A 65719-nucleotide genomic window follows, 5' to 3' on the forward strand; every position below is an offset into this window, starting at 1 on the left:
AGGTTTTCTTGTTAACTCAGAAAAAAAGTAAGTGCTTGAAAGCACTTTTTCCTTCAGATAACAAAAAAATATTGACTTTATAATGAAAAATAAGGGTGGCCATGAATGCAAAATATCAAATTTGAGCAGCTTATTAAGACAAATGGATCTCATGCTATGGATTAGTCACGTCCTAAATCAGGTTAACAAACCAAAATTTCAACTCTATTATAATTGTTATGTGAAAGTTATCCTAAATTTTTTATTTCCAATTTCCCTTATTATCTTGTTATTAAGATGAGGCTTAAATTCTAATGGTAAAGAAGCGATAATTTAGTTATGTGTGAACTATGTTATTCCATCCACATTTTTAGATTATGACTGACTATGATGGTTTTTATCACATTCTCCATTCCAGATAATATTTTTCTCCATATTATCCATTATAATAATCTTTCTACGGGAGGCAATGGTAAAGCTAGCTGATATGGAGGCAATGATCCTTTCCTTATGCGTGTGTTGGAAATTTCTTAAGTAGATTTGTTGTATCCCTCTTGAATACTTCTCTCAATTAGTGATTGTTACATGTTGGGTTCTAGAGGCCTTGATATGGATGAACAACATGATTCCATGCACCGAAAAACTCATAACAGAATCATAACAACATCGACAAAAACATGAAACGAAGAACCTGTGTACCAATCGCATCTGTGATTTCTTGGATCCTCGAGTGAGACAAGTTGAGATGCTCATGTGTGCAGCCTCTAGACATATCCACATGGTCCTCAGCATGTTCAACCTTCGTCGTTGCCGTTACGTTGTCCCGATCGCATCGGTAATGGAGATGAGGTGTGGGGAGAAGGGAGAAGGGAGAAGGGGAAGGCCCTTGAATAATTATGGCTTGGGTAAAGTTGGTTCAGGGCCTTCCTCTATCAATTCAAAGTGGTTCAGGGCCTTCCTCTATCAATTCAAAGTGGTTTAGGGCCTTCCTCTATAAACCCCCCCCCCCCCCCAAACTTAAGTATATCTTCCAACATCCAAAGACCATTTGCGTGTGACCCTCTAGGCCCATATATCATTCCAGTTACAAACTCGTGCAGCCCAATAACTTTTATTGGCCTTCCAAATTTATAAACTATATCATCATATAGATTAATTAAAGCCAGATTGATTTAACCTAATCAATAGGTTGAGTTTCCAACACTTGGGGTGCCAAGCTATACCTCGTGCTCTAGAAGATACAAAGGAGCGTGTATTCACTCACTCATAGAACTTGTTTGTCATCGGTTAACGTGTATGGTCCCTCATCCACTAAACGCTCCTAGGATGACTTAGGGTATAGTCAACTATCAAACCCAAATCGATCAACCGAGGTAGTACCGATGCATTTAAAAATCATTTGGTTCCCCTCTATTAGTTGATATCATGCATAGTTCCTGCCTCTCTCAACTCCTTTAATGTCTTTCCTTCCCAAGATTCTTGATGCACCATTTGGTCATGTATTGCATAAATCATATTGACAAATACTATTTAGTGAGATTCAAAGATGATACTATGAAGTCTGAGTACAGATTTATCATGTTGATCTTAACATACGTTTTAGTGTAGAGAACTAGGTTTTGATTTTGGTTGAGTAAGTGTAGATGATTTAGGTTCACATGTCTTGAGACCCATAAATAAAGTTTTTAAATAAGATGATAAATTTAGTTGCCGTTTCTACATGTAGAAATATTTATTTATTTAATTATACCTTTTCAATAAAATATTAAAAAAACATATTTATACAGTTTTGAATCTTGTGATGAAGTATGTGTCTGAGTTTCTTATGAAGAGGACCGAGTATCCAACCTTAAAATATCCAACCTCTAGATGTATTTACTTGAACATTGTCATGTTAAATCTCATTTGTCTAGGGTGACCCCATTATTGATCCACCATTGTCATTTTGAAATAAACAATTACATCAAGGGGGAGGCCACCCACGGAGAGAAGGGAGAAGGATGAGCACCTGAAGAAATGCCGCATGGGTGAATTTCATTCAGGGATTTATCTTATTTACACTTAATAATATTTATTCATAAAAATCCTAAGCTTTATGTATATCCTGTGGCATCCAAAATACCATTTGTGTGTGACCCTTAAATTGAAGTCCATGCGTCAGTCTAGTTAATGACTTTAATGACCCAATAACCTTTATTGTTCAACCCAATTAATTATCTACGTAAAAATAGTTTAATTAATTAAATTATAGTTTAGCAAAATTGATAAGTTCAGTTTGTAGTCCATAGTGTGGCAATCTACACCTCATGCTCTAGAAGATAAAAAGGAGTATGTCAAGTCTAACATGAAGTATTTACCATCATCAATTATAGTGTCTGTATAATCCTGCATCAAAGCATGACTCAAATATCACTTAGGGTGTGAAAAGTGCACTTAAAAAGTTTTCCTTGTTTTCCCTTTCCTTTCATTCCAGCAGGCACCTGAACTAACATTCTGGACTTAATAAAACACCAGTCAATAAATAATAGTCTCCTTTTATATTTATTGAATAAACTCTTCATTTGATCAAGTGAATGAGTAATTAGTTCTTTATGAGGGATAGGACAATGCTTCACCTCAAGGTTTTGATGGTATCGAAGTCAAGATCAGAAATAAGAGATTGGTGCAGCAACATCCCTAAAGAGTAGCCGTCTCATCTAGATAAGATAAACAATCCTTATTCTGCAATTATTTAGGAAATATTAGAGCCAAGAGTTATAGATATATATCAATTTCAAATTAGCCAAACAATCTTCCTGATCTGCTTGGCATGTCCAAATCGGAGTCTTCCCTTCTTCTTCTTTACATCAACCCTCTCATTTTCTATCTGTTTTATGAACTGGCATTTTCTTCTTCTTCCTTACCTCACACTTTCATAGAAGCATATTCCAATTCTAGTTTATAATACCAATTCCTAAGGGTAACCCAAGACTCAAGTAGCTATCTTAAACAGTGACAAAATGTCGTTAGGAAGACAGTACAAATGATCTCTCTATCTCTCTCAGCTTTTATTATAACTTATAACTTTCCCTTGAACATTTACCGGTTTTAGAAAATATATACTACTCTATATTCACTTGGAAAATCATAATTCAGCTTCATTTTTGGTAAAATTTTTTCTCTCATTTTTGACGTAGTCCTGATGCTGCCACCGATTTCTGCTAGCTTTTTTAGTTTATAAATATTTATTTTACAATGCATTAAAGAGTGACTAGAAAAAATATATTCTTTGAGTTTTAGAGACCCCCTAGAAGTTCTTAGCCTAGTTCAGGATATGATAGATTTTTCCTAAAAAACAAATTATATACTTGTAAAAGATATAATTCTGGTTTTAAAAACATTAAACCTCTCTGACTTAAGCGTGCACTGTGATTTAACATCAGAATGATAAATATTTCTGCGAAACCTTTCTCAAGATCCAGGTTCTAGAAGTTGCACCGGCCAGCGGCTTTGCAGAAATTGGAATTTATTACACATACTGACTTTTTCAATTATATTAACTTCCTCCACTGTAACTATTAGAAGCATGCGCACATTGCTTTCACATAAATTGCATTTTCTCCCGGTCATTTGGCGCAACTATATATGAATTTGTGTGACTTAAATATTTATACCAAGGTGGGTGCAGAAGCTTCTGTAATTTGGTCTACGAATATACGACGATGGGAGCAGGCGGAACGTTAGATGCGATAGGGAAACACTCCCAATCACCGTCTTTGCTCTGCGTAATCCTGAAGAACTTGGGCTCCCAAAGCTCACCTTCGTTTTCCCTCTCCGCGCGTCGCCGTCTCTGCTCCTCCTCCACCTTCCTCTTCGCCTCTCTCGCCCCATCCCAGTCCCTGCGCAGCACCGCCGCGCTCACCTCCGCCCACACCACCGCCGACTCCGTCGCCAACAACACCTTCGCAAACAAATTCCCATCTCAACAAATACAACCCAGACGCAGAAAAAACTACAAATAATCGGTACAGAGTTTAAACAACTACCTCAGGGTTCCTAAGAAACGGGGTCTCGAGCTGGGCGATGGCCGCCTTGGCGTTATACAAGAGGGAGACCTTCCCGCTGGCTAAGTCCTTCACCGTTATCTCCCCGTCCCACCGTCCGCGTATCTCCCGAAGAGTCTGCTTGCTGTCTCGATGGAATATCCTGCCGTGAACGGCGGATGAGCTGCCGCCGAGGCCAAGAACAGCGCTTCTCCGGTGGTAACGGAGCTCAGCCTGAAGGCCTGACTCTAGGCAGCGAATATGCACTGTTCCGTTCCACTCAGCCCCCGGCATTGGCAACAGCTTCATGACCAGCGACGGCGCTGTGAGCTCGTAGCTCTCGCCGTGGCTCAGCAGGTTCAGCCGCCGGTATCCCTTGATCACCGCCTCCACCCCACTTCCTGCCAAAGATCTAATCTTCAATATGATAATCACGATAAGAACGATGATAAGGTTGATCATGGTGATAAGGAAGAGCTTGCCATTGAATCTGGGGAGTGGGCTCTGGCACCAGACGAGCTCTACGTTGGCCTCCGAGTCCGTCGCGTGAAGAGCCGAAACCGGAGGATGATGCGAAACCTACGTAGGGATATCGCCGGTTAGAAGATAATTCAACCGGAGTATTTGGCTTCTGAGTCAAATAATTAAAAAAAATCACGGTAGACTCTAGGAGCGCGGGATAATAAGGCGCCACTTTAGGGGTGATTTTAGGAGCATTTACATGGGGAAGCAAAAGTTCTTGACGGACGTTCTTTAGGGATGAGTTTACGACTGGGTTACGAAGTCAATTTAGATGAAGATGAAGAGGATAAAGGCGCGACTTTAGGCAAATTTTTTTAGCAGGATGAAGTGGTTCAGACTCAGATACTAAGAAGAGGATGATGCGAAACCGAAAGAGAATAATCGGGCAGATTATAACTCTTGAATATTCAGCTACTAGTCAAATAATTAATAAATATCTAAGTGGCCGGGGATAAGAAGGCGTGACTTTTGGGGCGATGTTAGGAGCAAAGTTCTTGAAGAACGTTCTTCAAGGGGCGAGTTTACGTTCTTCAAGGCGCCACTTTAGGAACAATTTATGGGCAGGAGGAAGTATTTCAGATTCAGATACTAAGAAGTCAATTAAGATGAAGATGAAGATTTCACTACAGAGTCAGAAACCTTATCAAGTCAGTCAAACAAATTAAGTTATTTTGAAACCTTATCAAGTCAATTCATATTTCACAATTTGCTAATGAAGAAAAGCTATGGCGGTGCTTGGTTGGAAACCTGTTCGAGTAGAACGTTGAGAGAACCGCGAGAGACGTGGTGCGTTTCGCCAAGGATGGGATTGTAGGGCGAAACGCCGAAGACGAGAGGCCTGGTCGTGGATATGCTCCAGGCAACGACGGCAGTAATTCTTTCCAAGCTGGTCTTTCCTTCACTGCACTGGCCGAGTAAATCGCCGGCGATGCTGTACACCGACTCGCCGTAGCACTGGAGATGAGATTTCGGCAAGTTGAACTGTGGCGGAAGCTACATGCAGTTCGACGAAGTACGATTACAGTCTAGAGACGTAACCCTAAACCTGACAAAGACGAAAAATACGAAGATAATTCCGTATAGTTAGTTACCTGTAAGCGGGTGAGATCAGATCCAGGTCCAACGCTGCGGAATAAGCTGAGGATGCGCTGAACTAGGTTAAGGGATTGGTGCTCTGCGGCCAGCCGACGTTCAAGAGACATCGGCGGCGTCAGTACTGGCGTCTTCTCTGCGTCGATGAACTATCAATTGTCGACAAGATAACGAGTTTCAGTTCTCTTGATTAACATCGAAGAAGATAAAAATAGTTTGACAAACAGCCGGATAAAGGAAATCAGAGGAACGTTGGGATTTGGATCTTCTAATTTCCAAGCAACCCGGATAGAGATAGAGATCGAGATAGAGATAGAGATAGATATCGAGATAGAGATCGAGATAGCGATCGAGATAAAGATAGAGATAGAGATAGAGAGATTGAGATAGAAAAAGAGATAGAGATAACGATAGAGATAGATAGATAGATAGATAGAGAGAGAGAGATAGCGAAGGAAGACGATAGATATAGTTTTAGTTCTCGTGATTACTTACCATCAAGCTGATTGCTGTGGACGATGTAGACGAGGATCGCGGTAGAGGAATACCGGAAGCTTAACGGAGTTGAAGTTCTTGAGAAGGATTCTCTTCTCTACTTAGTTTTCTGCGGCTACTTGTGGAAGCTTCTTCGAGGGAAACAGATGGGCGAAACGGCAGCTAAAGCATAGGAATCGTCGTCTTTCGGCAGCTAAGTTCGTAGCGAGGATTTCTTCTGTACTTAGTTTTCTGTCGCTACTTATAGAAGCTTCTTCGAGGTAGGGAACAGATGGGCGAAACGTCTGCTAATGCTCACGTCTTACGTTTTTCGTCTTAATGCACACCATAAGTTCGTTGCGACGTTATGAAGCTAACCGGGACGCCATCTGTAACAAAGACAGAATTGATTAAAGCATGCATTTACTTCATTAGACGAGTTATGGTGGCCGCTGGCTCTGGTCGGCAAGATGATCAATTGGAGACGTGGCTACCCCTTGTTCACATTTTGGGTTATGTAACTTATGTTTATGGTGAGATCATAATTGGGACGTCGCTGTTCTCTAGAGGAACGCTTTGATTTGATTTGAAGCAGTGCGTTTTATATCACCGACGATTGTTGACCCAATGTGTAAACTCGCCCACTTGAATCAGTTCCTGAAATGAAGTGTTGTACACTTCGCGAAAGTTCGAGGTAGGTAAATGGTCCGTACGCTATAAATGCAGGAATCACATTTCGACTTGAAACTTCCAAGATTAGGATGTTGGCTGTAAAAATTGGAACACCTATAAGGTATCCTGTCCAAACCAGAGGACTGCAGTAATGCTCTGACGTTGAGCATTATCACTAGTGTAAACGTTTACGCCGGATTCGTCGGTGGAGATGTGCAAAGATACGGCACGGAGGCTTGTGCTGCGGTGTGTGAATTTGAAATAAATGAATAATAAACAAATCAAAGCATTCGCTCTCTCTTTCTCTCTCTCTCAATCTCTCTCACTCTCTCTTTCTCTCGCTATCCCTCTCAATCTCTCTCACTCTCTCTTTCTCTCGCTATCCCTCTCAATCTCTCTCACTCTCTCTTTCTCTCGCTATCCCTCTCAATCTCTCTATCTCTCTCTCGCTCGCTCGCTCGCTCTTCTCTCACTCTGTCAGTCTCTCTCTCTCGCTCGCTCTTCTCTCACTCTCTCAATCTCTCTCTCTCTCGCTCGCTCTTCTCGCTCTCTCACTCTCTCACTCTCTCAATCTCTCTCTCTCGCTCGCTCTTCTCTCACTCTCTCAATCTCTCTCTCTCTCTCGCTCTTCTCTCATTCTCTCAATCTCTCTCTCTCTCTCGCTCGTTCTTCTCTCACTCTCTCAATCTCTCTCTCTCGCTCGCTCTTCTCTCACTCTCTCACTCTCTCTCTCTCGCTCGCTCTTCTCTCACTCTCTCAATCTCTCTCTCTCGCTCGCTCTTCTCTCATTCTCTCAATCTCTCTCTCTCTCGCTCGTTCTTCTCTCACTCTCTCAATCTCTCTCTCTCTCTCGCTCGCTCTTCTCTCATTCTCTCAATCTCTCTCTCTCTCGCTCGTTCTTCTCTCACTCTCTCAATCTCTCTCTCTTTTGCTCGCTCTTCTCGCTCTCTCACTCTCTCAATCTCTCTCTCTCTCTCGCTCTTCTCTCCCTCTCTCACTCTCTCTCTCTCTCTCGCTCTTCTCTCACTCTCTCAATCTCTCTCTCTCGCTCGCTCTTCTCTCACTCTCTCAATCTCTCTCTCTCGCTCGCTCTTCTCTCATTCTCTCAATCTCTCTCTCTCTCGCTCGTTCTTCTCTCACTCTCTCAATCTCTCTCTCTTTTGCTCGCTCTTCTCGCTCTCTCACTCTCTCAATCTCTCTCTCTCGCTCGCTCTTCTCTCTCTCGCTCTTCTCTCACTCTCTCAATCTCTCTCTCTCGCTCGCTCTTCTCTCATTCTCTCAATCTCTCTCTCTCTCGCTCGTTCTTCTCTCATTCTCTCAATCTCTCTCTCTCTCGCTCGTTCTTCTCTCACTCTCTCAATCTCTCTCTCTTTTGCTCGCTCTTCTCGCTCTCTTTCTCTCTCTATCTATCTCTCTTTCTCTCGCTTTCTATCTTTCTCTATCTCTCTCATTCTGGCTCTCGCTCTTCTTTCTGTATCTCTCTCTCACACTCTCGCTCTCTCTCTTTCTCTATCTCTATCGTTCTCGCTCTCGCTCTTCTCTCTGTATCTCTCTCTCACACTCTCGATCTCTCTCATTCTCTATCTCTCTCGTTCTCCTCTCGCTCTTCTCTCTGTATCTCTCTCTCACACTCTCGCTCTCTCTCTTTCTCTATCTCTCTCGTTCTCGCTCTCGGTCTTCTCTCTGTATCTCTCTCTCACACTCTCGATCTCTCTCATTCTCTATCTCTCTCGTTCTCCTCTCGCTCTTCTCTCTGTATCTCTCTCTCACACTCTCGCTCTCTCTCTTTCTCTATCTCTCTCGTTCTCGCTCTCGGTCTTCTCTCTGTATCTCTCTCTCACACTCTCGCTCTCTCTCTCTCTCTCTCTCTCTCTCTCTCTCTCTCTCTCTCTTTCTCGTTCTCGCTCTCGCTCTTCTCTCTCTATCTCTCACTCCCTCACTCGCTCTCTCTCTCTCACTCACTCACTCACTCATAATGATCGCTCACTCATATTCTCTTATTGAACTTATATTTAGCTTCATAAGTCCCATTATTTTCTGAAGGGGCGTGGAAAATAATCTAGATGCACCATTGAATCTACGTATTTCCCATGCTTTCACGACATTAAGTGTCGTGATAACATGTTATTTACATCATTTTACGAGCATCTATCCAATTAAATGCAATAACTAATTATCATGATATATTCATATCAAAACGGGTCAAAGGAGCACCAAATAACCCTTACGATCTAAACCAAGAAACTGTCTATATGCCTTGAACCCATGCAATCACTTTGGTATGTTAGACTAATCTTGCATGACATCATATAAGTCAAATAGTTGTCGTGCTAACAAATACTGCTCAAGTGTGTGGGTGTAGGAAATCATGAAATATAAGTCCAGGAATTACTTAAAGAGTTATAGCATTTTAATCGATACATCAATATATCCATGTCCTAAGTTTATTTTAGTAAAACAATTATAAAAGCATGTTATCATGAGTTCACATTTATAATGTTCTTCCAAAATGTTTCATATATGTTAGTATTTTTCTAGAAATTTATGATATTTGATTCATATAAAAATTAATTTCACAAGTCAGATTTCTATTTTGGGATTTAGAAGCTTTTGATCGATTTAAATCACTATGTAAAGCGATCATTGGAAAAATTTGATGGGAATATATGTAACCTGAAAGCAAGTGACATATGCCACATCTCATTCAAATTGTATTCATAAAATATTTTCATATAATGCAAGTTCAATGCTTATAGTCAAGACCATGAATCAATCTTATCACTGAGTGAATAATCATGATATCATAATACAGTGATCAGTTATCTTTAAACATTATTGTAAACACTTATATTCATAGTATATTTAAAAAGAACATTAAAAGATCCAAAATAAATTTCATTATCTAGTTTTACTCATACGATAAATATGGCCAATCCCGTTGCCATTACTGTAGAGAAATTGAGGACAGATTGTAGGTGCTCTTCAAGATAGAGTTCACAAACTTTATTGCGCATGAACCCATGAATAATATTATATCAAACTGTGAATAAGGTATATCCAAAAATAATCATGATAACACCCAACATTCGGTATATATTTCATGTTATTAGCACAATTTTATGCACTGAAAGAGCATAAAATGGGGTTGATATCATGTTTACATAAAAATATTGTGTTCAAGTGATTTCTGATTTTTCCCTAATTTTCTGTTAATTCTATGAATTTTAAAGGATTTATTGGAGCTCGAAATAATTATTTTTGAATGAAAATGGAAATTTTAATATTTAATTTCGAGATTTATCAGCATGGGGATGAATCAGTGAATTTTCTAGAATTTTTTACGAATTTTTAGGAGTTTTCTGAGATTTATTTGAAGAGGAAATGTATTTATTCTAAGGAAAAAAGGTATATTTATAAGATAAAAAAAAGTATTTATATCATTTTCGAACTTCGAAGCGCCCTTTTGCAAAGTTTCGTTGCAAAAAGACCCTGAAAACAGCTCTCGGTCGTGATTGCAGGCGTAAAGATGTAATTTAAAATCTTTCAGGGTTTTATTGCAAATAATTTGTTTTAATGTTTTAGAAGAAAGCGGAGGAGAGAGAATACGCAAGGGGGTATATCTATAATTATTTTTGGGCGGCGTCGGATGACAAATGTTTATTTCGCAAAGGATTTATATGTAACTTTTAGGGCGATTTCTGGGAGCGACGATGTGGCCTCATCACGACCGTCGGACGAAAATCGGACGGCTGATTTCTAGAGGCCACTTGCGGTAAGATTACCGCCCGTGCGACGCATGCGAAGCGCACGCACGGGCGGTGACGTGACAAATTATCAATAGAAGCACTCAACTCCAGACGCACGCAAAGGTGCGTATCAAAACGTACGCAAATCCCGACTTTTGAATGTTTGTTTTGGTTTTCTTTTTTTGCTAGGGGGTACGTGGCGCAACGAGGAAGCACCCGCCTTAAGAAGTTGAAACGGCGCCGCCAATGAAATGGCGACACCTCAGCCTGCGGTTAGGAGAAAAAAATAAATAAATGAATGAATTAATCCAATGGCTAATATTGGTCTAAATTCATTTATTCATAACTTTTGATCCGGAAGTCCGATTGAGATGATTTTTTATGGATTTGCTCGTTTTGAGCCCCTCTTTCTATTTGTATGGTTGGATCATTGAGATCAGCCTGTATTGATAGATATAAAGTAATTACTCATTAGGGGTAAAATGGTAATTTATTCCATTTTACCTCGGTATAAAAGCCGAATTTTGAGAAGAGGGGGTCATTCTTGATGGTACTCTATCACAGCTGCAAGACAGGGAGGAGCTCAGCTTGGATGAACCTATCTGGTACATCTTGCTTGTTTGTATTTGAACTTTTAGTGTATTTTGGATGTTGTTTTAGTGAAATTTGTTCTTCATTCTTCTTGATCTTGGTATGAACTTCTAAACCGCTAGGCTTGAGCGAAATGTACAAGCCCTTACTGAGATTGAGAGGAGAGATTGAGAGATTTACCTAGCTATTAGAAAACTACATAAAAAAAAGATTTAATTTTTAGGAGATTAAATTACCCCCATTTTATTTCTGAATTATCAAACTTACAAAACCGACCCAACTCAAATCAAAACTTCCCTCTCAACTCTCTAATTGACCTCTTGGACCCTTTTATTTGGATCAAAGAAGCCAATTTAGAGCTCCCTATTTCTTCTATTCATCTCATCTCTTCCATCCCCCTTTCTAAATTTCTCTTCTAATTAGGGTGAGTTGATCCTCATTGAAGATCAAATTCACTCTAATTAGGGTTAAACTACCAAGAAGATCATCAAATTGAATTCCTTACTAGCTTCCCTTGGACGACACTCGTACTTATCACTACACATCTTAAGTAGAGTTTTTATAAATTTTATTGCACAAGCCAAAATTCACAACGACATGGGCTAAAAACTGCATAATTTCTACCCCTATTTTTGGCTTATCAATTCACATAAGTGTTGTGTAAGTATTCTTTAAACTAGAGACACCAGAAACAATTTGTGGATATATGATTATATTTTTATTATTGTCCATGAGTTATAAATCATGGAATTTCAAACCATCTTAGGTCAGATACAACAAGAAGTTCGTGACAGTGGTTGAGTGGTCACGAGGAGATTGTCTACCCGTGGTCTAAGAGGAGAAAACTTAGGATGATGCAATGAAGTCATTGCCATAGGCAGTGGAATATTGAAGAAAATTTATGCAAAAATTCCCATTCTATTAATAACTATTATAATAACCAATTAGGATTTGATAGTTAACCATACCCTAAATTGTCCAAGGAGCATCAAGATGATGAACCATAAATTAGGGTTTATTTTATCATTTGCGCTGGTTTCAACGGAGATGATGGTGGATACACATTGACGACTAGAGGAGCAGGGTCGAATGATGACGATTTTGTCATCGCCAGTGTGACAAAGATGGAGGCACATACATGCTAATGAGAGGCGAAGTTACAAGTAATGTGCGTGATAGTAGAAACCTAGGGTATCAGGTATAAAAACCTGGGGAAAAAAACAAACTAAGTGGCACTTTTTCTTAATGTGTTTAGACCTGAAAGTCACTCTTTCCATCATTGTCTTTTGGAGTGCAAAAACAGACCCGAACAAGATTTTGAATGAGCAAATCACTCTACTAATCATGATTGGGAACAAAATCCATGGGTAACTTTTTTACAAGGATGGGTGAGTCTATATATAGATCCAAGATTCTGGATGGATAGAGGATGAAAATGCAGAACCACCCTCAAAATTGCAGCCTAAAACTCATTTTGCGCCGTTTGCTATGATCATTTGAATTTGCAGCATCTAAGCAATCTTATTTTCTCTCCTCCTCCAATTTGTGTGGTAGAATGCCAGCTAGGCACACCCTTCTTGGAGCAGAAAAATTCAAACAATTAATTTAAAATATTAAAATATAATTTTATTTATTTTTAATTTAATGCCAAAAAATCCAGAAAACTACTTCTAACTTGTAAAAAATACTCAAAGCTGTTCAAAATAGTCCAAAATATGATGATACAGATAATCATTAAGGTTGATCCATAAAGGCGATTAGGTAAATGTAGTTGTTATCTATAGTGATACATGGCCCTAGAGGGTCACCCACAAAGGACTTTTAATTAGGGTTCGGCAGTCGTCATCCGTCACGTCACACGTCACGGTTACGGCACCGTGACAGATTACAAACTAGCCATGATGGTGACGTGATGATGATGGGGGGCATTGGACGACTGATGTGACAGATGATGGCCATCACGGATTTTTAAAAGTATTTGATGGAGGTGGGAGGAGGAGGAGTATCCGTGCTCAAGAAGGGGGTCTGTGTTGTCCATGGGGAGGCTGATTTTGGGCCAGAAGGGGAGCTCGTCCAGGCCACGTCGCTGGTGAGCCAGCCCGTTCTCTACTCCCAGAAGCTCTTGGGCAAGGCCCCCATTGGCCCTGCCACGGTCTGGCCCTCCGAGTCCAAAGGTCAACTTTGGCATGGTCTTCTTGAGCCCGGGGTCAGACATGCGCTCCTTGTCGGCGTCGGCATCCAGATTTTCTGGCATGTTTTCTTCTTTCTTTTTAACTGTGATAATGATGATTATAATTGTTGTTGTTGATGGAAGGAGCTGACTTTTTTGGTGGGGTGCAGTTCACAAGGATAAACGAGGTGCTGTACTACACACCACAGATATTGGAGCAGGGGGGGGTGGAGGTGCTCCTAGCGAACCTGGGCATCGGGTCGGACGCGGCCACCATTCTGATCAGCGTGCTCACCATGATCTTGATGCTCCCCTACATCTCCGTTGCCATGCATCTCATGGACGTCTCCGGCCACCGGTAAGCCATCTCCCTCTCTCCCCCTGTCTATCTGTCTCTATTGATCAGTCCCAACGACGACAAAGACCATACCATCATCTGCATTCTTCCTTGATGGGATGATGTTGGCGATGGTACTCGATCAGATGGTTTGAGACGATGGTGAAATTGGCATCCCTTTCAACCGCTGGAGGATGAAGATTGACAAAATATCATCATCATTCAAAGTCTACGGACGACATGATGGAGGACCATCCAGCGGACACCAAGCCCGGACGTCTCCAACCACGACGAGCTGCTCACGCCGATGCCCGTGACGCGGAGTTTAAGTACTCCACGTAAAGCATCTTATCTTCCCTTTTATTTGTTTGTTTTGTCTTTTTCGTTCTTGGATTTCATGAACTGGGCTGGTGTTGGGCCTTGTCCTTGTCCTGTTTCTTTATTTTCATTTTATTTTCAATTGTAAGGAGAGGCCGAACCACGTCTCGCGATGGTTCATCCTCCCCCATGTTCTCACTTGGCACCTATCCTCATTATATAAGGGGATAGCATGCCCAAGTGAAGGTTTGAGTCATTTGTTGAAGAAAGTTTCCAACTCTTGTTTCCACCATATCGTAGTTAGCGTGTAGAGAGGGTTGGCTAGCCTCGCCCACGTCGAGATTACTCTGTGGTTAGAGCTCGCATCGTCACGTCGAGATCACTCCGCGGCGTCGTGTTTCAACGACCCGTCGAGATCACTCCGGGTTGCTTAAAGATTCAATAAGCCGTTATTTTCTTGAAGCCAAGAAGCCCTCCGTCGAGATCACTCCGAAGGGTCTCAAGGATTCAAGAAAGCGTCATCAAGGGAGAAGCGTCGTCAACCGCCACCGTCGAGATCACTCCGGGTACGCGTCGCCGTCGTTCCTCCCCAAGATTCCACCAACCGCCTCCAAGAACCACCCCTCTACAGACCAAGAACGCCCTCTCCTTGGGAATCTTGGGTTGTTAGGCCCCAAGAAACGTCCAAGAAACCTCTTCTTGGAGGCTATCGTCCCCGCCTCCACCGTCGTCCGCCGCTGCCATCGCCCTCCACCAAGATCCAGCCAAGATTCGCCCAGAACTCTCCAAGATCCCTCCAAGAAGATCAAGAAATGCCCCTCTATCACAGTCTTCTTGGGAGGTTATTTTCAAGAAACCTCTTCTTGGAGGCTATCGTCCCCGCCGCCGTCATCGTCCGCCGCCGCCATCGCCCTCCACCAAGATCCAGCCAAGATTCGCCCAAAACTCTCCAAGATCCCTCCAAGAAGATCAAGAAACGCCCCTCTATCACAGTCTTCTTGGGTGGTTGTTTTCAAGAAACCTCTTCTCGGAGGCTATCGTCCCCGCCGCCGCCGTCGTCAGCCGCCGCCATCGCCCTCCACCAAGATCCAGCCAAGATTCGCCCAGAACTCTCCAAGAGCCCTCTAAGAAGATCAAGAAATGCCCCTGTATCACAACCTTCTTGGGTGGTTATTTACAAGAAACCTCCCACTCGGAGGTCTCACACCATCCGCTGCCGTTGCCATCGTCCGCCGCGATCCTGCTGTCAAATCACCTTCATCCACCGGTCAAGTACGCTGCTTCCCATGTCGTGGACTATCGTCAAATCAGGTACCTCTCCATCTCCCCTCCATTACTTCCAGTATTATTACCTGTCTCCAGTGCCTTCTTCCGCTATCTCTTCCTCTGTCCTGCTTTATTCTGGTAATCATTATAGGATAGCAACCATCGTCGAGAGATAGGTTTCTTCTTTGTGGTTGAAGATTAATCGTTGATCCTTAGGCGTCGAACATATTTAGGCCGTCAAACGCCCCTCGCTCCTTAGACGTCTTAGTTGGTCCAATGGGTCATTGGGAGTTTAATCCGGATCAATATCTCGTTTAGTGATTGGTATCGACTTCCATCCCTGTCCGTGTTGTCCGAATATTGCTCATTTAATGGGAACTCTCTCAACTCGACACTCATTCATTGAACTACGAAACCACTCATCATCTTTTTTTCCTGTGACGTAATACGAGCTGATCGATCCCAGCCGTCGTCGTATTACATCACGACACCTACGAGAAAGGGTTGCTCTTCCAATCACGTGTGATGGGACGCCGTAAAGAGGGACGTGTGGCATTGTTGTGATGGATTTTTCTAAAATTCATGAACGTGTGACGGGACGGTGACATGAAAAAATTTTTATCACATCACCGCCCGTCAAGGATCTTCATCCATCCTGTCACGTCCGGGGCGTCATGTCCTGGACGTGCCGTTCCCTATTGTATAGGTTAGAAGATACACTTTTGGAGGTTAAAAAGTTCTCCGTGTAAGTCCAAAAAACTCAAAAGTTCCCAGAGTTTGGTCATCACTTATTTAATGAATAGATGTAATGTATCAACTTCATCCAAATAAATAGTTGTACTTACAACAGATAGTTATGAAAGGTAATAATGAAATGTCACAAATTAAACAGTCCGATGATGAGGTGCGACTTTAGGAGTGTTCAAATCTTTATTCTATTTATTTATTCGATCTATTCCGTGCTTCCGAAACCATAATAAATATAAAACAAATTTTTACTTCCAAATCAAGATGACATATCCATTTGAATCAATAGGATCAATTATAACAAGTCACACGCTCCATTCTTCAAGAAAGTGTGGTAGGTAAATGTAATAAGCATTCTAAAGTAAAAGATCTTGAAGACAACTGTTAATTTAGTTAAATGTGACTTCATTATCCATGACTTGAGATACATTGTGTGAGAATTTATTTAAAAACCTCTAGTTACTGGATAACACAATCTTCATCAGATAAAAGGTATGTTACTTATTTTATCAGATAAAAGTGAACACAAAACATGGCTTGTGTGTTATAGAGAACTACTACTTTTAAGATCTTATTTCTCATCGACTTAAATGGTTTCCTTGATGTTATTGACAGATCAATGGTTATTTCTAGTCTCTGTTGGGTTCTGGTGCCTTGATTGAATGATATAAAATATTTTGCTATGCAACAGAAGCATTTATGGATTACAAATTGATCTCTAAAACCTAATACATAACATGTACCTTGTGGGAACTTTTTCCACCTTTGGCTTGCTCCCTTGGAGATTTTTCTAAAGCCATTCATGTGTCCAGACTCTAGAAGTATACTCATGATCAAGTTGCTCTAGGATCTCCACTTCTTCTTTGACTCTTTTTGAAATCATTGTAGACCTTCTCACCATGATGACTCACTTCTTGGATGAGTGGAGAAAACTCAAAAGGAATAAAGGGGGTCTGCTCCAACTGGCCTGGGTGCCTAAAATGGGTGCCCTTCCCTATTTTTATTTTACTTAATATTTATATAAAAGCCCAATGCCCTTATTAACCACCGCATTCACCAATGCCCCAATATATTCATGAATGCCCTTATGATCTTATATGTGTGACCCTTTTGGCATATATATCATTCTAATAAATAACTTTGGTAACCCAAAAATATATATCAGCCAACCTTGTTAATTAACTATATCAATATATATTAACCCAGTCGGTAGGTTAAGTTTCTATTCCCTAGGGTGTCAAGCTACATCTTGTGCTCTAGAAGATAAATAGTAGTATTTGAACTCTCTGATTGAACCTTTACCATCATTGGCTACCATTTATGTATAATCTTTCATCTGCGTGAGACTCCCCAACGACTTAAGGTATGGTTTCTTGTCAAACCCTAATTCATCATTCGATTAGAACTCATGTGGAACGGTGGGATCATTGGTGAACTCCAATATCCTCACTACCTTGGCCATGGATTTAGGTGCATCGTCTTGCTTGAGTTAATCTCCTGTTACACCAAGGGCAGATGATTTTTTCTTGACCACTCGATCATCTCCGTAAGCTTCTTCCTACATATGAGTTATGACTTGTTTGAATCCCGAGATTAGAGACTCGTAAGTCATAGTCAAAATATAGTTTTCCATCCATGAGATGTCCTTGGTGTCTCAGGTCAATGGATCACTTATACTAACGTGACATGAATCAACCTGATTTACTTTTAGGTATAATATCATCCAGGGATTCTTCAAATCAATTCAGTGAACTCTTTCTCCATAGAGCACCCATTGCCTGTCCTTTGTATTGCCAATCTATTAGCCACATGATCAACCATATTTATCCTATAAGTAGGATTAGATTGTGTTATTCAATTTGGATAATTTGATTCCCATCTCAACTATCTATCGAATAGAAATATTTCAGTGCATGTTTAAATACTATTGATCACTATATTACAATCTCATCATAATTCACTAAGTCATTGCACATACTCATGGACTTCATTATAAACATCACACGTGAATAATAATGAATAAGTATATCATTCATTGAACTTAAATAAAACATCACGGTGTGATTGGTTTGACAACCACGCAATATCCATTAGTCTATCTACAGATAGCGGTCTATGTTTCAATGCATAAATGAATGAATCTACCTCCAATGATAGATTCTTATAACCCCTCAGCAGGTAACACTAAGATGGATTTTCACTTACAAAGAAGTTTGATCTAGTCATGTGAATTCACCAAATAAATTGAAAATATCTTTAGAATATCCCATTCATTAGATAACATTTTAAAAATTATCTTTAGATGGTGTTGCTAGGACAATATCGTTGGCTCTAATACTCATCCTTTTTGCCTAGTGACTTCAAGCATGTCAGGTATTGAGTTCCATATGATGGTAGCACCGACCACTAGGTCATTGTCATTAAACTTACCTGAATCCTCAGACGAGGCCTCGTAATTCTTTGCCTTTTGTCATCAAACGATATTAGAGGATATATTTATTGTTCTTATCCATACCAAGTTCTTTTAAACATTATTTAATATTTATGGTAATGTGGTAAAGTATTTTTAAAAATATATGGGGTAAGCCAATCACACATTTAACATCTCATTTGATATTTATTACACATATATTCATTATATTGCACTCGTGATGCTTAAAATTGAAGCACATAAATATTGGAATTATGATGAGATCATAATACAGGATTACTAATCTTTCAACATACTCTGTAAACATTCCTATTTTAAGGATACTCAAAATATTTAGAAGAACAGCACTATCAAGTCCCGCTCATAAGATGAGTATCATCCATCACGTAGCCATTAGTATGGAGACACTAAGGACATACATTGGGTGCTCTTGGGGGAAATATTTCATTGAATTGATCAGTAAAAATTCTTGAATGGTATTATTCTTATCACCAATCAATTTTTGTCATGTCATGAGTGTATAAGTTGTACTTAGACCTAATACACCTTGTGGATGGATGACTCTATATACATAGTAAATTATAGACTTAAATGGTCCATGATTGAGTTGACATACTCTTTTGTAACTTTGAGAACAAGAGGTGTAGCTTACCACCCCACAGGCTGGCAGCTCAGCCTATTGTTTGACTTAAATCAATTATTCATTAATTAATATGAACGTTGGAATATTTAATGAATAATGTTGTCCAATAAATTTTAATGGACCGATATAGTAATTAACTAGATCAATGCATGAGCCGAGATGATCACTCACATAACATCTAAGATATTGGTGGATATACTCTAGGCTTGGAGACTTTTTATTGAATTTTTATAAGGATCAAAAGTTTTATGGAAATTTATTTTGAAATTTATTCAAAATTCCCCAGGAGTAAAATATCGGGGAGCACCCTCATTGGATACCCTTGCGACTCATTCTTTATTAGCACCCCATTTCTTCCCATCCTACTCCCGAGTGTTATTTCTAGTGAGACTAGATGGTGGGGAAATCAGATTTTTGGCACCATAGTGCTCTGAATCTTGCATGGATATGTGAAGAGGCCATGATTTTTGTATTATCTATGATGTTGGTTTTTAGATCCATTTTTTTGTTCATTTTCCATTGCGCATTTGAGTTTGGATCGATTTGATTGAGGCCATGATTTCTAGCAGGCATATACTGTGAGAGGAGTGACACAAGTGGGTCATATATCCAACGTTTTAGTATCTAAATCCGCACTAGATGAACCATTTTATGTTTAATATACCTAATAATAGTTGGCTCCCTAGATCCACATATTTTTGTATCATTAAATCTAAATTTTACCCTTATATTTTTATTTTAGAAGTTCCAGGTTATTCATACATACATTTTTAAATGATTATATTTATACTTTTACGACAGCTGCATGTTGGTATATCTCTAATAAATGACAGCTATGCTTTAACATATTCTCTTATACCTATTTAGTTATTAACTAATCATTTTGAGTTTCCTCTTCTTTCTAACTTATATACATGAATTGATTTATTCCTTGGGGATACAATTTAATGTATGTATTTAATCATTTTAAGATATTGTGTGCATTAAAGTTTACGCCAACACAAATCTCATTTGGGGATGGTTATTGTTACAATACCCTCCTCTCGTATCTGAATTGTGACAACAGACTTAAGAAAACTCGAGAGAATAACAAGAGAATGATAAGTGCTCCTTCCACAACAAATAACCAGTTCATAACCTTGAGGAAGAACGATGGGAACAGAAGAAGGAATAGTTGAAAGAAAATAGTCTTTAGACAACAAGATCAGCTGACCCTTTGTAGAGAGGACCGTATTGGTTCTCCCCCTCAGTCTTGGAGAATCTCCTTGTCTGCCTACGGGGAATCTCTAATTCTAAAAAAATGTTCCTTCTTGAGTGTGCTCCTTCTTATTTAAAATAACGAGCATCTATAATTTTAGTAAGGATCTAAATGAGCCTTTCCAGCTGCCATTTACATTTATATTTCATGATTTGGCTCGTATTAGTTACCAAATGCATAACTGATAGACCGAAAATGTGTCATGCAATTATACATATTTTAAAGTTATTTTGGTATCATTTCATGTGTATTTTCTCCAATTTTATAAGAATTTTGTATTTCATGCACTAAATAGAGCAAGTAATGGATCAATGCATTTTTATGTCATTTTTACATTTTCTACAACTTCAAGTATTTCGTAGCAAAAATATATTTAAGGCATTGTTAATTTTTGATGTTCTATCTATTATGTTAGTCTATGCTATTGCAGGGGTGAAATCAATGTACAGGTAGAAGAAATATACATATATATATATTATATTGAAGAATAAAGAAGAATAAAACAATGTGTTTATTGGGCCAGCTAGTGACAGACCATGCGCATCAGCCTCCAAGCCAGCCGCAGACCAGCGAGCGTAGGGCTCTAGCCAGCCCACAGCCAGCAATGGGCAGCACCCAGTCAGCCCCATGCAGAGGGCCACAGTGAAGAGGATGATGCACACTCAAGAGTTATATGATTCAATTAGCAATACATTTCATCAAATATATAGCGTTCCGCATTTCAAATATTTCCCATATGGGATTGAAATCCCATTATCTATTTTAAGTCCATAGAGGACCAGGTCATCGAGTAGCCAAGTGATCACGGCCCAATGGGCCGTGATCCGATCACATTGTAAAGGAAAAAAATGAGCGGGCTTCGAGCCAAACTGGCCCGAAGCCCGTGTCATTTTGGGCTCATTTTAAATAGGCGGATATCATTTCATCTGTCTAATCTTCTGAAAGAAGATTGGATGGATGAGATCAATCCTCCATATTTAATTTATTTTTATTTCTATTTTCCAGGGCTTTCCTATTGGTTGGTGAGGATGACGTAGACGTGGGACCCCCTTGGTGGGCAAATCAGAAGAGACTAAAGGCTGACAAGGAGCTGGTATGGACGGCTGATGGGGCACTGACATGGCATGAATGGGGGAACACCGGGTCCATGACTGTGATTTAATTACAGCCGTTGGACCTAAATGAAGACGATCCAATGGCCAGGGGAAATTAGGTCCACTCTCGACCCTGACCATCGATGTCGTAGGCCGGAGGCAGTTTTCGGCCGGCGAGGGGGGACAGCGGGGTTATCCAACAGCCCGGGAGGACCCCCAAGGCCGTTCCCTCCATCGGACGCCCTAGGAGCTCCCTCCCAAGCCGTTAAAGGGGCCCCGAAGGCTCCCAATTATGCATCTTTATACCATATGTCTAAAGAGGGTGGGGATCCCTTCCGGCGGCAGCGAGAGCAGAAGGAGAGGCGTGACACCTCTCTGAATGTTCTTGGAACTCCGGACAGCACCGACGAAGAGTCTGAGCACCATGGATTCACGCCAGGACAGAGGAGACAAGCAAAGAAAACTACATAACAAAGTTAGGCGGCAGCGATCGGCGTCGCCACCTTCTCGTCGAATTAGGTCAATTCAGGTGATCTTGTGATTCTGGATGCATGATTTTGTGCATGAACTAAGATTGACCTAGTTTTCTTAGAGTTTTGTCATTGCGATTTCTCCTGGATATTTCATAGAACACCTCACATGTTTGATGAATATTTTTTGAAATCTACAAGTTACCTATTATCAACTTTATACAAATCTAAAAAGAAAAAAATAAAAAAAATATAGAACCCGACCTCTTTCAGGCATTATGTCAAACACCCAAGAGGGGTTCGACAGAACTACATCTTCATCTCAATTTTCTTTTATGAAATCTATATAATCTATATACAAAAAACATATAAAAAATTTATTAATATACATCTCTCTTATTCAACCCCCTTTCGGGCATTTGGTCAAACACTTCCAAGGTGTTCGACTAAATAACCCATTCTACACCCGAATATTGAAAATAAAAAATATATAAATATATTAAAACTATTAGAAGAGATATATTAACTACAGAATAAATATTATACTTATACAAAACATATTATACTACTATATACGAACCTGTACTAAGATACATACTTCTTATTTAGTAGTACTATTCTATCTGTCCTCTTCTAATATCTCTATACCTATCTAACTACGTACTTAGTATATTAAGATTAGATAGTCTTTAAATGTCTCCCTATCTATCTTCTTAATATATATATAAGTACTGCTCTAGCTTATCAATCTATACTTAATTAAATAATATTTCCCTATCTATTAAATTTCTACTTCTATTCTTCTTCCCTCTTATTACTAATTACTCATATTAAGTACTCTATACTTCTTCACTAACTATATTAATACCATCTTTAAATATAATATATGATCTCTCTTCTATAGTTATCTTATTAAACAAATATTCCCTCTACTTACTAATTACTTATCTCTTCTTCTACTTACTATCTCTATTATTTTTACTCCTATTAAATAACAACTCAATTATTGGATACATCCCTAAAGGCCTTTCCATGTGGAGACAACCTTACTCACACTCATACATTATACATTTGAGAAAGTTTATATATTTCATCAAATTTATTTTATTGTAGGCAAATTAAAATTACATCAACATTTAAAAATAACTACGCAATTTGCTGCCATCAATAACATGCATCAATCAAATATATGTGTGTTGTGACATAAACATACATATTTAAATATGCCAGAATGCCACATATAATCATACCTATGTCCTTGACTGTATATTTTCTGGCCCCTTCCTTAAAGCTACCCTTTACCAATATGAGGTATTATATCATGCAAAATATCTGAGGTATGCCCCTAGTAATGATTTAATGATGTCTTATATGATGATAAGGGATCCTCTCTAACTTCAATAGTGACCAATTTAATAATAGAGTTATTCATTGTAGTTATTTAATTATTTATGATCATGAAAATGAAATGTTGGAGCGCTCTATTGATCACTATTTAGATGGTGAGTTCAATGCATCAGGTTGCTCATACAATGGCCCATTGATTTGTTAGTAGGTAGGTTAATATTGCTGTATAGAACTAGGAAATATTATAAATAAATTATAATTTGTGTGCCCAACGAGCAAACAGCCATAAAATACTAATAACATATTATTATTTGATATTAAAATAATTATGGTTTAAATCAAATATCCACCTAGCTGAAACTGTGTGTTCATTTAAAATTACCACACTTTCATTGTAAATATAGGTTATTACAAATGTATATATTTTGAATGTCAAAATAATAATAGGTTATTATTTTCATACCAAAAATAAAAGTCTAATAATTTAAAGGTACTGCTAATTAAAAATATTTATATTTTATTGCATAAAAGATAAACTGAATGTTATTATCACATACTTTTATATATGGTTAATGTTATCAAACAAATAATTGTAAATCTGTTTACAAGGTTGATAGATCAGATAGCTTGACCTGATCCTCCAACATTTTTTACCCCAAGGAATTGATTAATCAAATCTATATATTTAAAATAAGCTTAAATCATCATTAAAAAGGAAATAAAACCCTTAATCATAAACTCAATGAAATCTGTGAAAAAATATATATGTGCCTCAGATATTAATTTGTCATTACAGTCAATGATGTCACTCCATGATGTCACTCAATGATTCCACATTGGTTTGTAGGCCAACATTGTGTTCAAACTCCACCACCGTCGAGCACCACATCGTCACCATGTGTTCAACATATAGACATCATTTTTACTAATAGGACATGAGACATTTCCTTTTACAACACAGTTCATTTTTTTACTGCCACATGGCCTATCAACTGAATCATACTATTTTTTGAACTTGCATGCCACCTTTTAGATAGGTCCATTTGATGCATGTTTGATATGCAGGCCAACCAGGTGGTCCCATACAGCTTAGAAACACTAAGATAGTGCAATAGTATTGCATAACGGGTCCACCCATGCTCTATAATTGCATTATAAACTCATTATAGCCCATAAATCCTTATTGCCTAACCTTTTCTTAACTTCTCTATCAATTTTCAGTTACAATGGCTGGAATCAACATACCATCTGGGATACAATGGTTAAAACTTAAAAATCATATAATTTCGAAGGTTATCCCTGACCATTTGATAGCAAATAGATTATTGGATTAGTATCACTACTTTTACATGTTTACTTGCATTACTATGATTCTTATAATAGTGTTATCGTGTAAAAAATGATTATTTTTTATGAGAATGATGTTTTGAATTTTGTGTATTTTAGGTATTTTCAGGGATTTTTCCAACACTATATTCTTGAATAAAATATTTTTTGAGTTCAGATATACCTTTTAATGAAGTTCTGACACAAAATTTATGGAGTTTTTTTGTAAGTTGGAAAGTATATTTTTTATCTTTTTCATTGTATTTATTTTTATACGAATTTATTAAGGTATTCTGGTCTTCATTCTTTTCCCTGGCATATGTGACTATATGATTTGAGAAATGGCAACCAATCATCTCTTTAAGCAATGATTAGAGCAGCTAATCATGACACACTGATGTCATTATCCCATCACAAATTATGATGTCATATTGATCAATGACTAACTGATGTAATATTTTTTCGTAATTGATGTGGGCCAATGAAAAAATACCTTATTTAAATCTCAAGAAATGCAATTAGCGAGACTGAGAAAAGTCCTATTTTGATAATCATTACTTTTTTAATTTTTGATTCATTGGAAAAACAAATATTGGGCTTTGACCATGTGGTGTATAGAGGGTGCCTCCACCATACAGATTATGCTTGAAATCGTGTCCCACAAGGATCAAGCATGGATGGCAGAAAAGATAAAACATGTGGATATGGTATGCTAACACACCATCACATCACATGTGCAATATTTGACTAATTCATTGTTTTTTCTTAGCCTGTATTATTTTTCATAGGGACACATGTCCATATGGGATCCATAGATAGACAAAAAATGACAAAAATCTGTGCCAATCAAGTGGAATTTAGAAGGTATTTACGGAAAAAAACCCTAGATGTGAATCGACAGCGACTGCAACCATGATGAGAGAGAAACGATTCATTAAAATCAACAATAATGATCAATCTAACTTCAGGGCTTGATATCTTATTATCGAAAAGGACAGTCAAGCTGAAAATTTAAAGGGAATATTTTTATTTATTCCATATTTTTTATACATGCCCTCTAATCCATAAGATGAGGTAAGATTGTTGTAAAAACTATCTTTGAGCGGGCTTTATACTTAAGTAGTCTGATTGAAAGAGAGCGAGGTCAAAGATCCATCAAGGGATTTTGTTGATATTTTAAGGTGATTGGAGAGCGAAACCAGAAAAGTGGAGAGGCTTCCATGAAACTACAAAGCACATTAGTCCTATCTCACCTTACATTGTCTTGCCATCATCATCACTATCAAGTTAGATCTACTTCCCCTATCTTCACATTCAAATCTGTCATCGACATTCTTTTTGTTGTCTTGCCTCATCTTATGGATTAGAGGGCCTGTATAAAAATATGGGATAATCACTTCCCACCTATCGACATAACTTATCATTCAGTTCCCCTCTTCTCATTCCATTATCTATCACTCTTCCGCTATCTCTTCCTTACAGTACTATCATCAACATGAATCTAATGTTAGCAATTATCTTCATACCTTTCCATTTTCCTTATTCACTTTCTCATATTTTTTAAGTTCTATAAAGATACTATGAGTCTTTTGTCCCATATTCCCTCGCTGCGGCCATCTAGTTCACCGGTACTACCAAATCATGTGTATGTTACTGTCATGGGTATCCAAGTATTATCTCAGTTTGGTCATACTTTTGTTTCCCGTTCCCATCATCATATTGATGAAAGTCATTGTAATCTTCCATAAGAACTTGGAGCATGTATCATGGTCAAGGAGGGACTTTAGGAGCATACAATTCTTGCCCAACAACTGACCAAAAGTGTTCTAGTTATTGGCCCATTTGATATCTCCTCTCATCTATTTAATTAACATTGAAAGAAAAATATATCCTCTACCATTGTTCCATGTGGAAATGACTTGTACTCGTCACTAGCTACAATTATTTATATGAGTACATATTATTATAACTTTATTGGTTAAAATCAAGACCACTAAGAATCAAAATTTAAACCCTAATTTCGTGTTTATTACCAACCCAAATCATGTATCTAATCCACCCCTCCTTTGACTTAGGACCCACTGATCAGTCCTAGTTTTTGAAATAGACTTTACCTCCTTATATTTTGTTACTATAGAATGTAACTATTCTTTCAATGGTATCTTCAATTTTCCTACACATCTTATATTTCCATATTTTTCCTAAACCTCTTGTACGTAATAGGGGAATATTTTCCACAAGAATATTGGAAAATTCTTTGAAGGATATCCAATTCAACAAGGCAAATATCTTGAAGTCAAATATGATACAACTCTTAATTTATGAGATTATATTGGTTATTACCTTAGGATTTAGAAATCGATTTAGGATGTAAAGGAGAACACCAATCTTTCAACTTGGTATTTCTAACATAGGCTGAATAAGATGTCCTAGTTCAAAGTCAAACCATTTCCCTTCAAAGGTCCAAGCTCTTCGACCTCTCTTCTCTCGCATTATGTCTTCTTCACATACCATATTATGTGCCTTATTTTCATATATTTAGTTTATCAAGATCACAATAGGTCTACATGTATCAAACTGAATTGATTTTGAGATGACCTGAGGGGTAAATCCATGTTAAAGATTGACCAATTGTGTATCTAATTTGTATCTTCATTTTAAAGATACAAATTTGAAAAAAATTCAACTGTGCCTAAATTTATATTTTTGGGAAATTAAAAATAACCCTTCATATATTAACTATTAGATTGCTATTAAATAAATTTAAATTATGACTTAGAAAATATCTCTAGTTTATAAATTTTATCTTTTTGCATGGGGATTCTTACAAAGACAATATAAATATTAGAAAAAGTCTGAGGTAAAAATAAATATTCCAGCGTGAAAAATAATAAACATGAAAATTTTGATTACATACTCATTAATTGTTATTGAACTTTGCTTCATGATATATTAAGGTAGATCAATGTTATCATGGTCTATGGATATCTCCAACCCCTATAGCGCATATTAACTTTTCTTATTGTACAAACGATAATTCGGAGTTAAAATATGACATTTATGCAATTACATTTAAAATAATTTGGAGTTAAAATATGAGATTTATGCAACAATATTTACGACAATTTTGGAGTTAAATTTGACATTTACGCAAAAATATTTACGATAATTTGGAGTTAAAATATGACATTAATGCAACAATATATATATATATAATTACGATCAGTATATGGTAAGGGTTGAATCCATAGGGAGCATGTGATTAGAGAGTAAATTTTGGTTAACATAATTTGAAGTATGATTGACCCAAAATATGTCATGTAATTATACATACTTTAAAGTCATTTTGGGATCATTTCATGTGTATTTTCCTCAATTTTATGAAATATTCCATTTCTTGCACTAAATAGAGCAAATGATAAAAAATTGCATTTTGACGTCATTTTTTATGCATGTTATACAATTTAAATATTTCTTAGTAAAAATATACATTTAAGACCTTTTTAATTTTCTAATGCACTATTTAGTATGTATATATGTTATTGCAGGGAAGAAAACGAAGTTGGAGAAAGTAAATAGAAGAAGGAAAATAGAGCAAATGAAATGAAGAATAAAAGAAAATAAAAAATAAAAAATAAAAATTAAAATTTTTTTGGGCCGGCTATGGGGCCAACCATGCGCGTAGAGCCCAAGCCAGCTACAGGCCAGCGAGCGCAAGGCTCAAGCCAGTCCACAACCGGCAAGAAATGCGCCTGGCAGGCTCACGCCCAATCGGCCATGAGGAGTGTACAGGCCCAAAAACAGGCCCATAGAGAAGATAAGATGCACGCTCAAGAGGTATTGGTTTTAATTCAATAGTAGAGTATAATTCCACCATTTGTATAGCGCGTCATCTTTTAAATATCTGCTATATGGGATTGAGAAACTTTCTTTTACTCTCACAGCGGGCCAGCCCATCGATGGGAAAGAATGTGATCGCGGCCCAACGGGCTGCGATCTAAAGAAAATAGAAAGAAATTATAACCCGGCTTTGAGCCAACCCGGCCCAAAGCCCGTGTCTTTTCTTGTTTTCTTTAAGTAGCACGATATGATTTCAGCCGTCCAATCTTCTTAGAGAAGATTGGACGATGAGATCTATCTAGCCCTATTTAATATATTTTAAATATATTTCAGGGCTTCTTATTGGTCAGCGATAATGGCACGGATGTGGGACCCAAATTGCGGGTGAATCAAAGAGAGCAACGCGGATGAAATGCAGGCAAAGCACTGACGGGGTGGCTGACGGGGCTCACTGACATGGCACACGGGGTACACCGTCTAAATCGGGGTCCACGGCTGCAATTCAATGGCCACGGCCATTGAATCGCAGAGGTCGGATTCAGATGAAGGCTATCCAATGGCCACGAGCACCCTCGCCCCTGGCTGTCGATGTCGTCGGCCAAAGGCCATTTTCGGCCGGCGAGGGAGGACCGATGGGTGATCCAACGGCCTAGGAGGACCCCTAGGGCCGTCCCCCTCCATGGGATGGCCCTGGAGGTCCTTCCTAGGCCATTAAAGGGACTCAAAGGCCCCCGAATGATATATCTTCCGACATTTGAGAGCGGCAGGAGACCCGTCTAACGGCGGCGAGAGCGGCAGGAGGATTGTGACAACCTCATACCAGTTCGAGAAGCTCCGGGAGGCGCTGGGAGCCGTCACAGCGCACCTGGATGCGCACCCGGACAGAGGAGAAGAGAAAGGGGACCCCTAAACTAAAGCTCGGCGGTGGCAACCCCTTCTTTTTGAATTAGGGCAATTCATGTAGGTTGATGAAGCTCTATGGTTGATTCATACTGTGGATGTAGTAGGTTTAGTTAAATTTAGTTAGATTCGAGCTTTCGATTAAAACTTTTAATTGCAAACTCTGCGTGGCATTTCATCGAACACTTAATGTGTTCAATGATGATTTCATCAATTAATCTAAGTTCAATTATCTCAACATTATAAAAATTCAAAATCATATTCCTTCTAGTCAGTCTTCTGTCGGGCATTCTGTCGAACACCTCACAGGCGTTTGACAGAAATACCACTTATATTCGATTCTCTCTTATAAAATCTGTGTAAAATATAAAAAAACATACTATTAATTGAATAATACATATCTCTCTTACATCTCGATCTTATATTGGGCATTTGGCCAAACACCTCTCGAGTGTTAGACTAAATCGACCCATCGATTATAAAATCGATTATAAATAAACATATAGAATATATAAAAATCATATAAACATTATATAAAGTATATAATTACTATATTATCTCCTATTTCTACCCCGTCTAGGGCATTTGGTCAAACACTCTAAGGTGTTCCACTAAATAACCCATTCTACACCCTAAAATTAACTATAAAAAATATATAAAAATATAAAAACTACTAGAATAGATATATTAACTATAGAATAAATATTATATTTATATAAATCATATTATACTACTATAAACGAACCTATACTAATATATATACTTCTTACTTAGTGGTACTATTCTATCTATCCTCTTCTAATATTTCTATACCTATCTAAATACTTTCTTAGTATATTAAAATTAGATAGTCCTTATATCTTTCCCTATCTATTAAATTTATAATTCTATTCTTCTTCCCACTTATTACTAATTACTCTTATTATTTACTCTATATGTCTTCACTAACTATTTTGATACCATCTCCAAGTATATTATCTTATCTCTCTTCTATACTGATCTTATTAAACTAATATTTTCTCTACTTACGAATTACTTATCTCTTCTTATACTTAATATCTTTAGTATTATAACATCTTAATAAATAAAACTCATTTATTTAATATATACCTAAAGGCCAGTCCCTGTGGAGACGACCTTACTCACAATATACACTTGAGTAAGTTTCTATACTTTATTAAATTTATTTGATTGTAGGCAAATTAAAATTACAATGACAATTAAAAATAATTACGTAATTTGCCTCTGTCAAAGTACTTTTAGAGCTTTTCTTTTATATTATTTGATATTTTTAGATATTTTATAAATATTAAATTAAAAAAAGCAAAATAATGCCAGTGAACTTAATTTAAATATATATTTTTTTCAATTGGATCTACTAATCTTACAAGATATTTAGTAAACTCTGTGGAATTTTCAAAAAATTTAAATCAATAAAAAATAAAATACCCTTAATTTGCAATGCAGCAGCATATTTTGCACACAGTTGCAATGATATTGGAGTAAAAATTGTAGGCGACAATGCATAGGGGGTAATGGCATGTGATGGGCAAAGTTAAGGATTTTTTCGATGTGGTTGGTGTCATTGGAAGCTTGATATGTAGAATATTCAATATATTTTACTAGAGAAAAAAGTGAAAACTCTAATATAAATATCAGACATCACACAAACCTTATTGTCACTTCCCCTTGGGGTGGATTAGTGCTTTTATAAAACAAGCTTGATCAAACTTGAACTCTCTCTCTCACTATCTTTTATAAAAGGAATGGATCAAACAAATCCAATTTTCTAAGCTACCAACAACTTGTTGGGAGAAGATAAACTTTTTGGCAGAAAAACAAAAAGAAATCCAATATGAGTTACAGACAGAGATCTAAAGAGATAAATTACAAGTCCACAATTTCTACAAGCTCTTGGATTTAATTCCAGGGGTTTGTCGTGCTAGGCAGACTTGATCTCCAGCCTATCAACGTATCTTATTTCCCAGATTTGTAAATAGACTATCCAAATTTTTATTGCAAGATTTGTGAATACACTTTCAAGGTCTAAGTAGAGGATTGAGCTCTTCCCTCTGATCCATGTCATGGGCTGGGCTTCGTTTTTATAACATTGGAATCCATAAACCAGAATTTAGTTTACCTAAGACTTGTATTTCAGTTAAAAATCCAAGGAGAAGTGAGAAAGATCTCCTTGACTCCAAGGAGTCAGATGGGTTTAGTCTTAAAAATAAATAAAATACAGGAAAATATGAATTAACAAGTTAATTCAGAATTATCTCATTCTAATCCATAGTGTTGAATAATGCATACAAAAACAAAAATAAGTTTTAAAGGGCAAGTAGAATAACACACACCTTATTAACTAAATTTGATGTCATCCATTCTAGAAGAACATCCCCAATAATTGGAATTATTTCAGAAATACCTAAATTTCTTTAGATATAACCACCAGTGGGCCTTTCAAAATGGTTTTTTGTAAAAAAAATTATGTATCATTTCACAGAAAATCATTTCTTATAATGTTGAATATGGGTGTGGATTCATTTTATGAATGCCTAAGTAGCCAGTGAATTTGCAGCATTTAGCTAATTTATATTTGTTGGGACAAATAGTTGTACTATTTGGAAAATAAAATATCATTAGAAATTATATATGTTTCCAAATATATTTTTATTTGACTGTCATAGACATACATTTTTTTATAATACTGATAAGCCTAAAAATGAACGTAAATATGTCGTTGATTTGGCGTTAGACTTATACAATAAAATTTATAATTTCCCTTAATAACTAAATATAGAATATAGAGTAAGCAAGGGGTCAAACAACAGGGAGGCAACAAATAATAATTTTTACCCGATTTCAATGAATTAATTCAAAGATGAATTAATTTTGCAATTAATAAATCTTAATTATGCTTAATAATGTTTTTAATTAATCAAAATTAAGTAAGACTTAATTTTGATTTTAAATATTTCGATCAGAAACCCCAAGATAGAAATATTTCAATTTTAAGATCAGATTAATTCGGATTATTACTTTCCCAATTTTTATAAAATTTTAAGACAATTTTTATGAATTAAAATTGGGAATTAAATAATCAAGAAAGGGATTTTTAAATTGGACTTCAAGATGGATGAATTTTTGAATCAAATTTTATTTTTAGGTTTTTATATATTAAATTAAATTCCTAAACAATAAAAATCGAAATCTAGAGAGAGAAACTAGAAAAATTAACCTAGAGAGAGAGAAAGTGAAGAATTTGGGGAAAAGATGAAATCCGACTCTAAATTAAAAATCTAATGAAGCAGAAATGTTCTAAATTGATGTAGAATTAAGGATAAAAAATCAGGTCTTGAATCAGAATCAAATGCAGTGCTAATTTCATTCAAAACTAACTTCTAGGGCATGTACATTTCGCCCATGCCTTGGCGTTTTAGAATCGTTCAAGAAGATTGAAATACAAATCAGAAACTTACAACTTTAAGTGTAGAATCAAGAACTGTTGACTTCCAAAGCATCCCTTGTGTCCTTCCTGGCCAAATCCTTGGAGAGAGCTTCAAAAAGTGATTTTCGCCCATTTCCAGACCTCTATTTAAAGATCCAACCATCTGGATTGTAGAGGGAGAAAAGACAAACCTACCCTCAAAATTTCAGCCCAATCAGACGTCTAGATCTCAAGATATCAAGGTTTTAGTGAGGATTAATCTAGGCCGTCGGATCATCTTGTTATATTTAAAAAAAATCAATTTTCTGATTGGCTGACGCATTCTTTCTCGTTTTCCGCCTTCTCGGATCACGTATTGACACGTCATTGTCTGCGTCGGCCGCCCGCAATGATTGGAGAGTGATTAGCCTCTTTGAATGGCTATAAAGAAGCCACGTCGCCTTGTGCATAAAAAAAACAGAAAAAAAAAACAAAGCCAGCCGCAATTTTTGACCACATGCCTCGTCGGCGCATGCAAAAATAATAAAAAAATATGTTTGCATGTGCATGTTGGTTGCGGCGTGCATTAATGCACGCGGCAACTCGATGCCGCATGTGTGCTGCTTTAATGCACGTGCATGTCGGTTGCTGCGTGCATTAATGCACGCGGCAACTCGATGATGCATGCACGCTGCTTAATTTTTTAACGCACGTGCATGTTGGTGGCCTTATTATTATTATTATTATTTGAAAAAAAAATCAATCGTTCTCTCTCTCTCTCTCTCTTATTATTTAATAATGATTATCCACTCATTCGCCCGAATTTCGGGCAAATGACGTGGATGCCCTTTAGTATATATATAAATACATTATAAAATGCCAAATAAATTCAATATGTATTATTTAAATATATCAAAATCATTTCTTGGCTATATAATGGTCAAAAAATTATATTAAAATATGGAAAAATTCCAGAAAAATTAGAAAAACCCTTACCAACCTTTAGCCAAGTATTTAAAGCCCTGCAAAAAATATTTGTTCATTGAAATGAGGTTAAATTTCATGTAAAAAATGATAAAAAATCAGAGATAATAGTAAAATGAAAGTGTAAGTGATTTATCTTTATTTTAATATGATAACATGCAAATATAGTCATTAAAACACATAAATATAATGTAAAATTCATTAATTAATCATGTTAATTTGCAAGCTATCAAATACTTATCCAAAGTTTAAGTCTAATAGTTTTTTTCTAGATAAGTCCTACATACCTTTTCCATTTCTACCTCTAACATATTCTCTTATTACTTGTCATATAAAACACTCATGTTGAATCTCTTCTTCTTAGGTCTCATACATAGTGGATGGATGTTCTACGGTAAATGGCTGGATGGTGGATGAATGTTGCATATGTGCGAAAGGATAAAGTAATACACTGCTGATAAATTTATCATCATGTTAATGAACTGATGTTCTACGGTAAAATTGTTTTTTTACTCTGATCTCATTATGGAATTTCCTAGTGGGACCAATATTATATCAGTAGGTAAACATCCTCAAACAGTTGTTTTCAGGCCCCAGTCTGTGTGCTTCCCATCACGAAAAGAATGTAAAACTTTCAGGGTTCAATGTGCCCATGAGCATGCTCTCAACGGCATGTTGCACATGTGCGATGGCAGCATATGACTTCAGGTAGTGAGTTTCATATGATGGCAGCAACAACAACTAGATTGTTGTCATTTAACTTATTTTAATCCTCACACAAGGCCTCTAAATTCTGTATAATTTGTAATTAAATGATATTAAAGGTCATATTTATTCTTCCTATCTATACCAAGTTATTTTTAAATAGTATTGAATATTTATGGTAATGTGGTAAATTATGCATGTTGTGAACATATGGGGTAATCCAACCATACATTTCACATCTTGTTTGATATTTATTAACATATATATTCATTATAATGCACTTGTGTTGCTTACATAAATACAAGGAATGAATAATGGAATTGTGATGAGATCGTAATACGGGATTATTAGTCTTTCAACATGCACTCTAAACATTTCTATTTGAAGGATACTAAAAAATAATATCAAAATATTTAGAAAAAATAACATTATCAATCCCACTGAATTATGATTATCATCAATCATGTAACCATTAGTGTGGAGACAATTAGGACATACAATGGGTGCTCTATGGGAAAAGAGTTCATTGATTTGGTCTGTGAAAATTCTTGAACGGTATTATACTTATCACCAATCAAATTTTCTCATGTCATGATTGTATAAGTGGTACTTAGACCTAAGACACCTTGTGGATGGACGACTCTATATACGTAGTAAATGATGGCCATAAAGGTTCCATGATAGAGTTGACATACTCTTTTGTACCTTCAAGAACAAGAGGTGTAGCTTGCCACCCCACGGGCTGGCCTCTCAGCCTATTTTTTGACTTCGATAAATCATTGATTAATTAATGTAAATATTGATATAGTTCATTCATAATGTTGGCTTAGAAAATTTATTACACCGATATAGTAATTAAATAGATTGATGCATGGGCTTAGATGGTCACTCACATAATATTTCTAAACATTGGATGATATACCTTAGCTTGGAGACTTTTATTGTATTTTTACAAGGATGAGGAGTTTTATGGAAATTTCTTCTGAAATTTATTAAAATTTCTTAGGGAGTACAATATAGGGAGGCTACCCTCATTGTATACCATTGTGACTCATTCTTGACTATCACCCCCTTTCTTCTCATCATATTCCCAAGTATTACGTCTGGCAAGACTAGATGGTGGGGAAATCAGATTTGTGGCACCACAGTTCAATGAAAGAAGAGGAGATCCAGTGCTTTGAAGCTCGCATGGATATGTGTAGATACCATAATTTTGTTACTATCTATCATGTTGGTTTTTAGATCCATTTTTATTTGATCTTCATTGTGTGATCAATTTTGGACCAATTTGATTGAGGCTTTGATTTCTAGCAGACATATATTGTAATAAGAGCGACACAAGTGGGTCATATATCCAACATTATAGCATCTGAATCTGCACTAGATGAGCCATTTTATGTTTATTATAACTAATAATAATTGGCCCCTTAGATCAACATAATTTATATCATACAATCTAAGTTTTAGCCTTATATTTTTAAAAGTCCCAGATCAATCAGACGTACATTTATATTTTTATTATTTTTTATTTTTACAAAAGTTTCCTGCTTTTATATCTCTAATAAATGTCAACTATGCTTTGACATATTCTCTTATGTTTTTTGCTATATGTGATATACCTACTTAGTCACAAACATAAGATATGTACATGAATTGTAAGATCATATTTGTAACTTATGTACATGAATTGATTTAGTCCTTAAGGATACAGTTTAATGTGTGTATTTAATCATTTTGAGATAGGGTGTGCATTAAAGTTGCCGCCAACACAAATCTCATGAGGGAGGTGGTTACCAAATACATAACATGCATCAATCAAATATATGTGTGTTGTGACATAACCATACATATTTAAATATGCCAGAATGCCACATATAAACATACCTCTGTCCTCGACTGTATATTTTCTGGATCCTTCATTAAAGCTACCCTTTACCAATATGAGGTATTATATAATGCAAAATATCTGAGGTAGGCCCAGGCCCCTAGTAATAATGTAATGATGTCTTATATGATGATAAGGGATCCTCTATAACTGCATTATAGATCTATTTTAATGATATATCTATTCATGGTAGTTGTTTAATTATTTATGATCACCAAGATGAAATGTTGAAGCATTATGTTTATCACTATTTTGATGGAAATATATGTGGCTGGCAAGCCAATCACACATTCCATATCTCGTTCGATGTTCGTTAATAGAACATATTCATTATAGTGCACATGTGATGCTCGTGCACTATTATGAATATGTCGTGTTCCATATATATTCATTAATAGAACATATTCCATATCTCGTTCGATGTTCGTTCGATGTCCATGGGCATGCTATCAATGGCGTCGCGCACATGTGTGCCATTTTGCTACTAATACATGATGAGTGATGATTTTGCGTGCTCTCATTGTACCCACACTGTGATGCATGCGCGGCAGCCCCACGCACGTGTCGGCCTACCACTAAAAGCAATAGACCTACTATAAGTGGCTCCAAGGATGCAGCGACTTGTGCATGTCCTATGCACAACATTCGGGTGGCGATGCCCATCCTGGACATAGAAGACAACTTACGTAGAGTCGATTCTGGTCTTGTGTGAAGCACACAAACTATGAGCGGTGCCAAAGCAGGATAGGGTGACCCCTGCTTGGTACCTCAGCCTCTAAATGTTGCACATAGGGTGACAGATCTAGATGGGCAAATGAGAGCATCATGTGCTGAAGACACAACGGTGTGTAGCGGGCCATGACACAATCAAGTGTGGGAGTGGATAGTAGTGGAATCACTGCTCAAGCTATGGATTGAGGAAGGTGACTTAGTGAGACAAGGCATGGTGCCTTTCAGCATAGGCTGATGTAAGGCCAATTGCCAATACCTGGGCAAGCGTCACCGCATTGCTGAGCGCTTCTTCCTATGTAAATCCTCTAAATTCTCCAGTATCTCTTCGAGGGTTGTCCCTTCCCCTTCTTCTTTCTAATATGCTCTAACTACTTTTGCTGTGTTGGTGAAGGCTGATCAACTTTGATCAGAAAAGATCAAGGCAGGCGCACTGATAAACTACAAATTCGCCTCTTGCGTTTTTATTCTCCACATGATGTGTACACTAGAGGAGGTACTGGAATACAGTTATTTTTTACCCTGTCATTATTTTCTAAAAAGTATATTTTATCATACGGGGTCCCTCTTGTGATTATTCATATAGTGCCGAGACGCGGACGGGATGAAAAAATTGTAACGTCCAAGGGTTTGGATGAAAATTGGTCCCGTGGACCACCGGACGGGACGGTTTTTGTCCCATGGAACGAAAAAACCGTCCGTTCGGAGGTCTCGGAGAACGGATGGACAAGTCTGGATGAAAAACCACTAGATTCATCTGACAGTTGAGATCTAGCTATGTGGCCTCGCTATGACAATTTGCATCAAAGTCCCTGTATTTTTACGCGCGTGCAAACTGACGCCGCTCAGAAATAGTTGTACATATGTCCTTTGCATTCTATCTCCTCCATATTTTCCTAAAAAACTTAGAAAAATCTATATTAATAAATAAAAAATATAAAACGGGTTTTCTTCGTCCAGGGAGGGACGGGACGGTTTTTCCCCGGACGAGACAAAAATTCGTTCCGTCGGACGAAAAATTCGTCCCATTTTCGTCCCTGGACTGAATCCGGACGTCGGACGGGACGGAAAGTTCGTCCCGTCCATCTCCTGGACGATCCAGAACTATATTTTATTCAAGAACATAGGTAGCTATTTCTATGGGCAAATGAATCAGGGACATTAATTGGACATGTCACCTTCATCCCCGCCACTTGTTTTCCTCTGTTTTTTTGCGGCTGATCGCTGTTCAATGCAGCTCGTCTGTACACGCCGCGCGCCGAGGTTATTCTGAGATGAAGGGTCACGCCCATTCCGAATCTGTAGCGAGAATTGGAAGGTTTGGGCTTCTGGTGGGTGTCCAATCCTCCCCATGGCTGAATTTCTTCCATATTTCGTATAATTTGCTCTGGTTGCGGCTCGATCCTGCTCTTCTGCATAGCTGAGATGAAGGTGGGCACGGGGCTGGTCACCACTTCGGCAGGGGGATCGAGGGCTCTGCCGCTCTCTTCTTCATCCGTCTGGGGGACGAAATTCGCGTCAAGGGTTCCCTCCTCTTGCAGTTTTCGAAGAAGGGTTCTTGCTAAAAGTTGTTCTTGGAAGATAGATTTCTGCCCCGAGGACGAGGATCGAAGAGATTTCGGAGGTGGGGAGTCGAGTTTGGTCAGGACGCTGTTGATCGACAACTACGATAGCTACACTTACAATATATTCCAGTACCTCTCGGTCATCAACGGAGGTGGGTTTTTTTTCTGAAATTTTTTGTTTTTGACGGATTTTTTGAGGAATTTTGTTCTTCTGCAGTGCCTCCGGTTGTGGTGTTTAACGATGAGTGGTCGTGGGATCATGCCCGGAGATTATTGTGCGAAGAACAAGCTTTTGACAACGTCGTCATCTCTCCTGGACCCGGATCGCCAGAATGCCCTGGAGATATTGGTTGGTGGAGGAGTCGTTTTATGATTTGATTTCGCTTATGATTTTGCTTTTAATTTTTCTTCTCCTCTCGGTATTGAATCTAGAGATTTTAACTCAGGGATTGGTCTTCGAGTACTTCTTGAGTGTCCTGACATTCCAATACTCGGCGTCTGCCTTGGTCATCAGGTATATTAACTTATCAAATACCGAGATATTGGTAAGCCACTTTGGAATAATAACTAATCCAGCAGTCCGAAGGATCCTTGAGATTTATTATCTATACAAATCAGAAAACATTTCTTTCTTGTCTTGTCTTGGATTTATCTCGTGGATATATTGATTCTATGTAAGGTCCTGGCCTTCCGTTCTTTGATATAAAAAGGGCCATTTGGACTTTTTAACATGATTTTAACGAAAATCTTGGCACTGTTTCAGGCTTTGGGCTATGCCCATGGAGCAAGAGTCATTCATGCTCCTGAACCAGTTCATGGTCGTCTTAGGTCCGTATCAACAGATTAGTTCTTGCTAAAAGATATTCTTATTATTTAATTCTGATTAATACCGATGATTCGTTATTAATTCATGTCTTTCATCTGGTCAGTGAAATTGAGCACACAGGCGGCGATTTATTCCATGGCATTCCATCCGGAACCAAATCAGGGTTCAAGGTGAGGGAAACGAATTCACCAAATTCCAAATTTCCTGAATCACATAATCAGAATAATTATTTACTTAATCATCAGGTCGTGCGGTATCATTCTTTAATTGTGGACGAAGATTCCCTTCCAGATGAGCTGATTCCCGTTGCGTGGACGACGTGTGATCTGGTGCGCTCTGTCTGTGAGACGCAGGAGCCATCTAAAACCCCTGTTTTCGATGGAAGAAAGGATTTCCAGACTCTAAATTCTGATTATCTCATCACTAACGGGAAAAATGGGAGAAAAGGAGAGAAGATCTTGATGGGAATCCGACATGCCACGAGGCCTCACTATGGCGTTCAAGTGAGTCAAGAAATTGACTTGACTTCTGTTCCACTTTTTATTTATTTATTGGTAAAATACCTGTTTTCTGATCTTCATAGTTTCATCCGGAAAGCATCGCTACTTCCTATGGTAGACAGCTCTTCAGAAACTTCAAGAGATTGACAGTGAAACACGGGCTGAGGTCTTCTAAGCGTCCAGCAAGAATGGTTTTTTTCTGCTGTCATCACCAATATTTTTTTCTGCAATATTTTTAAAAAATATTTGTTCTGGTAAGACAATAATTATTCATGCAAACTCTTTCTACTGTTTTCAGGTGGTTAATGAAGCTGCTGCTGGTGCAGCTGATATGGCCATGAGTCCTAAGCGGGTGAAGCTGCACTGGAAAAAGTTTGACGGATTGGCCAAAAAAGTGGGTGGATCTGCTAACATCTTTCTAAAACTTTTTGGTGATCGACAAGCCGAGGATACATTTTGGCTTGATAGCTCTTCCACTGAACAGGTAGGTTTAAACTTTTTTCTTTCGAAATAAATATTTTGTCTGACTGGGGGTTATGGGTTATTATAGAGGAGGGCTCGATTTTCTTTCATGGGCGGCAAGGGTGGGCCCATGTGGATGCAGATAACGTTCTGGCTGTCCGATCAGAGGTAGATTTTCATAATAATGTAAATTGCTGGCTTGTAATTTGGAAACTTTGGAGTTTTGTTTTTATCATTTTCTGATTTCTTGGCCAGAGGTGGAGGGTACCTTTCGGTTCGACGTTCTTCAGGAAAGAAGAAAACTGTTTTCCTGGAGAATGGCTTTCTCGATTATATGGACAAGGTATGGTGAATTATTAGTTATATTTCGAATTATACCCATAAAAATAATGAATTTAATTTCCTTTTTATGCTCCTCATTTGTACCAGGAACTGCGGTCCTTTGATTATAGCGAAGAAGACTACCAACCACTTCCTTTTGATTTTCTGGGGGGGTTTGTTGGTTACATCGGGCAAGTAAAAATTTTAAAGAGAATCCTTCAATCCCGGATCCCATAAACTCTTAACATTAAAGAAAACATTGTTTGACAGGTACAACCTGAAGACTGAATGCGGCGCATCATCCAACGGCCACAAATCCCCAACACCGGACGCGTGTTTCTTCTTTGCTGACGATCTCATCGCGATTGACCATGATACGGATGACGTTTACCTTCTCAGCTTACGAGACAGTTCCTCCCCGACCTCACCGTGGCTAGAAGAAACAGAGAAGAAGCTTACTGGGCTGATCTACACCTCCAATGGACCCAGAAAGCTGTCCATTAGCCCACCACCCAAAGGAGATAGATTTGTTCCTGAGAAACCACGGCTCTCATACATGAATGATGTGGAGAGATGCCAAGGCTTCATCAGAGATGGAGAGAGCTACGAGCTGTGCCTGACTACCCAGATGAAGATGAGAGTGGAAAGAGGATTTGATGCGTTGACTGCGTACTTTGATCTTAGAGAGAGAAACCCAGCGCCATTTGCAGCATGGCTGAGCTTCTCTCAGGAAGATCTCTGCATCCTCTGCTCCTCGCCGGAGCGCTTCCTCCGGCTCGACGGCCGTGGCACGCTCGAGGCCAAGCCCATCAAAGGCACTGTTCCTCGTGGCGGCACGCCGACGGAGGACCGTCTCCTCATGCATCAGCTGCTCAACAGGTCTGCCGCTTATTCTACCGCTGATGCACATGAACTATCAACCGTATAACGTCAGTAAACAACAATATATGGTTATTGGTCAACAGTCAATGGTCAACTGTCAACTTCATTGTCCGCAAGGGTTTATGCCATTGACATTTACGGACAGTTAACCATGACTGGGCACCAATACTAGGTTCAGCACCCTTCAACCATCAGTCAACGTCAAGAGCATCGACACCCTCTTTGATGATGACATAAATGAATATTAGATGATGGATGGTTGACGCTGACAATTGTTGACCGTTCATTAACCGCTTTTTTTACATTGCTCTAAAAATGGCGGTCGACCTTGATGTTGTCAAAAAACATAGTTAATTTCAACCTCAATTTGGATAGTCATTGGCGTTGACCATTGTTGACTATGAGGATGAGGGATTTTGAAAGTGACCATCAGTGTTGATGATGTTGATCGTCGTTGACTCGGTCATAGATTAAACATCAACGTAATTGTTGTGCAGACGCGCGGAACACCGCCATAATATCATCTCTTTTGATTGATTACCCTGTCATTGTGTTTGAATTTTGCCATTGCTTTGATTTTCTGGTTTGAATTGGCAGCGAGAAGGATCAGGCGGAGAACTTGATGATCGTTGACCTGTTGAGGAACGACCTGGGGAGAGTCTGCGAGCCGGGGACAGTGCGGGTTCCGCATCTGATGAAGGTGGAGTCATACGCGACAGTCCACACCCTGGTCAGCACGGTGCAGGGGCAGAAGCTGCAGCAGCTGAGCCCTGTTGACTGCGTTCGTGCTGCCTTTCCCGGCGGTTCTATGACCGGGGCCCCCAAGCTACGGTCAATGGAGATCCTCGACTCACTCGAGGGCTCGGCCAGAGGGGTCTACTCCGGCTCGATCGGGTTTTTCTCGTACAACCAGCGGTTTGACCTGAACATTGTGATCAGAACTGTTGTTCTTTTCAATGGGGAGGCGTCAATTGGAGCCGGCGGCGCCGTCGTCGCACTGTCAGACCCCGGCAGCGAGTACGAGGAGATGGTGCTCAAGTCCAAGGCCCCCGCCGGAGTCATCGAGGAGCATTTACAGAAGATGAAGACACAGGAGAAAGACGAGAAGACGGTTTCTCATTGGCCGGTTGATTTGGCTGTTCATCATGGTGATGAGGCTTGTTTGTAGAACATGGATGTAAATTCAAAGCATTATGAGAACTTTTCTTTTCAAAGATTGATTCTTTTTTGTCCAAGGTTGATGGGAAATGCCTGGAGTTGACTTTCCCCATGATTTTCAAGAAACCCAGATAAATAGAGGGGTAAAAAACAATCGCCAAATCTGAAAGTGTTAACCCGTTTGGCCTGTAGATCCGACGGCTGAGCAGTAGCTTGAATTTTTTTTTTGGGTTAAACTTTATTGGGAATTAAAACTATAAATACTTTTGTTGGAGACAACCGGTCAGTTTGAAGGGTCTTTACGGAGATGCCTCTTCCTCTCTCTCGTTCTCTCTCTAACTGTCCTCGTTCTAATGCTGTGTCAGTCGCCGAGGGGCACCGCAGCTGAAGAATATCTACGCCGGGAGCCACTCGCTCAAGAACTCAAAGGCAAAGCGCGGCAAATTTCGTTTCTTTATTCGTTTTTTCATCTTTTAATTCGATGTATGCACCGTTACATCCTACTTGCTGTGAATGATGCATTGACGGAAGAAAATGGAGAAAAATATCGCGGTTTATGAATTTAAATACGGATATTAACGTTTCAGTTGCTATTGCAATGTCAAAATGATAGCCAATTCGGAGGGTGATGCCGAAATCTGCGCTGTCTCGTTTATTTTCTAGCTCATCGTCTGTTTCTTGAATATTTTTGGAGATTATTGGTATGATAGACATATTCCCTGCAACTTATTTTATCAATGTACTTGATGTGGAAGTGAAACTTCAAATTTGATCTTTTCGGGCGACATCTTCTTGATTTATAACCCTAATTACTGGCGCTTGAAGTTCGCCGTCTGGAGATTCGTTCCCGCAACATAATCTTATTGTTCAAAGGGCTTTGCGATGTGTGCACCTTAGTTTAACTTCGTTGAATTAATTAATTCCCTCTCATCGGCTACTTATCAAAGTAAAAAAAAACTAATTTCTTGTTTATTGTCGCGATTTCAAGTGCTTCAAATCCAATTTGGAATTTTCTTTTTGCGTTCTGAACTCTCGATCTTGCCTGTGTTCATACCGTACACATTTTAAATTTTGGTAAAATCGGACAATGAAAGGCGTTTATGTTCTTGATTTATCTTATGGGAAGCTGATTTAAGAATAGTGATTCTAGTTTTCTCTAATCTTTGTTGTGAAACCGTAGAATCAGAGTTGAAATCGTAAAACATCTTTTTCGAATCTATCCAGAGTTTGATTCATGGGTCAGAAAGCTTCCATTTATCTAATCAGACTTCTTTCAGATTATTGCATCATTAATTATGGATCGATGTTTTAATGTCTTGTAAACGCTCATCATTTTTCTGCAGATCCTGTAAATTGGATAGGATATTCAATTTATTATGACCTGTTTGTTTCAAGTCAAGATACCTCTGATTTCATTATCTGCTACTGTGAATAGAAAAAATAGAGTACAGTATAGTAATAAACAGTTCCCATTTGAGCGGAAAATGACTAATTTCTCTAGTTAGGTTGTAGTTTGAATATATAATTTCTCTTCCTTTTCCTGCGTTTATTCTTTCTCAAATGTTTTAGTATCCAGCCTTCATTTTACGATTTTATCAAAAGCATTTGTTCTTTTTTATTTTATTTTCGGTGATCTTAATTTGACTGTATAATCTCTCTTAAATCTTCATAGAATTTTTTGCCCAAGATATTTCTCATCCCATTTCTGGTGATGCAAGGGATCAGTTTTCTGTTAAGATCCACTGAATTAAAGTCTACTTTTTGTTGATTTCTAGCCACCCCTCTCTCTAAGCTTTCTTTATTGAAAGTGATTTATTTTTACCTACATCTAGAACTTACAAAAGAGTTTTCATGATCGCATCATTATAAGAGGTGATTTATTTGTGCAAAAAAACTTTTGAATTATCTATTATCTTGGCATCAGTTAGATAATCATGCTTCAAATTTTAGTGATCGAGTGTGTTCTTTGATTTCTTCAGAGTTGAACACTAACCCAGTCCAACAATTTTACTTATGTTTCAAAATTTTCAAAATGTGCTCCAGTCACAGTCAGCCCACCATACCACATTGCTGCAATGTGTGCCAGCTTTGTGTACAAGCGCAGGAAACCGCCGAGCTCTCCCATTCAACCTGCACAAGTCAACGAAAACGGAGTTGTTAACGGAGGTGGCAATGCCGTTAGTTCGAGCTCAGCACAACCCCCGACACCGGTCAACGCAGACGCCAGTCAACCCAACGGCAGGCCGAACCCTGTTGATCCCACCTTGACCTCTTCAGATGATGACCACCTCCGGCCTAAGCTCCCAGCCTACAGAGCTCGAAGGTTGACTTTACTGGGGATTGGTGCCGTTGACTTCTGCCGGGCCTCGTCTTCGGATGATTGTTCGTCGTCCTCCAGTGTTCATCCTCTTCTTGGCAGCCCCTCATCACCATCTTTTCACATGGCTTGCAAAGTAAGAATCACCCATCTGAATTATGTTTTTTGATTATCCAATTTCTAATTATTCTCTTTCATTATGTGGCCTTTATGCGTTTCTTTGAGAGGACCTTTACAGATTTTTTTTTTTGAAAAATGAGAGGACCTTTACAGATAATGTCTCTATTTGGTAGGCTCTTCTTTTTTATCTTTTTTTCTAATAGTGTGTTACATTTTAATTATTTTTATGAGTAAAAAATGTATAATCACTTGTTCGATAAATTGATGTACTCTTCCTCTTACTGGCAGTCCATCATATAGCTTGCAGAGTAAGGATTTTCCATTGGAAATATTTTTTTGCTCATTAAATTTCAATATTTTGTGTTTATGAGTCTCTTTTTCTTTTGGGAGGACCATTGTTGATATTTACTTCAATCTGTGCCTTAGTTTGTCCGTATCTTTGATCTCTTTTCCTCGAATGACTAATAGCGCATTTGAGGGCTTTATGCATTAGATATTCAATGAATCTTTTTTAAAAAATATAACATTGTATGATTTCTATCAATGAACATTTTATAATCATATATTGATGAATAAATTGAGGTACTCATCAAGCTTTTCGAATCTATGCTTCATATGAACAATCAGAAAGACTATCGGCATTAGCCTACAAAGCAAAACTGTCTAGTTAATGTTATCCCACATTTATCAGATTTGTTTGAGATGTCCTTTTGAATCAGAATTGCAGCAAGACAGATCTGAATACTTCTGACTTTCTAGATTTCATAATTCCTCTGTTTTATCATTTGATTCAGACAATGCATCCCAACTTAAACTGAAAAAAAAACCTTATTGGCAAGAACCAAAACAGTAACAAAAAAAAGCTTCATTCCTAGTTTGAATTCTTCACGTGGAATATCTTCTTTGCAGAAGTGTGGGATGAAGAGCAATCCTCTGAGGATGTTGATATGCGACCTGTGCGACGAGGCATTCCACTTGGGTTGCTGCAAGGCGAGGAGGCTGCCCGAGGACGAGTGGTACTGCCGGCCATGCCAGAGGAAGAAGCCCAAGGTGCTGCCTGAGACCCTCTCTGGGCAGCTCTTTTACATTATGCGCCAGAGGAGGAAGAGGCGCCTTCTGCGCGAAAAACTCGGCCCCATCATGGCCATGCTGGTCGATGCCGACCTCTACTCGTCGGCGGTCCGAATTGGCAAGAAATTCCAGGCCGAGGTTCCTGACTGGGACGGCCCATTACCCGAGTATGATTCCCCCTTTCCTCTCTCTCTAGACTTTCAGTTGCTGCTGTTCAAGCCTCTCCCTTGCCTTCTGAAAGTATTTTACATTTTTTTGGGGTTTCTTTCAGTTCTGATGCCTACCTCGCCAGTGCTTCGGAGCTGCCTCCTACCGACTGGTGGAGCTTGAAGGCATCCTCCCTCAAAACTCTCTTTATCTTTATCTCTATCTATATCTCTGCCTTTATCTCTACCTCTGTCTTGATCACAATCCCTATCTCCACCTCTATTTGTATATCTCTCTGTTTCCATCCCTCTCTCAAACTCTCTAACTCCATATCCATCTCTATCTTTATCTGTCTACATCCCCATCTATCATCTGCATATCTATCTATACCTATACATGAATTCCATAAGTTTATCCCTATATTAGTTCCACTTATTTGACTCTATCTCGATATGTTGATGTACCTCTCTCTATCTCTACCTCTTTCTCAACTTAGTATGCATGTTCTCCATTCAGTGTCACATACTTCTTCTCACTTCATCTCCCTTGTTACATGCATCGCAGACCACTAGTTTGAGACAGTATGCAAGGCGGCACTCGATTGGGAACTGGGTGCAGTGCCGGGAGATGATATACAACGAAGCAGACGAAGATGACGAGGGAACTATCTGCGGAAAGTGGCGCAGGTATAGTACACCTTCATCTCTCTCTCTAGCATCCATCTATCTCTCTCTCTAGAGGCCCATAAATCTGATTGACTTTGCTGCAGGGCGCCTCTTTTTGTTTCCCAAACTGAGGACTGGGACTGCTCCTGTGCCCTTCCCTGGGATCCAGTCCACGCCGACTGTGCCGTCCCTCAGGTCCATTTGGGATCCTAAGTTTTCTGGCCGCTTAAAATTTCCAGTCTTGACCCATTTTCTTCCTTGTTTCTTGTAGGAGCTGGAAACAGCCAAGATCACGAAACATCTCGATTACATCGACTCGGTAGTGTGCCCATCTCTCTCTCCCTCTCTCGCAAAATCAATGTCTCAGGGATTGATCTTGACCGTCCATGCAGCTCAAGGGACGGCTGCTAGACTAGGGACATGAACAACTTCCAGGCATGGAGGCTGCTCCACAATTTTGACTCGTGAACAATATTAATGGCAATCCCAAATTATCTCTCTGCTGTTTTTTCTCTCTCTTGTGGGGAACCAATTCAATGTCAAAAGAAGCAGCATGATGCTATAAAATGAAGTAAAATGATGCTATAAAGGAAAATAACAAGTTCTTCACAGTGACTGAGAGAAAAGATCAGGTTCGTTTTATTGAATGGATGGGGATCTCGGCCAGATAGCAGGAACCCACCATCTCCCATGACACAAAGGTTGATGTCAACAAGCGTTCCCTGAGCAGAATCAGATATAAGGAAAAAAAGCTTCAAAGAACCGGCAAATTAAATAATACAACGGAGCTGCGCGTGTTCTAATAGCAGCACAAAAGTTTAGACAAAATTGATGACGATGATACCATCTTTCTCTCTCTTTATATCTCTCTTTGTCTCCAATCATGAACAAGAAAGTAAACTATATCTCGTTTAGTAATTAATTCAAATGAAAGCGACACCCAGAGTTTTGATGTAGATTCAAATTGATGAGCATCATACTCTTCTCTCCCCTAATCTCTCTATTCCGGTCATGAACAACCTAAATGAGGCCTCCATTAGTTTACTAACTCTAAAAATGATAACTGGACAAAGACCTTGATGCTTGATTAGACAGGAACAATGGAATATGGTCGAGGCTGCAGAAGACGGATGGATACATCCAAGTATTTACCGACAACCCGTTGGCCAAGTTTTAACGCTGGAATATGTTCCAAAAAGAGCTTTAAGAAGATATATCGAAGGAGGAAAACCTTGAAAACAGGTAAGCAATCGTTGTTGTCAAATCATAAACCAGTTAATTCCAATAGAACGAAACTACTGTATCCCTACAATTGTTAACTCCTCCCCATTATTCCTAGTAACCTTGAAATCCTATGAATAATCAATGTTTCCTTATACGCTTTCCTCACTATTACAGTTTTTAAACCAGAAGAGTGACCGGAAAAGGCAATCTAGTGCAAGGAATAATCTATTTTCTTCCACTAGTTTCAGAACAATCAAGTCAGCGTCATCTTCCAAAAAAAGAAAAAAGATTTCGGCGATGAAGGTTTTCCACTGTAATTCAAGAATATACCAGTGAAGAGCCAACCTCGAATGAACACACAAGAAAACAGATTTGAAAGGGAAAAGTCTGCATTGCTCTTCACGACTATGATCTTTCCAAGCGCGGACCAGCGCTCACGCTCAAAAATGATTTTGGCACAGATGTTAGATGATGTTGATCTTTTTTACGATGAAAATGAAGACAAAAATCAAACCCAACCAGATTTTTCCACACTTTTTTTCTCTCAAAAAAAATGATAGCTGTAGTTAATTCTTTCTCACCATCAAAATGAAATCTAGAATCTACCCCAATATCAATCCTCGTACAAGCTAGATGATGTTGATTTTTTTTCCCATCAAACCGAAACCCAAATTGCATTCAATCTTGGAGAGCACGGATTCATTCTCAATCTTGACGTCAAAATTTCTACATTTCCCAGCTTCAACAATTTTAACCAAATTACAGAATCCTACGCTTCGTTGATCACCGATTCCCTTCCAATAAATGCAGAATATATAATCCAAATTCAGAAACTCGAAAATCGATGCAGTCCACAGCAGATACCCCGTTGAGCCAACAATCATAAAAAAACAAAAGAACACAAGATAATCCAACGCAAGTTTCCAAAACGCGCACCTAGATTGTTCGAGAGCCACAGAGCTGACCCCAGAAACCGATCAAGCAAATCAATGGTGCCCTCCACCATGCTGCGCTTGGTGCGCAAGATGGCGACGCTCCTCGGGAAGAGCAACAAGGTAGGAAAAGACCATACCCCCGAAGCAAACGTGGAAGAGGGGCTGCGGGGAGCCGGTTTCGATGTACTTGTCGTGGTATCGATCAAAGCCCTTCGCAATTGACTTCTTCAGGTAGTTCAGAGACATCATCGGCTTCAAATGCCCGGGTAACTCCCGAAGTTTCAGCCCCTTGATCTCATTGTAGAAGCTCCTCATCGCCATTGATGCAACTCTGGTCGAAATTCCGCGATCTGGGGAGCACCCGAAGCCCTAATTTCCCCAACTTCTTCCCCTGCGCGGATGACGAAGGGGCTGTTTGTTGTAATGGGTATATTATTGAAAAGACCACAACAGTATATATAAATATGGGTAGTGACTAAAGCCCACTTATTAAGACATGTATTTTTTTGTTTAAACTTACTAGTGATACTATTTTAAGGCTAAATCATGTTCCCTGCTAGTCCAAGCTCCATGAGTTGGATCCGTTCGGATCGGATCGGATCGGATCAAATCGAATTGAATAAATATGCCCAAAAGATTCGTCTGATGACCAATACGGCCAATCTGATCAAACGATAAATCTCACAAACAAAGTGGAAGGCCTCGTTGTTTTACTTTCCCATGAGTGTTTAATGATAGAGACAGTGAGATTATTAAACGTTGATGAACATAGTTTTATCATAAACTATGCCATCATTTACGCATAAATATTATCATGAAATGACAAAGAGTTTATGTTTTATTGCTAATTATAAGTTTCTTTTGACTAACCCCACTTGATTCTATGAATCAAGTGGATTAGATCTCATCTTTGTTTAAATAAGTACAGATACTTAGTTGGAAATAATGCACATAGATCAATGAAGGCGCCTGGACCAAGTCAAAGATCAGTTATGGATCAAGAAGGGCGCCTGGGCAAAGTCAAAATGGCAGTTATGCATAAAATTGAACCAAGTCAAATGGCGATCATAAGTCAAGCTGGACCATTCAAATGATCCAAGTAGTTTAGAGAGAAGAGATCCTATAAATGCTCTCTCAAAAACAATGTTTGAGGTTGTCTAGAATTTTTATTGGAAGAGTGGAGTGTTGTTTGCAATCAAAGTTCTATAGACCCTCTGTTGTTGATGAGCAATTGAGCCAAGTGAGGAGACAAAGCTGAGAAGATTCCAAGAAGAAGGATCACTTCCTAGCCGCGAAGGGGCGTGACAAAAGGTAAGTGTGATTTCTTAGAATCCAGTTCTTGTTAAAATCACTTTTGAGACAGATCAGGTTGGGTTAGAAATTTAGATTTCTAACTTATCCAATTAGATATGTTTAAAACTGTTCTTAGATCTGTGTAATTGAGTTAGTTGTTGTTGCACAAAATTGTGCACGACAACTAACCACAGCCACAGCCATCACCGCACACATTTGTGCGCAGTTGTGCGCCATCGCACACAACCAGCGCACAAGTTGTGCGTGGCTGTAGCCACTGTTGTACACACTTGTGCGCAGTTGTGCGCCATTGCACACAACCAGCGCACAAGTTGTGTGCGGCTGTAGCCACTGCTGCACACACTTGTGCGCAGTTGTGCGCCATCGCACACAACCAGCGCACAAGTTGTGCGCGGCTGCAGCCACTGCTGCACACACTTGTGCACAGTTGTGCGCCATCGCACACAACCAGCGCAAAAGCTGTGCGCAGCCACAGGCTGCTTCCGCTCACGCCACGCGCAGTGTGCAGTGGCGGACTGCTACTGCACGCATTGTGCGCAGCCGTTGGCCGCTATTGCACATAGCCGCGTGCAGTAGCGCGCTGATCAGCTACCGCTACCGCGCACAGCTGCGCGCAGCCGCGATCAGCCACCGCACAGCGCTGCGCGCGGTAGCACCTAGCTTCCACAAAACATGGACAGATATGAGATTTAGTCCAGATCTGTCTAACTTTAAAATTTTAAATTTCAATTAGAGATTAATAAATCTCAAATTGAAATCTAATAATTAAAACTAAAAATATATATATATATATAATTAAAATCTTAGTTATTGATCCGATCTGAAACCTGTTTAAACTTTAAAATAAATATTGAATTAAGAAAATAAAACAGAAATTACTGAATTGAAATAATTACACTAGCCTGCTCCTTGTGGTTCGACCCTTACTTACCCTAGGTTAGTGAGGTAAATTAATTGTTGAATAATCTCTAGACCTCACACATTGATAAGATAAAACAGGTCTTAAAATCATTATTTAAAAAACACCTAAATCAGGGAATATCAAACGTATGAAAACATGTTTAAATGGATGAAACATTAAGAAGATGGGTTTTTATTTGTTGTGTGTATGTAATACATGGTCAGCAGCAGTCATTTTAATCCAGAATCAAACCCTTTGCGAGATGAATCTAAGAGTTAAAGATAGGAAGACATGATGATGTTGAGTTACATTTTTAGATGAAGTTGTTGTCATCGGCCACCAGACCTCTCAGAATGTATACTTGTGTGTGTAAAAGGTTCTATAACTGTACAAGTGATAGACACAAATAACATGATGTTTTTAATAGTAATTTCATGTCTTATGACCTAATTTTGATTGAAATGGTCATAGATACATGATATCAAATATTTATATTAATTCCATTTTTCAAATAATTTTATCAATTTATTAATGTTTATGGTACTTAAACAGAATTTTCTCAGATAAATTTCATAAAGAAAACAATTTTAGAAGTCATAAAATATATTGTAGAAAAAATTAAATTAGTTTATGGATCTAACATATTTTTAAAATGAAAATATGATTGTCCAAATTTTCTAGTATTTTATGGAATTTTCTGACTCTAAATTCATAAAGAAAATATTTTTATAAGTCGGGATATATACTTGTATATTTGTTTCAATATTTATATGGATTTTATTGTGATTTATTTGTTTTAATCTTCTACATGATATCTTGCAATAAAATTCATTAGTATTGTGATAAATGATTGTCATTGGCCAGATCCATTGTGCTTATCTTGCACTTGGAAAAGAACTAGGAAAAGTAAAAGATATAGTGATAGTTTTATTCGTCGTTGCTTTCAATAGGCATAGTGAAACTAGCATTTTTGAAAATTTGGAAGAAAATGAGGAACATAAATAAATAGCTAAATAAATATAAAAATGTGATAGATATAATAAAAATCATAATTTCATAAAGAACCTGCTAATTTTTTCTTTATAGAATTGTCAATGTATATAATAATAATGGACGAAGCATGCGAATTGAACCCATGCATGGAATGAGTGGGAGGTCCAGAATGAATGAATTCATTTCCCGGGTCTATGCTTCCTGACCCACCTCTTACTGTACAAGTAGTATCCTTGCTCCCTCAATCGACAAACCAAAGCCGGAGTGCTAATCTCACTTGTAAAGTTTTATCATTACTTCAGTTATATGTAAAGCACTCTATCATTTCCCGTGATAAATTCTCACCTCGCTTCTGCTCCCATATACTCTACACACTTTTTCTCTAAGAAATCAGTGTTATTGGAGAGCCTACATAGTTATTGGAGCAGGATCTGTTCATTTACGAAGTTAAATGTCAACACCAAGTGTTTATTTAGTTCTTAAGATCTTGAATTGTTGGCTTTGGGAGATGATGCTGATGGTGCTATTCATGTCGATGATTACGAGGAAAATCTAAAGTTATTACTTATAAAATTATTCTTCAAAAGTATTTCCAAATGATCAAACTTATCAATTTATTTCATTCGTTAGGTTGTTGCACTGATCTTTTTGACATAAAAAATAGTTCTGAATTCAATTATAAAGAGAATCTCAATTTCATTAACTTAGACTTTTTGGGTTGTTTGGCTTTTTGACTCTTGCTATATAATACTGTTGTACACTTTTCATTTCAACATATATAAAATTAATAGTTTCATGACAACTTCATGCTAATAGGGGTTATTAATTTCAGATTTATTTCTTAAAAGTTGGGATGAGGTGAAAGCTGGTCTTACCTTTGGGTTTATGTTTTCAGAAAACGGACCCCAAAAACAATAATTCCTATCTTGAAGGTTGAGTTCCAAACTCAAGTGTTAGGTCATATACTCAACATTAGGGTAAAATTACGTCGTTGTTGGATTTGAGTTTAATAAAAAAAAAATTATAAATGGATACTCATGGAACAAATCTTAGACATAATTTTCTCGACATGGTGATTTTAACAGGATGAGAAGGGATACAGAGTATAAGAGGTAGTGATAAGATAAAGATGGTGATATTAGATGGGAATAATACTATTTAAAACAAATAAGACAAATATTACCACAAGTGGTAGATGATGGCCTGTGAATAAAACGAGTGAAAATGACAGAGTTAGATAGAGGAATACATGAAGAGGTGATGATAAGAAAAGATGATGAGCAAGGGGAAATGATAAGAAGAAAAGTTAAATTGGGGTTTATGATTAAAATTAGGGTTCGAAGAGAAAACATGATGGAGATGATGGGATAATATGTACTGATGAAGGTGGTGGATTGAGGGGATGAGTCAAGAATGAGATGGAGGAATATAGTGGTTAGGGTTTATTAGGTGAATATAGAGGGAAATTCGAGACAAGATTGTGCTGGCTTAGATGACGCATGACGGCGTAGATGATGCATGACATAGGTGGTAGATGATATGTGACATAGATGGTTATGGATGATAATGGATCGTGATGATGAAATGGGTATGATCTACCTAAGTGAATGTGTTGAAGAAGGATCAGTGTAAAGCAAGATACTAAGCTTATATCCCCATGTTGCACCCAGATCAAGGCATTTTATTAATTCAGATAAACCCCCCCACTTCTTTCTTTACCTTCTCTAGTCACTCAAGACACAAAAAAACACCGTCGATGGACCTTCAAAACCTCACTCTCTTTCCATCTGCCTCTCTAAGAGGAAGTGAGTTTAAAGATATTATTTGACAAAGATTGGTTTCTTAATTTATAGATCCAACCATACAGATATAAAGAGGAAATAAATATGATACTACCCTCAAATTTTTGGCTCATTATAAGATATCAATCCTTTAAATTGAACTACACCTATTCGTTGATTTAATCCAAAGACTTCTCTCTTCTCGTCCTCATCAGTGCCATAATAACATTTTTAAGGTTTTTTATTCATCATGGCATTAAAGGTAATCATTGGTTCATATTGGCCTGCATCATCCATGATTAACAGCTTCTTACTTGCTACATGTTGCTTCTTGAAAAAAGACGAAGTAAAGCATAATGATAATATTCCTAAAGAGAAGAGGGTGTGTAACATGCCAGCACATAAGTGTGCGCCACCGCGTAAGTGCATTTGAAGCAAAATCCAATGAAATAAGGACATGTGCATGCAACGTGTCTTATATATTTATTTAAGATTTGTTAGCCTTGGTCTATACATACACTCATTGTTGAAAAAAGTACATTTTTTTGTTGATCAATGTCCTCTTGTGATTTAAAAAAAAGAGAGAAATTTTTTGCAATAAATGCCTCAATGGCATCGTTAATCATTGATTGGTTGTCACCAGTCAGTAACATTAACGTTTTCTTGGTTATCGTTAACGATGAAAACGGAGACAAGAGGCTGGATGGAAATAAACCCAAAATAGATTATAATTCATATAAAAATTAATATATAGCCCAAAATATAGTAAATATGTGCTCCGACTTAGAAAAATCATATCTTTATCAACATAATGTCAAAAAATTCAGGAAAAATCATATTCTGACTCAAAAAGTTATTTATTTCCAAATTTAATGTCAGGAAAATCCTTTAAAATACTTTTAAAACATCATTATAGAAATGGATTTAATCATTTGAGGCTTGGTAACATGCTTATACATTCGATTTAATGCAGACAACTATGTGAATATTATCTTATTGATCTATTAATAGTGCATGTTATCATTAGGCTGCCCGTCTGACGTTTGGATTTTTTGAAGCTTGATGGATTGTCAAAACTGACATTCATAAACATCAGACATCCATGTTGGATTGTCTAATATCCAAAAAATAAACCACATTGGTAGCAGGGGACTTATCTGCTCACGTCCTGCTAATATGCCCGCATTTATGGTATAGTTAATCATTCAAGTGATCATCAAAGATACTTCCATTATTTTCACCTTATTTACAAGGACAAGAGGGATTGATCCAAAGAGATAAAATAATTTAGTTCCTCAATTCTTATATGCTCAAAATAGGAGAAACAGTTTATAAATTCAGTTTTGTTATATATTTAAGGATTTTAAGGATTTAAACTTGTGTGATTAAGGATTTTAAAATAACTAAGATTATGTATAAATAAAACAAGAAACGATACCTTAGCATGTGGACTGATACCTTAGCCACTAGATGAGCTCATCATGCAGCATTATGTATTTTGCGGCCGACGAGCATTTTGTGGGTGATCCATGACAACCAGATGTTGGAAAATTCCAAAGGAGCACTAGAGAAGGAAAATACTGTTTTTCATTGTATTTTCTTGGGCAGGGATCTGATGGGGGGTTCTAGTGAGAAAGAGAGGCAATAAAAAATGAGGATATATAAAATGGATATCAGTGATTGGGATGATGGAGATGGATCGATTCTAAGTTGAGAAGGTGTTTACACTGCTATCCTGAGCCCAAAGTATCTCTCTCACCTCAAATCCTTGTATTCTTCTCATCATGCATTTTCCATTACAAGGAGAGTGTGAAACAAAGTGAGATCCCTTCAAAAAACTTACAATAACCAGGTCTATTAGAAAATGCCTTGTCTTTCTAGAAAAATATGATATATCTCCTCCATAATGAATAGAGAGTGAAAGAAGAAGATATTTTTTATACATAGAACATGATTACTAAAATGCCCTTCTATACTTGCCTAATACCTAGACTGCATTGCTTCCTCTTTTCTGATTGGTTTAGACCTCCTTGATTTGATTTGTGATCCCCCTCTAGGAGAGAAGTTTATGAATCAGCGGATGGAGATGGGTCGCAGATGACACCAATTTAACTGTTAACAAATCTGAATTTGCTACTTGCTTCACAAGCCCTATCCATTTGCTTTCAATTCTTATGGTGCTATAGGCTATAGATAATGTTCTCATTTAATTCATAGAATCCTGCACATGTAAGACTAAGAAATATTCATCAGTAGTAAACTGCTTGAATGGATCCCAGCACAGTTAGTTGAAAATGTCCACATAGTGAAAATAAAGATATCTAAAGGAAGTGTTAGAAAAATAAAGTCAATTTTTAATAACATGATGTATCCGAAACCATCTTTGCTCACAAAAAGATCCTCCCAATCCATTTTCCGAAGGCCTTGTCTAGCAACACCTTACTGTCACTAAGACAATTTTTTGATTTTTCCATAATATTTTCCTACATTTTAATTTTTTGGTTGAATCAACCGACAGGCAGATAGATGGTCAGCGCCAAGACCACAACAATTTCCTGTTTTTTATGTTTTCAGAAACTGACCTAGCTCAGTCCAAAATATTAAATATTTTTCCCCTAGATGGTAGAGCCTTTTATTTTATTCTGATTTTTCACTTGACAGATCTATTTTTCCTATCTTTTCGCGGCAAGCCGTATTTTAAAGTTTGACTTATTATGGGAAAATTGTAATGGAAGGAGAGAACAAAAAAGTGGACACAAGTGTTGGAGGAAAAACTCCCTGAATTTTTATTTATTCCTCAGAAACAGTTGGCCAGGGTCCTTGTGGCAAGTGAGGCCATTATGAGTCACGCGACGAAAAAGTCAACGACTGAGTCGCGGAGAGAGATAGAGAGAGAGTGAGAGAGGAAGAGAGAGAGATAGAGAGAGAGAGAGAGAGTGGGTTGACTAAGTGCTGCAAAACTTGATGGGCAGGGCTTGGATAGCCCGGCCTGCATGGCCTTTTAAGCGACTGTCAGAGACGGCCTTCGCACGAACCGGCCCTGTTGCGCCAGAGACAATCCACAACGACGTTAGTGAGAGAGAAAGATACGAGAGAGAGAGAGAGAGAGAGAGAGAGAGAGAGAGAGAGAGAGAGAGAATAGCAGAATAAAGAGTAGTGTAGAGGGAGAGAGAATATGAGAAGGAAGAGGAGTGAAGAGAGAGAGAGACAGAATATGAGAAGGAAGAGGAGTGAATAGAGAGAGAGTATGAGAAGGAAGAGTAGTGAAGAGAGAGAGAGAGTTAGAAGGGAAGAGGATTGAGGAGAGAGAGAGAATATGACAAGGAATAGGAGTTGCTGTACAAGGAGAGAAGGGAAAACGAGCGGAGAGAATGAGAAGGAATAAGAGTGAGTAAAGGATCAAAGAGAGAGGAGCAAAGATGGGAGGGAGGCGTGAACGAAGGAGAAGAGAGACGAGTGAATATAGAGTGGACGACAAAAGGGAGAGAGAAGGGGAGATGAGAGGGAAAAGAAGGGTTAGAGAGCGAGAGAGAGAGAAAGAAGAAAATTGAGGAACAGAAGGATGATGCAACTGAATGAGGATACACAGAGAGGGCGGAGAGAACTAGGACGGGTGAAAGAGAGAGATAGAGAAAGGGGGAGAACGAGATGTAAACAAGAGAGGAGAGAGAGAGAAAACAAGAGGAGAGAGATAGAGAGAGAGGGAGGAACGAGAAGAAAGAAAATTGGCTAGAGGGGGAAGGGACAGAACGAGAAGAGGATGGCCAGACAAATAAGAGAGAGATAGAGAGGTGAAGAACGAGGATGAGTAAGGAGAGAGATAGAGAGGTGAAGAACGAGGTTGAGTAAGGAGAGAGATAGAGAGATAAATAAAGGGAAAAACGAAGATGAGCGAATGAGAAGTTGACAGAGAGAAGGGGGGAAACGAGGACGAATGGGGAGTGAAAAGTAGACAGGAGGGAAAAGAGGACGAGTGATAAACGAAATAAAGGAGTGAGAAATAGACGGAGAGGGAAGAAAACGAGGACGAGTGAGGAGTGACGTTGAGAGAGAAAGAATGAAGGGACAAAAGAAGAGAAATAGACAGAGAGAGGGGAGAAAACGAGGAAAAGAAAGAGGAGAGAGAACTAGACATAGAAGGGAGGAAAACGAGGATGAGTGAGGAGTGACATAGAGAAGAGGAAAGGTTAAAGAGAGCCGAGAAGCCGACTGAACACAGAGAGAGAGAGAAATAGACAAAGAGAGGGGCGAAACGAGGACAAGTGAGAGGAGAGAAAACTAGACAGAGGACAGGAAAACAAGGACGATTGACTGACATAGAGAGGAAAGAATGAAGAGAGAAGAGAAGACGACTGAGAAGAGAGAGAGAGGAGAGAGAAAGAGAGTGAGAAATAATAAACAGAGAGAGGGACGAAAACGAAGAAAAGACAGAGGAGAGAGAATTAGACAGAGAAGGGAGGAAAACGAGGCTGAGTGAGGATTGACATAGAGAAGAGGAAAGATTAAAGAGAGAAGAGAATCCGACTGAAGAGAGAGAGAGAGAGACGAGTGAGAGGAGAGAGAACTACACTGAAAATAGAGGAAAACGAGGATGAATGAGGACTGACATAGAGAGGAAAGAACGAAGACAGAAGGGAAAACAACTGGGAAGAGAGAGAGAAAGAAATAGACAGAGATAGGGGCTAAACGAGGACAATTGAGAGGAGAGAGAAGCAAGGAAAACGAGGATAAGGATTGACACAGAGAGCAAAGAATGAAGAGAGAAAACAATACGATTGAGGAGAGAGAGAGAGAGAGAGAGAGAAATAGACACAGAGGCCGAAACGAGGACAATTGAGAGTGAGAGAGAACTAGACAGAGAAGAAGAGAGATAGAGAGAAAACTATACGACTGAGAAGAGAGAGAACTCGCGAGAAAAGAGATTAAAACGAGGATGAGTGAGGAGTGACACAGAGAAGAGAAGACGACTGAAACGAGAGAGAGGGGGCGAAACGAGGATAATTGAGAGAGTGAGAGAGAATTAGCCAGAGAAGAAGAGAGATGGAGAGGAGAGAGAACTCGCCAGAAAAGAGAGGAAAACGAGGATGAGTGAGGAGTGACATAGAGAAGAGAACACGACTAAAGAGAGAGAGAGAGAGAGAGGATACTTGAGAGAGAGAGAGAGAACTAGACAGAGAAGAAGAGAGATACAGAGAGGAGAGAGAGGGAGGCGAGGTCTTACACTTGCCTTCATTCTGGGGCGGCGGTCGGCGTTCACCTTACGGACCTGGTACCGTATCTTCTTCGAGAACAGCCGGCTCCGCCGCTTCTCCTTATACCGCAGAACACTCGCTTCCCTCACTCCCCCCCCGCCTGCCGCCTCCGGGAACAGCTCAATCTTCTCCCCCTTCGCCTGCGCACCACCACCCAATCAAAACCCCGCAAAAAAAAAAAAAAAAAAAAACACTATTTCTGAGCGCAAAACTAACGGTGGAATCCGAGAACGGGGACCCGCGACCGGACCAGGCCAGCGCCACGTCGTCGTAGTTGAGCCGCAGGCTGAGCGGCGGCGGTGCCGCCTCCTCCTCCGGCGGCGCCACCGCCTTCTTCTTCTTCTTCTTCTTCTCCGGCGACGCGCTCCTCTTCGGCGCAATCTCCACCACCTCCACCGCCGGCGTCCGCCACCACTCCCCCTCGTCGCCGCGCTTCAGCGCGCGGCGGAGCCCCTGCCGGAGCTTCAGCAGCCCGCCGACGCCGTACCCGAGCAGCGGGTTCTGCTCCTCCGCCGCCGCCCCGGCGGCGGAGGAGCAGAAGCTGAGATTACCCATGATGCTATCGATCCCTTCCCCGACCTCCTCGTCGAGAATGGACTCCGCGTCGAAGTCGTCGTCCTCGGCGGGCGGCTCGGCCGGCGCGGGCCAGGCCGCGGGCAGCGCCGGCGCGCGCAGCACCAGCCCCGGCTCGGAGATGGCTCGGCGGTGGCTCGGGAGCGGCTCGGCGGGGAAGATGGCCGGGTAGGCCGTGGACAGCAGCGCGGCCGCCTCGTTGTACGTCTGGTTCGGGCGCTTTCGCGGCCCCCGCGCGCGCTTCGTCGAGATGGCGAGCGGCGAATTGCAAGCCTCCGACAGCGTCGACGACGGGGACGACTGCGTCGTCGACCGAGACGAGCTCGTCGGCGACGACGACGACGACGGCTTCACCACCATCTCCAGGTCGAACCCGTAAGCCCGCCCCCCGCTCAAGCACGACGACATCTCTCCTTCTCCCTATCTCTCTCTCTCTAACTATCTACTTATCTATCTCTCTAAAACCCTAAACCCTGGGCTTAAACCTCGACGCCATGGCCCGGGAGGGGGGGGGGGGGGAGTGTCGACGGAGATGAAGACGGAGAAGGAGGGGCGCTGCGGATGGGGCTCGAAATCTGGCAATAAATGGGTGTTTGTTTTCTCTCTCAAGGGGAGAGGCCACTCGAGTTCTTGGAGGTGCAACTGGCCGTAAATTGCACAGAGAGAGAGAGAGAGAAAGAAGAGAGAGAGAGAGAGAGAGAGAGAGAGAGAGAGAGAGAGAGAGAGAGCGGGTCCGAGTCAGGTGTCACGGGGTAGAGAGATGTAATGGAGAGAGGTCCCGGGCTGAAAATCCGCAGATGTTACAGTGTAGATGAAGGGGATTAGAGAGAGAGATGAGAGAGAGAGAGAGGATAAAGACAGCCTTGGCATGGAGGTTTTGAAATATGATAGAGAGAGAGAGAGAGATGCAAACGACAGTGCCGGCCGTCTGCGGCCGAATGGACCACCTATCTCTTTCTTTCTCTCTCCTCTCTCTAGTTTCTCTCTCTAAGCTCGGGGATGCAGGCTTGCAGGGGAACGGGGTGCGCTTCTTATCCTGCCACGTGGGAACTTCTCGTTGGGGCCAGGGATTGTAGAGAGGCTTCTCTTCCTCACGTGAGGCGGAGCCTTGGCTTTACCAGTAGAGATGGAGAGAGAAACAGCGAGGCACTTAGAGAGAGAAAGGAGGGCGCGCAGAGAGTAGATCTGCAGTGGTTTGGACGCGATGAAAATGGGGGGAGACGGGTAATTACTGGTGTTTTTCACTGCCATCTCTCTCTCTACCCATCCATCTCTCTCTGTACCCATCCATCTCTCTTTGCCAGTCATCTTCTTCATTCTGATGTGGGGGTGGGTAAATACTGGTGTTTTTCACCGCTCTCTCTCTCTCTAACCATCCATCTCTCCTTCCCTTTCATCTTCTTCATTCTGATGTGGGGTGGGTAAATACTCGTGTATTTCACCTCTCTCCATCTCATTACTCTCTTATCTCTTCATCTTCGTCATTCAGAAGTGTGGGTGGGTTTATAGTTCTGTTTATACCATCTAACTCTCTCTCTGCCCATCCATCTCTCTCTCTCTCTATCTCATAACTCTCTTATCTCTTCATCTTCTTCATTCAGAAGTGTGGGTGGGTATATAGTTCTGTTTATACCATGTATCTCTCTCTCTGCCCATCCATCTTTCTCTCTTCATCTCCTAACTCTATTATCCCTTCATCTTCTTCATTCGATGGAAGTGGGGTTGGGTAAATTGGGGTGTTTTAACAGCTATAATCTCTCTCTCTCTCTATCTCATAACTCTCTCTACATCCCTTCATCTTCTTCATTCGATGGAAGTGGGGTGGGTAAAAAGTGGAGTTTTACCATCTCTCTCTCTCTCTCTACTCTCTATCATCTATCTCTCTCTCTACCCTTTATCCTCAGCTTTTAGATTGTGTGGCAGAATCAGGCCCTACGTTGTGCGCTCCCGGTTCAGTCGCTAATGATGAGCCCAAAACCTTATCCGCATACTCCCCGACAAGCTCCTTGATTTTTCTATTATTATTGTGTTTCTAGAGAGAGAAACTAGAGAGAGAAACTAGAGAGAGAAACTAGAGCGGTTGTGTGTTTACCATGGAGAGCAGGATATTTTTTAAAAAATATCTTACCAGAGAGGCTTTTCAGCGGTCGCACGTGGGGCGCACGTGGACATCCTTAGCACGTGTGGGGTCAACAGGGGGAAGCGGTGACGTTGGCCTCGTCTGGGCCGTTCATTGCCAGGATCGTCTTATCGCGTTTATCCGTTTTATCTTGTAACATTTGCGGTCTCCTGGCTGGCCACGTCGCCTTATTCCACGGCTCGGATCCCACGCCGTCTTATCCTTGTAGCCAAGGCGCTGAAAACAAAAAGAGAAAATCATTTTCCCATATTTATATTTTAATAGGAATAAAGATAATAAGACAGAAGTACGTTGGAAGAGAGAAAGAGAGGTACGAACAAGGCTTAATTTGTTGGACGGATGAGGAGCCATCATCCCTTCTGCCCACATTCGTCATCCATCGTCGTCCGAAGACAAGGAATGCTGACAACTGCTGCTGACCGAGACGATGACTGTCGACGACTCCCAGTGACGGGGAGGACAATTGCAGGAGACCGGGATGAGGACTGCCGAGGATGGGGAAGATGACTGTCAAGGACGGAGAACATGACCGCTGACAACCGATGTCAACAGAGAGGATGACCGCCGAAACCACTGTCGATAGAGGAGATGATTGTTGATAACTTGGACATAGACTGCCATTGACAAGATGATGATTCCCAAGGACAGGAATGATTACAGCCAATGAGTTATAATATTTTGTTCTGCTCAGTTGCAGTCATTCTGTTCTGCTCTTTTTCCTATTTGGGCAGTATGTGGCACTAAAATAGTATGTATGTGGTAGATCAAAAGGCAATTAGGACAGGAAAACAGTTTGTGAGTTTCACTCTTTCTTTTGTTTTGGTTGGTTAGTCAACAAGTAGGAAATCTTTCAGTCTCTCATGACAGTCATGGTCCCTATTCTTTTTGGCAAGAAAGTGTTATGAAAAAAAGGAAACTCACTCACAATCCTTCCTTTCCAGTTGTCCTCATCTGCCAAGGACAAGAACAACATCCATCAAGGACAGGGATGATGATCACCCAAGATGAGAACAATGACCACCAACAATGGAGACGACAACCGCCAATGATTGCAGACGGGTGCGATGACTGTGAATGACCACCAATGACCCCAATAACAGCGAACAATGGTATAATTTTAGTCTATCAAAAAGCATACTATTCAAAAGATGACTGGTTTCGATATACATAAAGTGATCAACGTATTACAACTGAAAACATGTCTTATGCCCAAAGAATGAAATCAGAAGGTCGACTTTCAAAGGATGTCTTGCTTGTAAGACTGCTTACGAAAGCTCACTGTTTGAGGACTGGCTCGTTGAAGGATACAGAAATACCCAAGAAAAGTGGAGTTAGATACAAATTAAAATAAGAGCAGACATAAAAGAAGAAGGCTCAACAATCATTTAAAGAATAAGTATCTGATCCGCGGTTGTCAGAAGAAGACATATCATTTTCCTTGCTGGATGAGGTTGAGGGTTTTATCCAATAGTGCAACATAAACAACACAACTATTCTCCCTTGTCCAGGCGTCCATAGTGTGGGACACATGGTGTAGGCTGTTGAACCTATTAGCAAGCACTCCTTTAATTTAGTTTAAGCTCTCTTGCCAGTCTCTTTAATCTCCCACTGTCCTTGCATTTTTATATCGACATGTGCTCTGAATTCCCATACCGATCACAGTCCCTCTAAGTCAACAAATGACTATGGCAATAAATTACAGACGATAAGTTGTAAAATCTCCTAATTCTCATTTTCCGCAGTGACATTAGTGCAGTACTGTTTCGTTGATGACAGGTTGGAAAATAGGTCTGCAACAGATCGATGTAAACTCACTATGCCTCAGTTCATTATGTATCCCACAGTGACCTGTCTATAGATGCCACCAAAAAACATAATTACTATCATCTTTACTTCGTTTGAAGTAAAATTTCTTCTCAAAGTTTATACCCATGGCATATTTAACACACATACTTTGAGTTTCCATCTAGCGTGAAGTAAAAGATTTTTCTCCAAGTGACCTCTTCATATTTTGACTTTGCCCTTCAGGAAAACTCATATAGTCATTTTACTGCATCTAGTGACTGATGTCGTTGCTCTAAGTCGTCATGATGGGGCTGTACATTGTCATTTCCAAACTCTAAAGGTAACAATATTCTATTTATTTTTCAGTTGGAAATTAAATAGCGTGTTTCTACAAAAATATATGATAGTCTTAAGATAAATCATCGTGTCAGATTAAATGTTATATTCCTTAAAACTATGATGTGGAAAATATAATTATGTGACGTAATCGTGAACGAAATGTTACATTTACTTAAAAACAATTTAAACAATGGCTAACACAAAGGAGGATCACTGGGATAATTGTGAAGGAGGTACAAATGAGTTACTAAAAAAAATGTACGTCTTCAAGGCAATCAACATCTGGTCAAAATGGAAACTTAGCGGATAGTTCAAAGATTACAACTTTTTAGCCATTCACCAATGGAAATGAAATTATTGGAGGACCGTGTATAATTCGTAATTACTGTGATCATGCCCAGATGGCGATATGCATCGACAGTAATATAAAATGTAATTCAAGATAAAATACACAAACCCAGAATAAAAATTGGCAAATCATTGAAATTAATCCAACAAAATTGACTTTAGGCACCAACTTTCACCAAATTGGCCTCGAGAGACATTTTCAATGTCAACAACAAATACCATTATGTATAATGAAAAAAATCTCCTTTTCTCTCTTTCCTTCCCCCTATCTCTCTCTCTCTACAACCAAACTGTGAAGCCCTTTGCTTGATCTTCTTCCTCAGATTTGCACATCCATCAAACCTAGAAACGGAATTTCAAGAACTGAAATTTCAAGAGGGATCATTGCCTCGTCAAGATAGAAGCAAATACAAGAACTGAACATTCAAGAACAGCAACAATGGTGGGCACAACGAAGGTGGTGGGTGATAATCACAAATAACGTGCTAATTTTTATAGTAATTTCATGCACATTTTGTGTTTATTCTCATTGAAATTATCATAAATCCACATTATCAAAGCCTACAATGATTTATACCACTTCTAGAGTGAATTTCAAATTTTTCTTAATTTTATGGTATTTTAACATACTTTTGTGACATTACGTTCATGAAAAATTAATTTAAAAACTCGTGAAAACTTATTCATTCTTATTTAAAAATTTAAGGGGTTTATTATATTTTAAATATGATATTCTGATTTTTCTAGTATTTTTATGGAATTTTTTGAAGTTAAAGTCAGAAGAAAATATAAATTTTAATTTATTAAATATATTTAATGAATAATTGAATTTTTTTCTCCTTGATGTTCCTGTCACATTGGCAATCTGCTAAAAAATTTGAATGAGAGAGAAAATCAGATGGTAAAGATTGTTCCAAATAAAAATGATGATATCTAATGGTCCTGAAGGCGTTTTAGGTTGAAATTTTGAAGGTAGTTCCACATTTCTATCCATCTACCATCTTGGATATATTGATATAGCCCCCCTCATTATAAAAAAGACACCCTTGGAGTTTTTTCCAAATTATGATTAGCGGAGGGATTTGATCATTCAAAATATTATTTGGGTCCTTTCTGTTGGGTTCG

The 65719-nt window shown here is 39.0% G+C and overlaps 5 protein-coding genes across 7 annotated transcripts; 2 read left to right on the forward strand and 3 right to left on the reverse strand.

Moving 5' to 3' along the window:
* Positions 1–3467: 3467 nt before the first annotated feature.
* Positions 3468–6341, reverse strand: LOC144713279 (oxysterol-binding protein-related protein 4B-like). 2 transcript variants are annotated; one of them, XM_078587842.1, is made up of 6 exons: positions 6111–6336; positions 5615–5764; positions 5271–5516; positions 4484–4580; positions 4005–4402; positions 3468–3919 (listed from the first exon to the last, which is right to left on the reverse strand). In XM_078587842.1, the coding sequence occupies exons 1-6, from the start codon at positions 6111–6113 to the stop codon at positions 3665–3667; spliced, it is 1149 nt and encodes a 382-aa protein (XP_078443968.1). In that variant the 5' UTR covers positions 6114–6336; the 3' UTR covers positions 3468–3664. The 2 variants fall into 2 exon arrangements, with proteins under 2 accessions (XP_078443968.1, XP_078443967.1); XM_078587841.1 differs by having other exon boundaries at positions 4005–4580; positions 6111–6341.
* A 31797-nt stretch (positions 6342–38138) lies between these two features.
* Positions 38139–42779, forward strand: EMB1997 (para-aminobenzoate (PABA) synthase family protein). The gene is made up of 13 exons (XM_078587353.1): positions 38139–38692; positions 38758–38889; positions 38987–39054; positions 39304–39368; positions 39470–39536; positions 39612–39869; positions 39950–40057; positions 40165–40350; positions 40417–40496; positions 40584–40671; positions 40758–40840; positions 40920–41528; positions 42129–42779. The coding sequence occupies exons 1-13, from the start codon at positions 38401–38403 to the stop codon at positions 42697–42699; spliced, it is 2607 nt and encodes an 868-aa protein (XP_078443479.1). The 5' UTR covers positions 38139–38400; the 3' UTR covers positions 42700–42779.
* A 206-nt stretch (positions 42780–42985) lies between these two features.
* On the forward strand, positions 42986–47525 carry LOC144712674 (uncharacterized). Its single transcript, XM_078586937.1, has 7 exons — positions 42986–43118; positions 44733–45142; positions 46036–46364; positions 46469–46595; positions 46816–47030; positions 47114–47204; positions 47281–47525. Exons 1-7 carry the CDS (start codon positions 43043–43045, stop codon positions 47431–47433), a joined length of 1401 nt encoding a protein of 466 aa, XP_078443063.1. The 5' UTR covers positions 42986–43042; the 3' UTR covers positions 47434–47525.
* A 51-nt stretch (positions 47526–47576) lies between these two features.
* LOC144712821 (ATP-dependent RNA helicase) lies at positions 47577–49606 on the reverse strand. The gene is made up of 2 exons (XM_078587153.1): positions 49170–49606; positions 47577–47731 (listed from the first exon to the last, which is right to left on the reverse strand). The coding sequence occupies exon 1, from the start codon at positions 49487–49489 to the stop codon at positions 49220–49222; it is 270 nt and encodes an 89-aa protein (XP_078443279.1). The 5' UTR covers positions 49490–49606; the 3' UTR covers positions 47577–47731; positions 49170–49219.
* A 7313-nt stretch (positions 49607–56919) lies between these two features.
* On the reverse strand, positions 56920–60631 carry LOC144712796 (protein CHLOROPLAST IMPORT APPARATUS 2-like). 2 transcript variants are annotated; one of them, XM_078587118.1, is made up of 3 exons: positions 59626–60631; positions 59385–59549; positions 56920–57197 (listed from the first exon to the last, which is right to left on the reverse strand). In XM_078587118.1, the coding sequence occupies exons 1-3, from the start codon at positions 60388–60390 to the stop codon at positions 57159–57161; spliced, it is 969 nt and encodes a 322-aa protein (XP_078443244.1). In that variant the 5' UTR covers positions 60391–60631; the 3' UTR covers positions 56920–57158. The 2 variants fall into 2 exon arrangements, with proteins under 2 accessions (XP_078443244.1, XP_078443243.1); XM_078587117.1 differs by having other exon boundaries at positions 59379–59549; positions 59626–60619.
* Positions 60632–65719: the final 5088 nt, after the last annotated feature.

Source organism: Wolffia australiana, chromosome 15 (assembly GCF_029677425.1).
Source record: "Wolffia australiana isolate 7733 chromosome 15, ASM2967742v1".
In the NCBI taxonomy this organism is placed as follows: Eukaryota; Viridiplantae; Streptophyta; class Magnoliopsida; order Alismatales; family Araceae; genus Wolffia; species Wolffia australiana.

Bases quoted from the DNA above. Each gene is read 5' to 3' on its own strand.
- LOC144712821 (XM_078587153.1), bottom strand. From the start codon at position 49,489: ATGGCGATGAGGAGCTTCTACAATGAGATCAAGGGGCTGAAACTTCGG.
- LOC144712796 (XM_078587117.1), bottom strand. From the start codon at position 60,390: ATGTCGTCGTGCTTGAGCGGGGGGCGGGCTTACGGGTTCGACCTGGAG. The intron at 59,550-59,625 runs GTTAGTTTTGCG...GGTGGTGCGCAG, and splicing joins CCCCGTTCTCGGATTCCACC to GCGAAGGGGGAGAAGATTGA. The intron at 57,198-59,378 runs GTAAGACCTCGC...CTGGCGCAACAG, and splicing joins GCCCCAGAATGAAGGCAAGT to GGCCGGTTCGTGCGAAGGCC.
- EMB1997 (XM_078587353.1), top strand. From the start codon at position 38,401: ATGAAGGTGGGCACGGGGCTGGTCACCACTTCGGCAGGGGGATCGAGG. The intron at 40,058-40,164 runs GTTTTTTTCTGC...TACTGTTTTCAG, and splicing joins CTAAGCGTCCAGCAAGAATG to GTGGTTAATGAAGCTGCTGC. The intron at 40,841-40,919 runs GCAAGTAAAAAT...ATTGTTTGACAG, and splicing joins GGGTTTGTTGGTTACATCGG to GTACAACCTGAAGACTGAAT.
- LOC144713279 (XM_078587841.1), bottom strand. The intron at 5,517-5,614 runs GTAACTAACTAT...AACTGCATGTAG, and splicing joins CTGATCTCACCCGCTTACAG to CTTCCGCCACAGTTCAACTT. The intron at 3,920-4,004 runs GTAGTTGTTTAA...TTGTTTGCGAAG, and splicing joins CGTTTCTTAGGAACCCTGAG to GTGTTGTTGGCGACGGAGTC.
- LOC144712674 (XM_078586937.1), top strand. From the start codon at position 43,043: ATGCTGTGTCAGTCGCCGAGGGGCACCGCAGCTGAAGAATATCTACGC. The intron at 43,119-44,732 runs GCAAAGCGCGGC...AATGTGCTCCAG, and splicing joins ACTCGCTCAAGAACTCAAAG to TCACAGTCAGCCCACCATAC. The intron at 46,365-46,468 runs GTATGATTCCCC...GGTTTCTTTCAG, and splicing joins TGGGACGGCCCATTACCCGA to TTCTGATGCCTACCTCGCCA.